General features: G+C 48.0%; 3 protein-coding genes across 3 annotated transcripts; all 3 read left to right on the plus strand.

Annotated features, from left to right (window-relative positions):
* Positions 1 to 11,086: 11,086 nt before the first annotated feature.
* Positions 11,087 to 14,452, plus strand: LOC125525515. Its single transcript, XM_048690522.1, has 14 exons — positions 11,087 to 11,198; positions 11,293 to 11,387; positions 11,482 to 11,613; positions 11,724 to 11,831; positions 11,918 to 11,998; positions 12,092 to 12,210; positions 12,304 to 12,405; positions 12,498 to 12,614; positions 12,739 to 12,792; positions 12,898 to 12,964; positions 13,098 to 13,151; positions 13,305 to 13,379; positions 13,919 to 13,951; positions 14,072 to 14,452. Exons 2-14 carry the CDS (start codon positions 11,298 to 11,300, stop codon positions 14,177 to 14,179), a joined length of 1,140 nt encoding a protein of 379 aa, XP_048546479.1. The 5' UTR covers positions 11,087 to 11,198; positions 11,293 to 11,297; the 3' UTR covers positions 14,180 to 14,452.
* Positions 14,453 to 31,372: 16,920 nt separating this feature from the next.
* Positions 31,373 to 43,507, plus strand: LOC125525516. Its single transcript, XM_048690523.1, has 14 exons — positions 31,373 to 31,471; positions 31,552 to 31,646; positions 31,742 to 31,864; positions 32,021 to 32,119; positions 32,209 to 32,289; positions 32,383 to 32,501; positions 32,595 to 32,696; positions 32,776 to 32,892; positions 41,801 to 41,854; positions 41,952 to 42,018; positions 42,158 to 42,211; positions 42,358 to 42,432; positions 43,043 to 43,075; positions 43,197 to 43,507. Exons 2-14 carry the CDS (start codon positions 31,557 to 31,559, stop codon positions 43,299 to 43,301), a joined length of 1,119 nt encoding a protein of 372 aa, XP_048546480.1. The 5' UTR covers positions 31,373 to 31,471; positions 31,552 to 31,556; the 3' UTR covers positions 43,302 to 43,507.
* A 267-nt stretch (positions 43,508 to 43,774) lies between these two features.
* LOC125518459 lies at positions 43,775 to 47,173 on the plus strand. Its single transcript, XM_048683293.1, has 8 exons — positions 43,775 to 43,908; positions 44,025 to 44,126; positions 44,213 to 44,329; positions 44,456 to 44,506; positions 44,597 to 44,663; positions 45,044 to 45,118; positions 46,914 to 46,946; positions 47,069 to 47,173. Exons 1-8 carry the CDS (start codon positions 43,775 to 43,777, stop codon positions 47,171 to 47,173), a joined length of 684 nt encoding a protein of 227 aa, XP_048539250.1.
* Positions 47,174 to 71,315: the final 24,142 nt, after the last annotated feature.

Genomic DNA, 71,315 nt, shown 5'->3' on the forward strand with positions numbered 1-71,315 from the left:
TCTTTTGAGTTAGATAAATTTTGCTCTAGTGCTTCACTTATACCTTTTTAGAGCACTGTGGTAGTTTTATTTAATAGAAATTATTGATCTCTCATGCTTCACTTAAATTATTTTGAGAGTCTTTTAGAACAGAATGGTAATTTTCTTTGGCTATAAAATTAGTCCTAATATGATAGGCATCCAGGATGGGTATAGTAAAAACTTATATAGAATGCATTAAATATTATGAGAAGTTTGATACTTGATAGTTGTTCTGAGATATAAAGATGGTAATATTAGATTCGTGCTAGTTGAGTAATTGTGGAATTGAGAAATACTTGTGTTGAAGTTGGCAAGTCCCGTAGCATGCACGTATGGTAAACGTTGTGTGACAAATTTGAAGCATGAGGTGTTCTTTGATTGCTTTCCTTATGAGTGGCGGTCGGGGACGAGCGATGGTCTTTTCCTACCAATCTATCCCCTAGGAGGATGCGTAGTGCTTGGTTTTGATGACTTTTAGATTTTTGCAATAAGTATGTCAGTTCTTTATGACTAATGTTGAGTCCATGGATTATATGCACTCTCACCCTTCCATCATTGCTAGCCTCTTCAGTACCGTGCATTGCCCTTTCTCACCTCGAGTGTTGGTGCAAACTTCGCCAGTGCATCCAAACCCCGTGATATGATACGCTCTATCACACATAAGCCTCCTTATATCTTCCTCAAAACAGCTACCATACCTACCTATTATGCCATTTCCATAGCCATTCCGAGATATATTGCCATGCAACTTACCACCGTCCCATTTATTATGAGACGCTCCATCATTGTCATATTGCTTTGCATGATCATGTAGTTGACATCGTATTTGTGGCAAAGCCACCTTCATAATTCTTTCATGTATGTCATTCTTGATTCATCACATATCCCGGTACACCGCCGGAGGCATCCACATAGAGTCATTTATTGTTCTAAGTATTGAGTTGTAATTCTTGAGTTGTAAGTAAATAAAAGTGTGATGATTTTCATTATTAGAGCATTGTCCCATGTGAGGAAAGGATGATGGAGACTATGATTCCCCCACAAGTCGGGATGAGATTCCGGACGACAAGTAAAAAAAGAGGCCATAAAAAAGAGAAAAAAGGCCCAAATAAAAAAATGAGAGAAAAAGAGAGAAGGGGTAATGTTACTATCCTTTTTCCACACTTGTGCTTCAAAGTAGCACCATGATCTTCATGATAGAGAGTCTCCTATTTTGTCACTTTCATATACCAGTGGGAATTTTTCATTATAGAACTTGGCTTGTATATTACAATGATGGGCTTCCTCAAAATGCCCTAGGTACTCGTGAGCAAGCAAGTTGGATGCACACCCACTTAGTTTCTTTTGTTGAGCTTTCATATATTAATAGCTCTAGTGCATCTGTTGCATGGCAATCCCTACTCCTTGCATTGACAATAATTGATGGGCATCTCCATAGCCCGTTGATCAGCCACGTCAATGTGAGACTTTCTCCCTTTTTGTATTCTCACACAACATCCATCATCATATTCTATTCCACCCATAGTGCTATGTCCATGGCTCGCGCTCATATATTGCGTGAAAGTTGAAAGAGTTTGAAAAGGCTAAGTATGAAACAATTGCTTGGCTTGTCATCGGGGTTGTGCATGATGGGAGCATTTTGTGTGAAGAAAATGAAGCATGGCCAAACTATGTGATTTTGTAGGGATAAGCTTTCTTTGGCTATGTTATTTTGATAAGACGTAATTGCTTGGTTAGCATGCTTGAAGGATTATTATTTTTATGTCAAGATTAAACTTCTGTCTAGAATCTTTTGGATCTAAACATTCATGCCGCAATAAAGAGAATTACATTGAAAATTATGTTAGGTAGCATTCCACATCAAAAATTCTATTTTTATCATTTACCTACTCGAGGACGAACAGGAATTAAGCTTGGGGATGCTTGATACGTCTCCGACGCATCTATAATTTTTGATTGTTCCATGCTATTATATTATCTATTTTGGATATTTAATGGGCTTTATTATGCACTTTTATATTATTTTGGGACTAACCTATAAATCGAAGGCCCAAAGGCCCAGTGCAAATTGCTGTTTTTTTGCCTATTTCAGTGTTTCACAGAAAAGGAATATCAAACGAAATCCAAACGGAACGAAACCTTCACGAGGATCTTTTTTGGAACAAACACAATCCAGGAGACTTGGAGTGGAGGTCAAGGAAGCAGCGAGGCGGCCACGAGGTAGGGCTTGCACGCCCCCCACCCTCGTGGGCCCCACGGAGCTCCACCGACCTACTTATTTCGCCTATATATACTCTTATACCCTGAAAACATCCAGGAGAACCACGAAGCCACTTTTCCACCGCCGCAACCTTCTATACCCGTGAGATCCCATCTGGGGACCATTTGTGGCGATTTGCCGGAGGGGGGTTCGATCACGGAGGGCTTCTACATCAACACCATAGCCTCTCCGATGATGTGTGAGTAGTTTACCACAGACCTTCGGGTCCATAGTTATTAGCTAGATGGGTTCTTCTCTCTCTTTGGTTCGCAATACAAAGTTCTCCTCTATGTTCTTGGAGATCTATTCGATGTAATACTTTTTGTAGTGTGTTTACCGAGATCCGATGAATTGTGGGTTTATGATCAAGTTTATCTATGAACAATATTTGATTCTTCTCTGAATTCTTATATTCATGATTTGATATCTTTGCTAGTCTCTTCGAATTATCAGTTTGGTTTGGCCTAGTAGATTGATCTTTCTTGCAATGGGAGAAGTGCTTAGTTTTGGGTTCAATCTTGCGGTGCTCGATCCCAGTGACAGAAATGGAACCGACACGTATTGTATTGTTGCCATCGAGGGTAAAAAGGTGGGGTTTATATCATATTGCTTGAGTTTATCCTTCTATATCATTTCATCTTGCCTAATGCGTTACTCTGTTCCTATGAACTTAATACTCTAGATGCATGCTGGATAAAGGTCGATGTGTGGAGTAATAGCAGTAGATGCAGAATCGTTTCGGTCTACTTGACATGGACGTGATGCCTATGTTTATGATCATGCCTAGATATTCTCATAACTATGCACTTTTCTATCAATTGCTTGGCAGTAATTTGTTCACCCACCGTAATATATGTTATCTTGAGAGAAGCCACTAGTGAAACCTATGGCCTCCGGGTCTACTTTACATCATATAAGTTTCCGATCTACAATTCTAGTTTACTATTTATTTTGCAATCTTTACTTTCCAATCTATACAACAAAAATACCAAAAATATTTATCTTATTATCTTTATCAGATCTCACTTTTGCAAGTGGCCATGAAGGGATTGACAACCCCTTTATCGTGTTGGTTGCAAGGTTCTTATTTGTTTGTTCAGGTACTAGGCGACTTGCATGTAGTCTCCTACTGGATTGATACCTTGGTTCTCAAAAACTAAGAGAAATACTTACGCTACTTTGCTACATCACTCTTTCCTCTTCAAGGGAAAACCAATGCATGCTTAAGAGGTAGCAGGATCGCACATGCAACTAAAATCCGAACCGTGTTTGATGCATCCGTCATCGCAAACATTTTGCACGTTTTTGACAGTTTTTCACATCACCGTTTGCGATTATTACATCGAACACAGTTTCGTTGAAGGGTCTCTGATCGTAGTGTCGCATTAGCAGCATCCTGGAGTAGTATTTGGAAAACTAATTCAAAATGTTGGGATGAAGATAAGATTAGTATATATTTTGATGATAATTTTCAAAAATGAGATTTTAGATATTCCTGTAATCATTGTTGACTATAAAGACATGATTTGTTGGACTCATACTCCTAACGCGTATTGGACCACAAAAGGTGCATACAAAACTTCCATGCAGGCAGGCCAAATGAACTGCTCGAGTCAAAACATAGTTATCACGGATCAAGAAGTAACCTTTCTCAATGAAGTTTGGAAAGACAGAACAATGGCCATGAGGGTGAAAACTTTTACCTAGAGGCCTATTAGAAGTGCTATAGAAGCAGGTTTGAGAACTTCCAGATTTTCCTATCATATTAATAAAAATAGTTGCATATGTGGTAAGGAAGAAACAGACTTACATCTCTTCTTTCCATGTAATTTCTCTAGAATGATATGGTTTTAGTTTGGTATGAAAACTGATATGCTGAATCACAATCTTTACCCCTCTAATATTATTCCACAAATCTTATCTATAAAGCATTGGGAGCTAAATTTAAGCACTACTTTAACTATCCTCTGAAATATTTGGAAAGATAGAAATGAGCTCCTCTTATAAAGGAAAACCTAGAGTCTTATGCATGTAAGACATGCCACAAAGCATGCTAAATGCAGGTTCAATGGAGGATTGGGAAGCGGGTCACAAACCTCCTGCTCTTAACTTATCAAAACCCTCGCCAAATGCAATTTTTCCGTTTTGCCTACAGGTATTAAAGTCTATGTTGATGCAGCCTTTAACTCTAGGGCGACAACAAATGAATCCTTTCTTGGAATATTTCTAAGGAATGAGCTCAGTGTCCACCCAATATTTATACGAGATACTGCCACAAGAGCATATTCTGTTTTGCAGCCCGAAGCTTTGGGACTTCTTCTAGAAGCCACAACAAGGCAAGCCTTGAACACGAACTCGATTCTAATTTTCTCTCGTTGCAAGACTCTGATTGAAGCGGTGGAAGGAAACAATTAACCCAACAGCCAGGTCATTGGAGGATTAGGCTTATATTAGCCGAGTTCTTCAACATGACGACATCGTATCCAATCTTCATTCTTGCAGGTTAAGAACATTCCAAGAATCCAAAATACTCAGGCTCATTCCCTTGCCAAAAAGCTTCTTTGAATAGATCTTCTTCTTGCAACTTCCTTTGCAGCAAGGCTTCTAGATGTAACTCTAAGATCGCTCTACGATGGCATTTCAAGCCATTTCCTTTCGTATGGAAAAAATGTTATGTGTGCACTGTTTCAGTTGTGAAGGAATAAAATTTAGCCCTCTTTGAGGGCTTATGTTGCAAAAAAAACCTTCTTATGGAATAGAACCCCAAAACGCCCTCACACATCTATGTGTGTTCAGTTCGATTCACTTTTGCTTAGGTGCTCGCTCGCACTGCTTCTCTCACTTATCACTCGCTCAATTTTTGTCTTTCATGACCATTTAAACTACCATAGATTTGGCTCAGAAAAACTAGCTATTGATTTTCGTGTACATTAGGAAAAAAAGATGAACTCAAAAAAAGAGAAAAACTGAAAATTGTTCATAAAGTTTAGCAAATCTTTATGAATTAAAATATTCCATGAATTTAAAATATTTCTCACATTTTAAAAAATATTCATAAAATTAAGAAATGTTCAAAAAGTTTTAAAAAGTTTTCATTGATTTGATTAATTGTTCGTAAAATTTAGAAAAAAAAACTAATGAATTTATAAACATTCATGAATTTCTAAAAAATAGAGAATTTCAAAAGACAAATTTTAAAAATATCTAGGCATAAAAAAGAGAGGGGGGATGAGTAGAAAAATGAAAATACAATTAAACAAAAATGTCTTAGAATTTGATACAGCGGGAGTATAAAGGATAGGAAAGAAAGAAAACCAAAAGAACCGCACATGCATTCTAGAACTTACCCAAAATCGGGTTGAACTTTTTTTTAGGCAACCAAAAATCTGGTTGAATGTTTTTAAAACCATGAACATAGGATCGTGCGGGAGCCCCTATTTAAACAAAAATTACTGGGCCGGCCCATCGAGTTCTACCGTAGGAGTAAAAAGGTATCATAGAAAAGGAGACGCGCGCAGTCCCATAATTCAAACCAGCGACCTACAGCATAGTATAGAGCACACCTGGCCACTCAAGTTAACAAGTAGCAGCAAAGAGTTTCAAGAACTAAAGTGGATGTAGAACCTGAATATTCTACTGTAGCAAACCAGAACCAGTTCTGTAGCTAACCGGAATTAACTATTATAGCGAACCTGAATTATTTCCTTGGGTGAACGTTTTTTTAATGGATATTTTGAAAACGTGCCAACATTTCTGGGATCCTGAACAAATATTCGGAGATAGGAACATTTTTGAATATGTGATTTTTTTTAAAAGGCAGTACAAATGAATAAAATTTTTGCTTTTTGAAAAACATAAATAGTTTTTTGAATTTGTGAACAAATTTTTAAATGGTGATTTTTTTGAATTTTTCAACAAATATTTGAAAATTGGAACATTTTAGGATATTATGAACAAAATTTCAAATCCGCGGACATTTGTTCAATTTGTGAACATAAAAATGGAACATTTCAACAAATTCCAAACCAAAATTTGAGATCATGAACATTTTTTATAATTCTCGAATATTTTCTGAAACAAAAACATTATTTGAATTTCTTAGCAAAGTTTGAGACCATGAAAACATGGAACTTTCATAAAATTCCGAAGAAAAATTTGAAGTCACGAACTTTTTGAAATTGTCGAATATTTTCTGTAGCGCGAACATTTTTTGAATTCCTCAATAAAATTTGAAACATGAACATTCCTGAACCTTTTTGCAAAATGATTTTTTTTATTTTTGAATATTTTTTAGAAAAAAGGAAACATATTTTAAAATTCCTGAACATTTCTTAAATTGTGAACAACTTTTAAAAACAAGAAAATTTTTCAAATTCTTGTCCATTTTTTTGATACTCAATCATTTTTAAAATTTGTGAAGAAATTATGAAAAAATGAACATTTTTTTTGTAAATCTGAACAAAACTTAAAATTTTAGAAAAATAATATTAAGAAGTAAATCAACTTGACAAAGAAAAAAATAAAAAAAAAGGAAAAAAGAAACATATAATAAACAAAAAACAAAAACAAAAAAGGAGAACCAGAAACATTCATTCAAATTCCTTCTAGAAGGTTCCTAAAGACAGGAAAAACTGAACATGGAACCTTCTCAAAACCAGGATCTTTATATATGGTAAACAGGTTACATGGGTTGGCCCACTGCGATCACTTCGTCGATCGCTAGTTGCGAAACAACGACATCTTGACAAAGTGAGCATCCAGGGAATTCCAGTTGACGTTGGGCGCGCAAGAGTCATGGTGATCTTCACCCTTTCTTTTACTTTTCTCTTTTTGGCAAGCACTATGTGTTGGAGAAAGATCCAGACATATACATCCACTCGGATTTAAGTGATCATAAGTTATTATTGTTGACATTACCCTTGAGGTAAATGGTTGGGAGACGAAACTATAAACCCCTATCTTTCTATGTGTCTGATTGAAGCTTTGATCTCATAAGTATCGCATGAGTGTTAGCAATTATGAAAGACTAAATGATGGTTGAGTATGTGCACTTGCTAAATAAAAACTCTTACATTGACTATTTCTGACATTATAAAAAATTACAATCGCATCAATGACTGAGGCAATAGTTTGTTAGTTTTCAATGAAGTTTTTGGTTCATACTTTATCTTGTGAACGAATTATCACTTTAGCATAAGAAGTTATATGACAATATATTATTGTTCTAAAGATAATCATGATGCCCTCATATCCGTATTTTGTTTTATCGACACCTCTATCTCTAAACATGTGGTCATGATTATCGATTTCGGCTTTTGCTTGAGGACAAGCGAGGTCTAAGGTTGGGGGAGTTGATACGTCCATTTTGCATCATACTTTTATGTTGATATTTATTGCATCATGGACTGTTATTACACCTTAGGATACAATTCTTATGTCTTTTCTTCTTATTCTACAAGATCTACATGAAGAGGGAGAATGTCGGCAGCTGAAATTCTGGACCAGAAAGGAGCAAATCTTAGATACCAATTTTGCCCAACTCCAACTCTCCTGAAACTTTACAGAGAATTGTTTTCGAATATATAAAAAATATTAGGCGAAGAAAGACCAGAAGGGGACCCACCAGGTGGCAACAAGCCTGGGGGCGCCCTACCCCCCAAGGCGCGCGCCCTAAGCTTGTGGGCCCCTGGACAATCTCCGGTGCCCATCTTCTGCTATATAAAGAGTTTTGACCAACAAAAATTGAGAGAAGGCTTTCGGGACGAAGCACCGTCGTCTCGAGGTGCAACTTGGGCAGAAACAATCTAGGGCTCCGGTAGAGCGATTCTGCGAGAGACACTTCCCACTGGGAGGGGGGAAATCGAAGCCATCGTCATCACCAACGATCATCTCATCGTGGGAGGACCAATCTCCATCAACATCTTCACCAGCATCATCTCATCTCAAACCCTAGTTCATCTATTGTATTCAATCTTTGCCTCAAAACCTCAGATTGGTACCTGTGGGTTGCTAGTAGTGTTTATTACTCCTCGTAGTTGATACTAGTTGGTTTATTTTGTGGAAGATCATATGTTCAGATCTTTAATGATATTTATTACAGCTATGATCTTGAACATGAACATGCTTTGTGAGTAGTTACTTTTGTTCCTGAGGACATGGGATAGGTCTTGTTATAAGTAATCATGTGAATTTGGGATTCGTTCAATATTTTGATGAGATGTATGTTGTCTTTCCTCTAGTGGTATTATGTGAACATCGACTACATGACACTTCACCATGATTTTGGCCTAGGGGAAGGCATTGGGAAGTAACAAGTAGATGATGAGTTGCTAGAGTGACAGAAGCTTAAACCCTAGTTTATGCGTTGCTTCGTAAGGGGCTGATTTGGATCCACATGTTTAATGTTATGGTTAGATTTATCTTAATTATTCTTTCATAGTTGCAGATGCTTGCGAGAGGGGTTAATCATAAGTGGGAGGCTTGTCCAAGTAAGGACAACACCCAAGCACCGGTCCACCCTATCAAAAAAGCGAACGCACATCATATGAGCATGATGAAACCTAGCTTGACGATAATTCTCATGTGTCCTCGGGAGCACTTTTCTTCATATAAGAGTCCGTCCAAACTTGTCCTTTGCTAAAAAAGGATTGGGGCCACCTTGCTGCACCTTTGTTACACTTGTTACTTGTTGCTCGTTACGAATTACCTTGCCACCAAACTATTTGTTACCGATAATTTCAGTGCTTGCTGAAAACCGCTTGTCATTTTCTTCTGATCCTCGTTGTGTTCGACACTCTTACTTATCGAAAGGACTATGATTGATCCCCTATACTTGTGGGTCATCATATCCACATACCAGTTTGTGTCGATGCCGTAGGAGTTGGTGACGGCATTTCCTCCTTTTCCTTGTACTCATCTTCCTCATAGCGATCCCAACACTCACGGGCGCCCCGCGATGATGCTTGAGGCAGATTTGGCACTCGGGATAGTCCCGGTGCGGTGGACGTTGTTGCTGCTGCTGTTGGGGACGACCACCTCTCCTATTGCCGCTGCTTGGAGAAGAGGGTGAGTGCCTTCCTCGGTCGCGGCCTCTGTTGCCGCGCCCGCGCCCTCTGCCACAAGACTGTCCACGCCTCCGGTACGCCAAATTTGTAGAGGTGTTGAAGCCAGCGTCGGAGTCGTCGCCTAGCATCTCCATCCGCTGATCAAAAGCAACGATCTGGGCGAAGAGTTCGTCGATGGTGATGGATGTTTAGACGGCGCCAATGGCCGCCACAATCGGATCATAATCCCGATCGAGACCAGCAAGGACATAGTCCACCATCTCCGGATCAAAGACAGGCCGGCCTGCTGCAGCAAGTTCGTCCCCTAGTTTTTTCATCCGGACGATGTATGAGGTACTCAACATGGAGCCCTTCTTGGTGGTGGTGATGGCAATTCTCAAATTCATAATTCGAGATTGGGACTGCGAGGCAAACATAGTGGTAATGGTAGTCCATAGATCAAAAGTATTTTCTTTACTCATAACTTGGGCGAGAATCTCCGTTGACAGAGTTCAGAAGATGGCTGAGGACCTGTTGGTCCTTGGACAACCATGGCACATATAGAGGATTGTGCACCATGACTGTTGCTTTGTTTGTCTGCTGCTACTCCACCATCTTCCAGGGCACTGCATCGGATCCGTCCAGAAGGCCTGTGACCTGCGCTCCTCGCAGACCTAACATCACCTGCGCCTTCTAGAGGAGAAACCCTTGGTAAGCTTTTCCGCTGGTGGGGCTCCAAGGTTGAGGGAGACAAGAGCTGAGGACGACATAGTGATTGGTTTCTGGTGATCAATTGGAGTTTCTGGCGATCAATAGAGTTTCTGACGATCGTTGGAGCTTCTGGCTAGATAGATGGGAAGAGGATGGCTCTCTATCCATGCCAGATGGAAGCGTACCTACTCCATTGTAAGAGACCCACGTTGTTTATATTGATTGAGGACAGGAACCCCCTGCCGTGGTTTACGAGCCTTCCATCGATCACTAGGATATGATGGTTACAGAGAAAGAGAGATAGAAATAGTCATGGGAAAGTTAGAGATAGAGGTTGAGATTACATGTTTAAACAATATATCTAATAGTGAGGGTGGCGTAGGCCATAGCGGGCCGGTCCAATGTGTTGTCCAGGCGCGTCGGGGCCTCCCCACATCCGCCTCACATATGAGCTGGATATGGGTTGCCGGATAGCCCGGGGTGTTTGAGCTGGTTGTAGAGAGTCCGGTTGGGTGTTGTATTTTTGGTTCGGGCAATGACCGGGCAACCCATCTAGACGTTTGCGGGAGTCCGATCGCGGATGCTCTAATAAGAAAGAAACCATCACATTAATGCTGTCAGAGACCATAAATTGTACTCCATGTACTCACTTCGTCCCATAATATAAGAGCGTTTTTTAGTAAAAAAAACCTAGAGAGTACTATTTATACGTTGCACCATGTCTATCCTGCGGGCACTCTAAGGAACAGGCGCCGCCTGCTGCTCACGCTGCCCAAATCAGAGGCACGATCGTCGCCGCCGATGTGTAGATTACACAGCTACTGGTCTATCACCGGCTTCCAAACCAGGCAGGCTCCACATCATGCCATATACGAGCTGATCTTCTCCAACTTGGCTTCCATTTTGCTTCCATCCGATCCAACCAAGACTGCTTTTTGAGGGAAGTCAACTGCGCATATGCTCTGGATGCGAGTCTAAGGCAGACTGTCGATCTTTTCCTCCTCCCTACTCCACCATGTTCCTTCGGATCAAAGACACGCGCTGCAGAGTCGTTGTCCTCGGGTAGTAGATCGTATAATGTCATGGCATAAATCGCAGAGACATTTCTCTGTTCTTCCTGCCCGCACCCGAAGCAGAGGCCGTCATCGATCGATATCGATCTTGTAAGTGTCTGCCCTGCAGAATCAGAATCTTGTTACTATATTGATATTGGTGTTCTTTCTTGAAATTTCCGTGGTGACTGAATAATATATGCAGTGAGGATGAGATTAGTCCCGGTTCTGTCGGCGTTAGCCATGGTGTTGTTGGGGTTCGTCCTCGGCTTTACTTTCCCGGCATCGATGACGCCCAATGTATGATAAGAACCAGCAAATGTTTTTATCTTGGTATATTTGCTTCAAATTAACTTGGCATCATGATAGTAAGATTGGTCATGTATATATGCAGCTTCAGTGTGGTGTACTGCCTTGGAGTGGCAGCGGTGCTGCAAACTCCAGCTCCAGTGACGGCAGCTTCCTGGGCAGACTCTGGGCACCATTATTCAGGAACAGCAGTAGCACCTCAAATGCCACTTCAGGGGTACATTACATGCACACAGTTCTGAACTTCTGAAATGGTCCAGTTTGAACTTTCTGAAGAAATTACACTGCATGTTTGTAGATGATCTAAACAAACCTGCATTTGTGCAGATTGTGAATGCTGCAAGGAGACCAGAAGGTGCAGGGAGGTTACCGCCGGGCATCGTGGTTTCGGAGTCCGATCTTCACCTGCGCCGGCTGTGGGGATCCCCTACCAAGGTCTTTCTCGCCTTCTCCGAACCCTGAACTGGTGCCATTCTACCCAGCCTTACTCTGAATGACTTGTTTCGGTTTGCGATGCGCAGGACGCGCCGGTTCGGAAGTACCTCCTGACAATGGCGGTAGGGTACAAGGAGAGGGTCAATGTCAATGCAACTGTTCAAAAGGTAAGATGAAACCAAGAAGTGGTTTCTGAACTTTGATCATGCTGTCTCGGACATAACGGTCAGATGACACTGGACTACACATACATAACGCAGTTCTCGGACAAGTTCGACGTGGTGCTGTTCCACTACGACGGCCACACGACGGAGTGGGACGACGAGTTCCAGTGGTCCAAGGAGGCCGTCCACGTCAGCGCCAGGAAGCAGACCAAATGGTGAGAGCGCCGTGCCTGTCTGTCCGTCTGTCTCCACCATTTTCTTTCTCCAGACATTTCTGACCTGCAATGTGTGAATGATGATTGACGAAGGTGGTTCGCCAAGAGGTTCCTTCACCCGAGCATCGTGGCTCCGTACGACTACGTGTTCCTGTGGGACGAGGACCTCGGCGTAGAGAACTTCAACGCCGAAGCGTAGGATCATCGTCGATCAAAATAAAATCCAGTCCACGTGTAGCTGCTTTCTGAAATTTGATCATTCGGAAACTGTGGGCGGACGGTTGCAGGTACATTGACATCGTGAAGAAGCACGGGCTGGAGATCTCGCAACCGGCGCTGGACGCCACCAAGGGCCACAAGGCGTACGACGTCTCCGTCAAGAGAAACTCCGGCGAGATGCACAAGTAAGCAAGCAGTTGCTGATTATATATGCCGGCATGCAGGAATGACCATGCACGCACACTGATTATGCATCACATTTCACATATGATGATTAATTAATCTGGCGGGCATGCTTGAACGACACAGGACGGATGCAGGGGGGGAGAAGTGCCCCGACGTGCACCAGCGGCCGTGCAGCGGGTAACTGATCCAACATCATCAACACCACTCCTTCACCTCGTGTCATGTGTATGAAAATCTTATAAGTTAATAAGATGAAGAAGCATGTACTGTATGCATGGGCAGGTTCGTGGAGGTGATGGCGCCGGTCTTCTCCAGGGATGCTTGGAGATGCGTGTGGCATATGATCCAGGTACTTAAGCCCCCCGCATGTTAATTTTGTCAGTCGCTCATAATTACTAATTCTGGATTATTATTTGAACCACCTTTAATTTTTTTCTCAAACTAAAATGAAGAACTTATTATTATTTTATGTTATTTTGCAGAATGATCTGGTTCACGGTTGGGGTCTCGACTTCAACTTCTGGAGATGTGTCGATGTACATAATTACTTGGCCATAGATACATACAGCATTTTGACAGATTCACTGAAGAACGCTTAAGTTATCCAGAAATTCGCTTTGAAAAATTGTGCACAACTGACATGGCTCACCATGTTTTTTTTGTTTTTTTTTTCTGTTTTGAACTGGCAGGACCCTGAAGAGCAATTTGGCATCGTGGACGCACAATATGTTGTCCATCATGGAGTGCCCACACTCAGAGATCAGGTAACGTAACTTTACCAAGTGCTTGCCTAGGCAGTTCAAACCCGAGTCGGCCGAGAGACATCACCGCGCTCTTGCCACTAGGCCAGGAGCCCATCCATGTGTTTTGATTTGGGTGCATCCCCTTTTTCCGCAAGAAAGATATTTTTTTCGACAAACGGTGAATTTTTTTTGGCTCAAAATGAAGAATCAAAAGGATACGAACACAATGAGCATCAAGAGGCCGCAAGAAAGATATTATGTATGGTTGCAGCTTAAAGCATGTTCATTTGGGAAGATGTTTAGCAAAATATATTGATTTTTCACTGCCTAGGAATGATTGCACTGCCGTGTCTTCTTGACTGAGCACCGATAATTAAAAAGGTGCTGACATAATATTTATCAAGCACAAAGTCATACATCATAAATTGTTTAAGCAACTTACTACACTACAACCACTTAAAGCATGAACATGTTACATATGAAGCATATCTTGCGTGCGTGGCCTGCTCTTAGATACTCTCTTTTAATTTTTCTCTGTTACTCCCTCGATTGGCATGCAGGGTAACGGAGAAAAGCAAGGAAGCAGGGCCAAGGTATGCAGATATGTACATTTCAATTTTTTATACAAATATTGACATTACATGGTAGTAGTTGATTAGGGTAACACAATATATTTCATGAGAATATTAATTGTTGTTATGCTTGATGCGTAGGTGAAAGACCGGCAATACGCGGAGATGCACGCCTTTGACTCAAGAATGAACAATGCCGACAAGGAGCTGGACAACTCTACCGCTAGATCATCATCATCCCAACCCTAAATTAGTTTCTGTATTTAATTAGTTACACAAGGAGTACTGCACAATCTGATAATGTAGTTGACTAAACACTAAGAAAACACCATTGGTTTTGTTAATGATCTACAACGGACCGAGAGGGGGTTGAGATGAGACCATTTTATTTAATTTTTTATTTTCCGTTGTTGGATTCATTGTTGTACATTTGCTTTTTATTGGCATGAAGCCTTTATTTGCACCACTTTGTATTATTGAACACTGATAAGTGATATTTTTGTTAACATACAGTTTCTGGTGATTATATATAACACAAAGACATGTACATTATGTGCTTCGCACATTGGCAACCGTGTGCTGACTTAACACTTGCCATGATGATTTTCATTTTAGAATAAAGACGCAAACAAGTCCGGATTTAAATTAATAAAGCCCACACCAGCAGAGTACAAGCAAACTCAAAAACAAAGGTAGTTCAGCCACGTAAAAAAGTCTAGAGATTACAAGGACACCCAACAAGAGCACGCGGGCTCCGAAGCTGCAAAAGCGGATTTCCTATTTGCCACATGTTGCGGCAAATTCTCGCCGCAATGCAAACCTTTCTGATTCCGGTATTGGGCCGGACCGTTTCGTAGCTTCATGCAAATTACACGTGGACTGGATTTTATTTTGGGAACCTCGTATTCTTTTTTGGTTTCTTTTTATTTTCCTTTGTTCATTTTATTTTTCAACAATTCAGAAATTTAAACATGTTCGCATTTTTTTTCATTAAACGTTCCAGTTTTGAATTATTTTCAGAAATTTCAAAAAATATATATTTTTGAAATTTGTTCGCTTATGTTCGAAAATTCAAAAAGAATTTTAAATTTTAAAAAATGCTTGTATTTAAAATTTTATTCATTAATTAAAAACATATTCCTGTTTTCAAAATTTGTTCACAAATTACAAAAAAAATCATGTTTTCAAAATTTGTTCGCAAAATCAAAAAAAGTTCAAGAACTTCTTAAAATTTTCGCGTCTGGGACAACGACGTCCCAAAAAAGGGTTCAGATTTTCGCTAACGTTCGGAGCTACTTATCTTGTCCTCTGCTCGGATATTTTCGTCAATGACCTGGTCCACCCACCAAGACGGCCACACGCGTCCTCTGAAACAGGCTTTCGCCCCGTTTTATAAATAAAGCAACAACCAAAACAGACAACACACGTCCTCCGTCCCACTAGTATGCTACGGTCCCAGAAACAAACCACTACTGTATATCGTGAACCATGTTTTTTACCCCGCCTCCTATCAGTCATGTCAGCGCTATTATTACGGATCCCAAGTCACGAACGGGAAAGGGAAATTTTGTAAAAGCAACAGGAAGAATTGCTCAGATACCCATGAGCGTATATAACTTGGGTCATGTTATAAATGCTCTGGCTAAACCTATTGATGGGAGAGGTGAAATTGTAGCTTCTGAATCTCGCTTAATTGAATGTCCTGCTTCAAGTAGAATTTCTAGGTGTCCCGTATACGAACCTCTTCAAACAGGGCTTATGGCTATCGATTCGATGATCCCTATAGAGCGCAGCGACGACAATTTCGAGAGCATTTGCGCTTGGGCACCGAATCGCAGGTTTCATAGAGCGAGCAACTATTATATGAGTGGGCTTTTAGGTTCGCTATATATACTAGATGACTTTTCACAAATTAGATAGAACCAACAGCCGGCTATATTATTACCCTTGCTCGTATCATGTCACGATGGCATGCCAGGTTTCGTTGAATGAGAAAAATAGTCAGCATAAGCCGAACAGTGTTGCAGAAAGTCGGATCCATTCATTTATATCCATGGGAAAGCATGCTACAAGTAGGTGACGGTTCAGCATGCGTGCGCGCATTGATGAAGATTATTGGAAGCTGAGCAGGCGTGCTCGATCACTGCCCGAGGCAGAATTTACTACTCCGCATTTTGTAACCGCATCGTATCTCTGAACTTCTATATAAGCTGATGCAAAACTAGGGTAATGGCTAGATAATCGTATTCCGAGACCGTACCACTCCATCCAAATTCTTTGCCGCACCGTCCACTAGCACGGAGCATGGCGCCGCCGGTTGTTCGGGAGCTTTGGGAGATGGAAGAGCTCGTGGAAAAGATCCTGCTCAGCATTCCGCCGGAGGAGCCGGAGATCCTCGTCCGCGCCTCCCTCGCCTGCAAACCTTGGTGCCGCCTCCTCTCCGGCAACGCGTTCGGCAGCCGCTACCTCGCCTTGCATGGAACAGCTCCGGTCCTGGGCTTCCTGCAGAGCTGGGTGGCCGGCGACCTCGAGCGCTTCGTCCCCACAAAAAAGTTCTGCCCCCGCAGTCCCATTCCCAAACTGAAGAGCACTTTCGTGCACGACTGCCGCCATGGCCGTGTTCTTCTTGGGTGCCTGCAACAGCGCGATGAAGCTGTCGTCTGGGATCCCGTCCGGGAGGCGGACCGAACTGCGAGAGCCTGACTACTTCTGTGCAGCCGCGGTGCTCTGCTCCGTGGACGGCTGCGACCATGCAGCCTGCAACTCGGGCCCGTTTTCCGTGGCTTGTATCGAGGACGAGGGATGCGTGGATGATGACGAACATTCTCTCCTGCTGGCGTCTGTGTACTCATCATACACCCAGAAGTGGACTTCTCCGGCCTGTATTCACATAGGATTTGTATCGGACAACTGCTCTATGGGAAGGCCTAGTCTCCTCATCGGAAAACAACTCTACTTCCTCCTTGATCATGGTTTGGGCATTCTCCGGTATGATTTGAGTCGGCATCGCCTGTCAGTTATTGATCTGCCAGAAAAGCTGGTTGAGCACAACCCTCTCCTTATTTCGGGTCCCGGCGGTAGGCTGGGGGTCGTCCACCAGGACAAGCACGGCTTATGCGTCGTGTACTCGAGGTGGAGCATTGATGGTGAGTATCGTTGGCTCTATAGCAGAGCAATTGACCTCAATATGCTTCGCCCCATTGTCCATCCGATGAGCTCACATCCACCAGTGTTGGCTGGATCTTTGGAGGGCACCGACCTGAGCATTGTCGTCACAGATCTTGGTGTCTTCACATTTGATCGCAAGTCCCTGAGTTTAAGAAGCTTTCGAGTAAGAAGTACAGATATGGTTGGGTTTAGCTCAGCACATCTTTCTCTACACGAGCTTCAACACCATACCAGGTATGTTTACCTTGACACTTCATATATGATTCCCATGTGTACGATTGTTTGATGTGTTCAGTTCACCAACACATGCGAAGTTTGCCTTAACAAAATCGCTTAAGCGGTGCCAAGAAATTTTACCGAGTATACTACTGACTGACGTTCTTTGCTTCGTTTAGCACTGGCTGGTGTTGTGGACGACCAAAGAGCTGGTGAGGGAGGAGGTGTTTACCATGCCGAAGTCTGAATTAATCCCTGGCAAGGCAGTAAAGCATGGGAGTTTAATTTCATCTTTTGGTGCTTCTTCTTATTCGGAGTGTTATCCTACTCTGATATGAGAGTCTTGTTATCTTCACTTATGTTTGCTATGAGTCTTTTTCTATGTTTGCTATGAATATATGAGCGTCAGTTCTAAGTTGGTTACCCAAACATATTTTCTCTGTGGCGTATCACACTGAACTTTCAGTAACTTGGTTAAGATATGGCCGTAAAATAGCCAAGTTCTTGTTCCTTCAGTCATTTTGTTAGCCTGTCGGACTGGTCCCTCCAACTTCCCTTGCCAAGCAAAATGCTTCCTATATTATGATTGAGGACTCCTGACGACTGGGATGGCTTCCTTGAGCTCGGGCGACTCGCTGGGCGATCTGCTGGCGCTGCCGCTGGCTGAGCCCTCCTTCCCTCCCTCGGCCCCCGTCCCCCCGCCGACGCCCTCCTCGGCCGCTCCGCCGCCATCCCCCCCTCCCCCGCCGCCTCGTCGCGTGTCGTTTGGGCCGACCTCGCGGAGGCCGATGACCTCGTCGCGGGCCGCCCGATCGTCTGCCGCGACCGCGTCCCCCCCAAGGCTCCGGCCCGGTCGCCTCAGGCTGTCCCTGCCGGTGGCTCGACACCCAGGGGTGGGAGCCCAGTTGCCCGCGGGGATGGCCGGCGCCTGCCGACGGGCTCGTCTCGGGCGACTTTGACGAAAGGCGCTGCCTTGGGCTCCGGCGCGTGCCCTGGGGGTCGCCGATCTGGCGGGTGGGGCGTCGCCGGCCGGGCTGACCGCGGCCTCGCGCGCGTCTCCTAGAGATCATCCGGTCCTTTGCCGCCCTCCGCTGCCCTCTCCTCTGTTCCGGCTGACGCCCTTGACGGCGCTTTCGGTGGTGGTCTACCGGCGCTCCCCATTCCGTCCATTCATTTCGGTCTTCGGCGCCCTGTGCCTCCGTGTACCGGCATCTTGCCCACCCCGGCATGGCCCCGCCGCCCCCGCCATGCCCTGCCGGCGACCCCTTCCGCGGCGGCACAGGGGGAAACCCTCGCTCCCCGGTTGGTGTCCCTTGTCTGGTCCTACCGGGCCACGCTTGTGGTGGGCCGCCCTGTGGACCGCCTGCCCAGTGCTCCTGGGCCGCCGTTGGTTCCGCAGGCTGTTGGCCTTGCGCTGGCCGGGCCTTCTGGGCCCCCTCCCCCCTCGTGGCCCAACCCTGCCCCTCGGTGGGCCTCGGCTCGACGAGCCGGTCCATCTGGCCGCCTTTAGGGTTCCCCTGCCATCATCTTCCTCCCGCATCGCCCACCTCCTCCCCCGACACTGTCCCTACCGCCGCCACCTCCAGACCCGTCGCCCCAGCCGGCTCCTGCTCGCCCTTCCCTCCTACCTCGCCGGCCATGACCCGCGAGTGGGATGATGGGGCGGGCCGCCCCAAGCGCCGGGCCGACGATCGCCGGGCTCCTCCGCGCCCGTCGCCGGACGCACTCCGGAGGGAGGAGGACCTCCGTCAGGAGCTAGACTCCCGTCCCGCCCGCCGCTCCCCAGCGCGCGCTGCCCGCCGCTCTCCCCTCCCCTCCCCCGCTCTGCCTGTCGGTCCCTTGCCCGAGACGATTGCCGTTCCCGGTCCCCGGCGCGCCGCTCGCCCCCCCCGGGCTGACTCGTGGGAGCGCGGCCGTTCTCCGATCGGGGGGTCTCGGCAACCCTCCCGGCGGCGGTCTCCCTCCCCGTCTCGTCGTCGGGACCGGTCCCCATTGCCCTGACCGCAGCCCCTCTCCACCGTCACCGCCAACCCGACCTCGAACGGCTACCAACCCCCCCCACCCCCGCTCCCAAGCCTCGTTCCCACCGACCAATGGGGGAAATGGGAACCGGGGGCGACAGGGCGCAAAGAAGAAGAAGAAGAAGGGACCTCGCCGCCCCCCGGCTGCCACTCCCGCTGCTGGCGCGGCCGCCCCACATCCGGGCTCCGCCTCCGCCTTGGACGGTCCGCCGTGTTTCAACTACGGACTGACCAGGCACTTCCAGGTGGCTTGCCCCAACCCTCCGATGTGCTACCTCTGCAAGGACGCCGGCCACCCCGCGATTCTCTGCCCAGACCGCCCGGTGACGGAGGAGCTTATGATGTACGGGCACGACATAGAGGACATGGGCTTCTTCCACATCGAGGTCCCGGAGCTGCCCCTCCCTCCCCCTCGCTCCTGGCTCTCGTGACTATCGTTGGCGAGGCCGTCGCCACCCCAGAGCTGATTGAGGCCGAGCTCAACCACTTGTGTAGATGTAAGTGATCTTCCCCGACGCTCTGAGCATGGGCTTCTGTACCCGCAGCGACAACATCACCTTGGCCCTCAACGGGATCATGGTGAACATCTCTGAGCCGAAGTGGGATCCCAAGGCCGTGGTGGTCCTCGACACGGCTTGGATCCTCATCGCCGGCTTGCCGGATGTGGCCCGGTCCGAGCGTGTCATCCGCAGCATGTCCAAGCTCCTGGGCAAGATGGTGGTGGTCGACGAGCTCTCTCTCCGCAAGGAGGAGGAGGTCCGGGTCAAGGTGAAATGCCTGGACTCCTCCAAGCTCCACGCCACGATTTGGGTCTTCTTCAATGACAACAGCTATGACCTCAAGATCTGCCCTGAGCCTCTGAACCACATCGGTCGCCCCCGCTTCTCTGACGACAGCCACTTGGGGGCCAGCCTAGCTGACGACGACGGCTCCCGCCGCCGCCGGTCCCGTCACTCATGCCTCGAGGATCCTGAGGATGACGATGACTTGTCTGAGCACTCTCACTCCCCATCCCGTGAGCCCGCCAACCCACCTCCGAGTCTTGGTGACTCCAGGACGGGACACACCCGAGTGTCGGGCACTGACCTCGCGGTGGCGCTTCGCCTGGCCTCTACGTCGGTCGCGCCCCCTTCGCCTCCATCCGAGTCGGCCAGTGACATCTCCAGTGTGGGCCTACTCGTCATGCCGCCTTCATCGCCGCGCTCCCCTTCCGCCGTCTCTGCCTTGCTCACCTCGCTGTCGGCCCCGGACCCCCCAGCCACTCCTGGCTCGACCTCTTCGGTCCCCACGGGTGGCGGTGGGGGCCTTCCCGTCGGCGCGTCGGCTCCGGCACCTCCACCCGCGGGCGTTGCGGAGGGTGACACCCTGGTGCCCGTCGCCCCGCTCCCCCCGCCGGTGGCCTCCGATGCCCACCTCGCTCCGCCCACCTCCTCGGCCGCGACGGTGGCTGCGGTCGTGACCACCCCGACCGCCGCTCACCCTCCGACGGTGGCGTATGTCAGGCGGCCTCGCTCCACATCGACGCCGGTGACGGCGTCCCGCCGCAGCGCCCGCCTAGATGCGACCCGTCCGGCGGACTCCTCGGCCCCGTCTGTCGCTGAGCGTGCGGAGCTTCGGGCGGCGGTCCGGAACCTCGAGTAAGGTGTGGATTCCGTCCCTCCCAATTCTTCCAGTTGTTCCTTTTCCGTGCTTGAGGCCGCCCCTCTTGGCCACCTCGCCAAGGTGGCTACTGACTCGGCCATAGTCTTCAGGGGGGAGGTTGGTCCCCCCATAGAACAGATCGCGGCCATTAGGGCTCGCGAGATCTTAGATGGCAGGCTGGCTGAGACCTGGGCGCGCTTGCTCCGGCCCATCGTGGACTCGACCGCTACCCCCGCGGGTCTGGGCCCTCCGGTGGCTGACGGTGTGATCCGTGGCCGCACCCGCTCTCGCACTGCCGCTCTCTGTGCACAAAGCGCCTCCCGTGTCTTGGGGTCAAGCAGCCCTCCTATGGGGGTTTAGATGCGGGCCCTTTTTTGGAACATCCGCGGCTTCAGCCATGATGGCTGCCGCCGCCAACTCATCGAGTACATGCGAGACGAACTCATCGACATCATTGCGATCCAGGAAACCATGCGCACTGAGTTCACCCTCCAGGAGCTCGAGTGTCTTAGTCCTCACCTCTTCGCTTGGCATTGGCTCCCTTCTAGTGGGACCACTGGCCACTCTGGCGGCATATTGTTAGGGGTGACGGATGCCACCTTCGAGGTTGGGGGGATGGATCGGGGGGATTTCTTTGTGAGTATGGAGATCTTCGAGCGGGCCCTCAACTTCAAATGGCAGATCGTGATTGTCTATGGTCCGGCGGACCATCGCCGCTCTCCGGCCTTCTTGGAGGAGCTTCATCTAAAGATCTCCAACTCTCTCCTCCCAGTCGTTGTGGGCGGAGACTTTAACCTCATCCGATCCCCGGATGAGAAGAATAATGACCGGATTAACCTCCCCCGGATGCAGTTATTCCATGACTGGATCGCGGAGTTGGGTCTCCGTGAGCTGGACCGGACGGGTGCCCGATTCACTTGGACAAACCGTCAGGCTGACCCGACGCGGTCCATTTTGGATCGCGTCCTAGTTTCCCTGAAATGGGAATTATGCTGCCCCCGAGCCTCACTTCGTGCGATTACCCGGATCGGGTCTGACCATTTCCCCCTCCTCCTCTCCACTACCGACGAGCGCCCCCCTCCCCGCTGCGTTTCCAGTTCGAGCCCTTCTGGCTCAATCAGGCCGGCTTCCGGGATGCCGTCGTCGCTCGCTAGATTTCCGCTCGCTCTGCACCCCATCGCTCCATGTCTGCTGTCGACTCATGGCACTTATGCGATAAGCTCGCCCGCCAATTCATGAAGGGTTGGGGGGCTAACCTTGGCCGGGGCCTCCGACATTGCAAAAAGGCCCTCCTGCTGGCTATCCAAGCCCTGGACGCCCGCGCCGACACGATCGGGATCTCCCCGGATGAGTGGATGTTGCGATACGACCTTGAAGACCAGCTCTAAACCATTTACACAAATGAAGATGCCTATTGGCGCTTGCGCGGTACCCAACGGCGGGTGCTTCGAGGTGACGCCAACACCGCATATTTCCAGGCGGTGGCGAACGGCCGGCGTCGTCGCAATTCCATCCACTGCCTGTGGGATGGAGACACGCCTATCGTTCTCCCCTGGGCCATCCGTGCCCATGTAGACGGCTTCTCCCCTGGGCCGGCGTCGTCGCGGGGTGGGGCTAGTCTCGCCCCCGACATTTGGTCGGGTACGCAATTGGTCTCGGCTGAGGCCAATGCGGCATTAGTAGCCCCTTTTGACAAGGACGAGGTCCTCGTAGCCATTAAGGGGATGAACCCCTCCTTAGCCCCGGGTCCGGATGGCCTACCCGTGACGTTCTTCAAGACGTTCTGGCATACCATCAAGCCAGAGGTCATGGCCCTGTTTGAGGAATTTTATTCGGGCGCCATGGACCTTGGGCGCCTCAATTATGGGATTGTGACCCTCATCCCCAAGGTCCCGGGCGCTTCTGCCATCCGCCAGTTCCACCCAATCACAGTGATTAATGTGATTTTCCGGATCCTGGCCAAAGGGTACGCCAATAGGGTGACCCTCCTCACTGAGATGATTACCCATCTGAACAAATCCGCCTTCATACAAGGCCGATTTATTCTGGATGGGGTGTTAGTATTCCATGAAGTCCTCCACGAGGTTCGGCTGAAACACCATCGCGCGGTCTTCCTAAAGCTAGACTTCCACAAAGCATACGACACGGTCCACTGGCCATTCCCGCGGGAAGTGCTGCTTTTGCAAGGGCTTCGGCGACCGTTGGGTGACTCATGTCATGCAGCTTGTCTCATGTGGCCGGACCGCGGTGAACATCAACGGAGAGATTGGGCCCTACTTCCCCACCCTCTGTGGGGTCCGTCAGGGTGACCCTTTCTCGCCGTTCTTGTTCAACATGGTGGTCGATGCCCTGGCATCCATCCTGGATAAGGCCAAGGCTGCTGGCCATATCCGCAGCATAGTCCCCCACCTAGTTGGAGGGGGAGGGGTCTCCCTCCTCCAATATGCGGATGATACCATTATAATGGTGGAGGGATCCGCTCTAGATATTACTAACCTGAAGTTCCTCCTCCTGTGCTTCCAACAAATGTCGGGTCTAACCATCAACTTCGATAAGAGCGAAGTGATGGTTCTCGGATACCCCTTGGAGGAAGCACATGCTATTGCTGACCGACTAAATTGTCGGCTGGGTTCTTTCCCCATGACCTATCTGGGGATCCCCATTAGTGATTCGCGCCTCACCGTAGCCGATCTTCGTCCCACGTGACCCGTATGCAACATCACGTTGAGCCCTGGAAAGGGCGCTGGCTGTCGAAGGCTGCTCGCGTGATCCTTATCAATTCCTCGCTTGCCAGCCTCCTTTGGTTCCTCATGAGCTTCTATAGCCTCCATGAAACCCTTCATCAGGAGATCGCCAAATACCAATCCAGATTCTTCTGGGCTGGGGAGGGAGATAAGCAGAAGTACCACATGGTTAGCTGGCCAGATACCTGCAAACCCAAGGACTAGGGCGGTCTTGGGATCTTGTCCTCCCGACGCATGAACATTGCCCTCCTGACCCGTTGGCTCTGGCGCATTGCCAATGGCGATGGAGGTCTCTGGCTTACTATCATCCAGAACAAGTACCTTCGTGGACAGCCTCTCGCATTCTGTCAGCACTCGGGCGGCTCCCAGTTTTGGCAGGCCGTCGTCCAGCTGCTGCCCGTGCTTCGCATTGGCACATCCATTTCGGTTGGCACTGGGTCCTCGACCCTGTTTTGGTTTGATAGGTGCCTTGGCGACACCCCCTGGCCGCGTGTTTCCCAGGGCTCTTCAACATCGCCGTTGACCCTCGGGTATCTGTCGAGGCGGCCCTTATTGACCTAGGGCGCCTTGCTTTCCGCCGCCCCTTTGGCCCCCCTGAGGTTGCAGCTTGGGATGTCCTCCTCCAGGACATCGCCCTCCTTCCTATGGACGTCGCCGACACCCCGGACGCCATCTCCTGGCGCCTGGAACCCTCCGGCTGCTTCTCCACCAAATCTCTCTACGCGGCCATCGCCCCCTCGACGGCCCCCGAGCCCTTCAGTTTGATCTAGGACATCCGCCTGCCCTTGAAGATCATGATCTTCCTGTGGCAATGGATCCGCGGCCGCCTCCCGTCCGGCGTAGAGGTCCTTAAGCTTAATGGACCTGGAGATGGGATGTGCCCCATGTGCGGCACGGTAGAGGATGCCAACCACATCTTCTTCTCATGCTCCACGGCACAGTTCCTTTGGTCCTGTTTCCGCGAAACGGTTGGGGGCCAGTGTTACAACACCAACTTCCCTAACCTGCTTGCGGAAATTCAGGCTTCCCCCCTCGCTACAGGCATATTAGATGGTTTTGCGTTGGGGTCCTTGCCTGGACGCTTTGGACCGTACGCAATAAGCTTGTCATACAGAAGGTGCCTCTTCGACGTGCTACTGACTCCATTTTTAAAATGTATGGATATTTGCAGCTCTGGCGGTTGCTTAGACGCCCCCAGGACTGGGACGTCATCAACACCCTCCTCGCCGACCTTCGCTCGATGGCCTTCCGCTTGGCGCCTCCGCTCCCTCCGCCACCCCCGGAGCCCGACTAGATGTTGTGTCACACCCGGCGCGTGCGTTCTTTTGTGTTTCTTCAGGGCTTGTTGAGCTGTGCCCTCAGCATTAACCCTTTGACTACTTTCCTGTCTGGACCTTGTGTGTGTGTGTGTGTGTGTTTGAACCTTATTGGATGTTTGGCTTAGGCATTTGTTTTATAATATAAAGCGGAGCGAAAGCCTTTTTCGGTATTATGATTGAAAGTGCTCTGCAAACGATCGTCCACGAATGATTCAGACACGATGCCTAATTTGAAGGACGGGGATTAGCAAAATGATGCAATCTAATGGGTGATTTCAGTATTCCACCCATTGTGCGAGATCGGGCAAAAGGTTGCTGTCCCTATAGCAGTGCTCTATTATGATTTATGGTATGAAATAGCTACCGGAACCAGGATTGTGTGTGCTTATATATATATGCTATTCCGGTTTTGCTGGAACATAAGCTATTTACATAAACGTGTTTTTACTCATGAAAGAAGTATGCAGTTACAGTTAAACTACTAACCATGTATCCCCTGGAAATTTGGCTACCTTGTAGTTAACCTTGAGCTTTGAATAAATACATTTAAACTACTAGTACTATACTAGACATGTTACTACCATGCATTTCGATGTCCCGGCAAAAAATGGTACCGAGCACACCATTTCAGTGTAGTAAATTCAGTAATACCATGGGCACACAAAGCAGAGTACTTTACTTGACCAGAAAAACTGCAGCATTTTTGGCCATGCTCCTCAACAGCTCGGTCATCTATTTTGGAACGGAGGGAGTACATGAGATGAGCCTGACCACCTAATGGGCACAAATTTTTGTAACTTAATTGTACCAATTTCTTTTTTAGTTTTATCCGAATGTATATGTCTCTTCGCCTCTTCAGTGGGGCAAAACTGAAAAATGGAAATATATGAATCACATCTTGGCTCTTGGTCTTGCCATTGCAGCAGCATCATGCTTCAGGGAGAGATCTGCTGCCAGAGCGATTCACATGGATCTCAGGCAGCTTGTGTGTTGCCCCCATTTTTTCTTTTCTTTAGAGTTCACTTCCTCCAATTCACCTGATGATGGCTCACCAGCCTTGATCACCACCCCTTTGTATACAAACTAGTGGCTGGGGCCCGCCAATGGCGGGCCTCCTAAGTCGTACATGTGGCGCACTTGCCTTACTGAAGCACCTCTTTAGAAGAAGTAGAACATATGGAGGCGCTAGCGAGGGGCTCCTGCGACCCGCGTTAGGATTCCTCGCCGCCGCCGCCGGTCGCCCTCGCCCCCTCCCGCCGGCGCCCCCCCGGTCCACCTTCCTCTGCCCCTCCTCCTCCCCTTCCCCGGCGCTCCTGTCGCCCCCCCCCCCCCGAGGCGGCGGAGCGCCCCCCTGCCCTCCTCCCCGTCTCGGCGCCCCTCCTCCTTCATCTCCCTTCGCCGCCTCCGGCGTGCCCGGGTGGCGCCGGCGGCGGCGGACTTTCCTTCCCCGCGCGCCTGGAGGGGGAGTTGGGGCTCCCTCCTGCCCGGCGGCAGTGTTGCTCGGCTGGCGGCGGAGTTTAGCGGGCCTCGGGTGCCCTCGATGCGGCGGCGTGGCCGTTGACTGCGGGGCGGCGCGGTGGGCGGCTGGCCGGCGACGCCTGCTCGGGCTAGATTTGGGCCCTTTTCGGGCCCCATATGGGCTGGGGCGGGCTTGCGGTCCGGGGCGCGACGGTGTGGCTCCCTGGTGGTGAGACGAGGGGGCCGTGGCTGCGGTGCTGCTGGCTCCGGCGGCCGGCGTGCTGCAGCGTGGCTGCAGGGACTGTCCGGACCCGTTGGGGTCCTGCCGGGCCGGTGGTGGCCTGGCAAGTCCCTGTCGCCATGTTCGGTCGGCTCCGCGCGGCGGTGGAGGTTGTTCCCTCATGTTGGCTACGTTGCGGTTGCCTCCGAGCCCGGTGTCTTCTCGTCCTAACCCCAGGTCTCGTGTTGGTGGCCTCAATGATACGGTGAAAATGGTGCGATATCCGTGGTGGCATAGGCTGGTGGGCGGCATGTTGGGCGGTGCGCTTCCCATTGTCTGAGGTGGCGGTGGTGGTTTCGGGTCGGCAGAAATCTCTGGCGGCTCGTTTGCCACCGGCGCGGCTGCGCCCGTGGGCGTTGCCGGACCCTCGTGAGGGGCGTCGGTGATACCCCCTTCCCCATTGCCATCCGCGTACCGGGGGAAACCCTAGGACTTGTCCGGGCAGCAGCGTCGTCGTCGTCGCATTTCTTCTTGAAGATATTGCTTGGTACGCGAGGCTTCGGAGTGCTTGGCGGGCGGTGGTTCTTCTCCGATTGGTGTAGCGGGTGTCGGTCATCTTTGCTTAGTTGAGCTGCCGGCGTCAGCATTTGTTTCTTTTTTCTTTCTCTTTTTTTTTTAGGTTTGCTTGTGCGGCGGCCCCAGCAAGCTGGTTGTATCGGTTGGACGTTATTTTATAATCTAAAGCGGGGGAAACCCTTTTTCTTAAGAAGTAGAACATGTTGAAATCCAAAGGTGTTGCAATAATCATGCTACTATCTGTTTTACAAGTACCGCAACCTCTAGGCGTTGTTTTCCTTTCAACTAAGTACCTTGTGTTTTTGAATCTCTCTGCTTAGGTGTAAAGTGGTTGCATCTATTATTCCTCCACTACTTGTTTGTGAAGAAAAACACCGAAGGACATGCATGAGACCACTCGCTAAACAAAAAATTCATGTCCACCGACAATAAAAATGCATGCATGGGCTCCACTTCGCGGCCTCCGCCTGCTAGTATATAGTATAAGTTAAACTAGCATGTCATCAGATGTCAAACAAAATTTACTCCATCCGTTCCTAAATATAAGTCTTTGTAAAGATTACACTATGAACCACATACAGATATATATAGATGCATTTTAAGTGTAGATGTATTCATTTTACTCCGTATGTAGTTTACCTAGTGAAATCCCTACAAAGACTTATATTTAGGAACGAAGGAAGTACTTTGTTGGAAGCCGTTTCTGTGACCTGGTTTCATGATGAAGCCCAAGTGAGTCCCCAACAATTTTGCGCTGCAGCTATAGTTCGAGTTGGTTATGAGGGCCCAGCAAATAGAATCTGAGGGTATAGATTTTTGAGTAAGGGAAGTTTGTTTGAATGCTCCTGCATTTTTTTTATGCTGGTTCAGCACAAAAAATATTATTCAAACGGGGAGTAAGATCCACAGTTTCAAACCATTGTGTTATTTCAAGCATCTCATACTCCCTCCATTTCTAAATACAAGTCTTTCTAGAAATTTTAATATGAACTACATACGAAGCAAAATGAGTGAATCTATACTCTAAACTACGTCTATATACATCTATGTAGTTCATCTTAAAATCTCCAAAAAACTTATATTTAAAAACGGAGGGAATATATCATTTCCTCACCTTCTCATCCCCGCGCGCGCGTGCTCCCTTCCCGGGGCTGGGAGGCGGCGGCGGTGCTGCTCGACCTTGCCGCGGTCCGGCAGCAGGCGTGGTGTCGGCGCCGCTCCTTGGCGGCGTGGTGGTGCTGGGTGACCGTCGTCGCGCCCTCGGCCCAGATTTGGGCCCGGCGGGCCCCATCTAGGTCCTAGCGGGCCGGCTCCCCGGCGTGGCCTCGTTGTCTGCAGCGCGGTGAGGAGGAGGAGTGGCTCGGATACGGGGCGGCGGCGCCGACGGCGTGCCGGCAGCAGCGCGAATGCGGGAGCTTTACGAGCCCACGAGGGCTCGGCTGGGCCTGTGGGCCCACGGGCCTGGTGTGCTCCTGCTATTGCGTCCGGACGGCTACCATCGCGGACGGTGGAGGTGGGGCCCTCCCGCGTGCCAACGGTGCTGATGCCCTAGTTCCGGCTCTGATTCTTCGTCGTGTTGTCCTCACTCCGTGTTGTCGTGGTGAGACGGCATGGGGGCTTCTTGACTGTGTTGGCGCTGGGTGGTGGTTGGTTTGGTGGCTGGCTCCGAAGCGCCCGAGGTGCGGGTTGGGATCGGGGGCCGGCGCGGTGGCGCTTGTGGGTGCCACCTGACCTTCCGGGAGGACGTCGGGGGCTACCCTTCTTCTCGCCTCGTCGTGTACCGGGGGAAACCCTTGGCAGCAGCGTCGTCATCGTCGCGATCCTTCTTGAAGGTGTTGATAGGTGTCGGCGCTTCGGAGTCTTGGAGCCTAGTGGGAGATCCCGGTGGGCGCAGCGATCGCGAGGCTTCTTTGTTTTTGTTGATCCGCTGTTGTCGGCATTTGTTTCTTTTGCTCGTTCTCTGTCGTTTTCTTTTGGGCGCGACTGTGTTGCTTCCGCCTCAGCACCTATCCTTGTATAGTTTGGTTGGTTGCTTTGTATACAAAGCGGGGTAACCCTTTTTCGGTACTACACGCCCCCAAATCCCCACCAATCAAGTAAAAACCTGAACTTGAAGGTACAGTAAACGGATTCTTACTTGAAGTAATTTTTGATTGACTGCTATTTTTTTGTTTGATGCATGGTTCAGAACAGAAAATCAAGGATAAGCTCAAGTTCCAGACGAGAGGGAGGGGGCAGAGAAGCTCACACGTGCTAGTTGTAGCCAAGGCCAGGCATCGTCGTTGTGGCGTGGCGAGCAAAATCACAAAAAGCGCCACCAGTCTCATTCACCTTGGCCATCTTGGATACGATGGGGGGCACACTCAGGTTGGCCCAGCACTTGGCCAAATTGCCCACGATCACTGCATCAAAGATACAATTTTTCCAACAAATAAAGGGTCAGCAGCTGGCTGCAACGAGTATAGAGGATCAGAACAACGTGGTATCTATCCTACACCAGCTCATCAGCTCATCTACACACAAACAATACCAACAAAGGTTTGTAGAGCTTCTACTTCACATGCAAGTGCGGAAAATAAAATTCATTTCTATGTACGACCGCATTACATATCATCTTATCTCATTACTACACACCACAACCTTGCTGGAATTTTATCTATTTATGGGTCAGCCCAATAGTAATTTTAGAAATTCCTAATAAATTCTAGAGGTCCACATAGCCCATTCGTGCAAGGTAAGGAACACCGCTAAAGTTTAGTCCCATATTGCTAGTTTAGAGGGAGTTGGATCTCTTTATAAGGGAGGTTCTTTCCCTACATGTATGAGCATGAGAACCAGAAGGACATCCACGCGCACTCCTCCTCCGCCGCCCGCCGCGCCGCGGGTTGCGGAAATGAGCCGAGCCGATGTCTAAGTTTTTGCCACGCACGACGGGTATACGAAAGGACACACGGGAGCTGAAACATTTTCTGTAGTGGACACTGAATTCGAACGGCATGCCTCTTCGGCCGCTGCCAGTTCGTTTCGTCTCCCTCCGTTGCCTCACCTCCCGCCGCAGCCTGTTTGCGTCCTTCTCACATCAGAAGCTCCTCTTCCTCTCGCCACAAAGTTCCGAGCACTGCGTTGCTGCTACGTTCTTCCCCATCCCGGCTTGCGGCGTGCACCGCTGGTCGGGACAGTAGGCCTCCGGAACCGCACCTTTTGAGTCCTGTACGGGAGAAGGGTGATAAGGTTTTTTGGAAGCGCTCCGTGCGACTATTGGCTTCTTCATCACGGACTCCGACGACTTCTTCCCCGACATCGACAACCTCATCGACGACATGGCTGGAGAGGATGTCGACCCCAAGTCCAGTGCTTCTGCTGCTGCTGTCCCTTACGTGTTCTTACTCTTTCTTTTAGATGTCATGACACAGTTCTTTGCTCTAGTTTCTGCCCTACATATGATAGGTTCTACTTCATATATGCCACTTCATCTAGTGTGTGTTCTAGATGTGTTTAGTTCAAGTTCATATATGTAGATACTATTTACCTTCACTCTGTCAGATTGCATGACTTACTTTATCTCTGCTATATTAGTCATGTTTTATCTAATATTTCCGTTAGCAAAATTATTTGGTAAATTGCTCATATTTCCAACAAACCTGTATGTCCATCAAGGCATCACTTCCCCAAATACCTAAGTAGTCGTTGCTTAATGACAAGGAGAAGAATAGATGAGGAATAAGAGAAGCAAGGAGGACTCACGTTACTGTTTTTAGCTGACGCGGAACCACAACGTCGTCGTCACACGATGACGGTGGAGAGCTGGACGAAGATGAGACTGAGTGGAACTTCTTAGCGAGCATCTTCTTAGCGGCCGTGTTTTGGCACGTGCACCTCCATCGTTGCGCTGCAGGAATTGAATGCCTCCGCGCGGCAACCACTAGTAATTACTTTTTGAGGGAAGTCAACTGCGCATATGCTGTGGATGCGAGTCTAAGGCAGACCATGGATCTTTTCCTCCTCCCTACTCCATCATCTTCCTTCGGATCAAAGACACGCGCTGGCTACAGAGTCGTCGTCGTCGTCGGGCAGTAGATCGTACGTATAATGTCATGGCATAAATCGCAGAGACATTCCTCTTTTCTTCCTGCCCTTCCTGCCCGCACTAGAGGCAGAGGTCGTCATCCATCGATCTTGTAAGTATCTGCCTCGCAGAACCAGAATCTTGTGACACATATATTCGTGTTCTTTCTTGGAAACTGACTAATATATGCAGTGAGGATGAGATTAGTCCCGGTTCTGTCGGCGTTAGCCATGGTGTCGTTGGGCTTCGTCCTAGGCTTCTCTTTCCCGGCATCGATGACGCCCAATGTATGATAAGAAACGAAAAAATGTTTTCATCTTGGTATATCGGCTTGAAATTAACTTGGCATCATGATAATAAGATTGTTCATGTATGTATGCAGCTTCAGTGTGGCGTACTGCCTTGGAGCGGCAGCACCAACTCCAGCTCCAGCGAGAGCTTCCTCGGGAGACTCTGGGCACCATTACTCAGGAACAGCAGTAGCACCTCAAATGCCACGACAGGGGTACATTACAATATTATATACAGTTCTGAACTTTTTGAAACGATGATCCAGTTTGATTTCCAGCTACATGGCCTCCTGATCAGATCACTGGATCGATGCATCAAGAAATTACACTACATGTTTGCAGATGATCTAAACAAACCTGCATTTCTGCAGATTGCAAGGAGACCAGAAGGCGCAGGGAGGTTACCGCCGGGCATCGTGGTGTCGGAGTCCGATCTTCACCTGCGCCGGCTGTGGGGATCCCCGAGTCAGGTCTTTCTCGCCTTCTCTGAACCCTGAACTCATGTCTCAATTCTTGCTAGGCTTACTCTCAATGACTTGTTACGGTGTGCGATGCGCAGGACGCGCCGGTTCGGAAGTACCTCCTCACAATGGCGGTAGGGCACAAGGAGAGGGTCAATGTCAATGCAACTGTTCACAAGGTAATTAAGAAGAACCCAAGAAGTGGTTTCTGAACTTTGATCGTGCTGTATCGGTCAGATGACACTGGACTACACATACATAACATAACGCAGTTCTCGGACAAGTTCGACATGCTGATGTTCCACTACGACGGCCACACGACGGAGTGGGACGACGAGTTCCAGTGGTCCAAGGAGGCCGTCCACGTCAGCGCCAGGAAGCAGACCAAATGGTGAGAGCGCCGTGCCTGTCTGTCCGTCTGTCTCCACCATTTTCTTTCTCCAGACATTTCTGACCTGCAATGTGTGAATGATGATTGACGAAGGTGGTTCGCCAAGAGGTTCCTTCACCCGAGCATCGTGGCTCCGTACGACTACGTGTTCCTGTGGGACGAGGACCTCGGCGTCGAGAACTTCAACGCCGAAGCGTAGGATCATCCACCATCCATTCGTGCTGCTGCTTTCTGAACCTAGCTCTGTAATCTAATGGCGGACGGTATGTTGCAGGTACATTGACATCGTGAAGAAGCACGGGCTGGAGATCTCGCAGCCGGGGCTGGACTCGACCAAGGGGAAGTCGGCGTACAAGGTCTCCGTCAAGAGAAACTCCGGCGAGATGCACAAGTAAGCAAGCACAGATTATGCAGGCAGGCAGGAATGACCATGCACACAATTAATCTTCTTGATACATTTTTTATGCATTATCTATGATGATTAAGGATGTGTTAGGTTATTGCATCGTTTTTAGGCACTTTGCATACTTGTCTCAGCTGGGTCTGACTGAGCATATGCAGGCAAAAAATCAACATCTGCATATTGATTGGTTGCCTACATCCCCTCTAGCATGCATGTGTCGAAATGAAAGGTCTGCTGTATTGGTTGCTGACTTGTTTAAGATGACTTGTTTAAGAGGAAACACAAGTCCGGTTGTTTGGTTACATCCAGGACAATTGTGTGGTAACCTCCTCCTCGATGTGGTGAGGTTACCAGAGGCACACATGATGAACTAAGAACTAAATTAGAGCAACAGAACAAACTTAGGCACAAACACAAGTCTTAACCACGCATCACAAGTTCTAAACCAACATATTACGATAAGTTTTAAACGAAACTCAAGTCTTAAACCAACAACCAACAAGGAACGGGCAACAGGAGCTTAGGCGGTCACGACGAAAACGCTGTCGTACTCCTTGCACTTGGTGACCACCTCCAAGCCCACGTCGTTGAAAACATCACCTTCATGGTGTCGGGATTCAGCGGCTTGAACGTCAGCACGTACCCGATCATGATCTGATGAACAGCGGCGAAGGTGGCCCAACCCTGATCAAGGGTGACCCTACTGTTGATCACCGTACCCTCCATATGCGCAACTGGTGTTCGTCCTGAGCTTGAATTCTACAAGGACGATAGGGAAGTGCTTGGTGAACTCTAAAGGCATTGGCAGACTCTCCAGCTTTGGACCAAGGATAACCTTGTAGAACTGGCTTGGTCCGGACTCCTCATGGTAGTGCCCATAGTTTCTGCGCTTGGCGCTTGGGTGTTCTTGCACCGGCACTTCCACAAATGGTGGCACTGCCTCCTTGCCCTTCTTCAATGGTGGCACGACCTCCTTGCCCTTGTCCATCTGCATTATTAACAACACGCGGTTCAATGGTTAGCATTCATTCATATTGGCCTAACGCTCCTATATTAACCCACCCTAGTAACCCGGCACCGCACTCTAACCCCCTCTGTTTCAGTGATCGCAAGAAGTTTGAGCACACCAGGGAAGTGTGCTCGAACTTCAGCAGAATCAATGACATGCACAAGGAGGCCGACACTGTGATGAAGAAGGCTACGCCGCACCAGATGAAGACACTGATTCTGGGCCCAGCCAAGGGCGCTATGTCAGTGGACATCCTGCCCTGGGCCATGAATCACTCAGACTCCAGCGACGCTGGAAAGAGGGCAAGATGGGCCAAGTATAGGCAGTACAAGGCGCTCAAGACCAGCGTGCCGCGATATACTACAGTAGGACGTTCACGTCGCCGGAGACCGACAACGACGAGGTGCAGATGGTGGCCAAGGCGCTGGCGGTAGGCGACCGTGCAAGACACATCGTTCTTGACGAAGACGATGAGGAAGAAAAGAAGATGGCTATGCCCCTCCGCCGCTCGACGCGACTCTAGGGTCACCGCGGTTAGACAAGAAAGTTTGTACCCCAATCCCCACCCCCTATGTAATCAAAAAATGACCTATAATCCCTAGAAGCCGTCGGCGCAGAATCGATCGATGTCAGTGTTTTATTCCAATCTGGCACCACCGATGTGTCCATTCCCCTCCCTAACTCTCCAATCGCATGCTCACATCTAATCTAGCCTAAGTCGAAAGCCGTAAATCTACATAGAGGGCGAGGACTTACCGACATGACCGATGCGCTCTGGTAGAGGTCCACAGTCGCTCCGGTGGTAGGCGTTGTCTTGAATCGTCCTGTTGTCGCTCCGGTGGTCGCCGCCGCTGGTGTGAGTGGGGAAGAGGGGAGAGATCGGCGAGGAAGGCAGGTGAGGGTAATTTATGACGACGCGTCTGGAAACAATGCAACTTCCTGGGACCTCATCCATGCGTGCGACCGCCCACGCCCACGTGCCTAGGGTTGCACCGCTCGGGCCTGGCTCCACAAAAACGGCTGATTTGAGCGTTCCTCCGGATGTAGGCCCAGAGGTGCTTTAATGTTGGTGCTAATCAAGCCTAACAGTGAATGTGGGTAACCAAACGAGCCATTTTCTTTTTCAAGGCGAGAAGGAAGTTTCCGAGAAGAAGATGGCCCTCCTCTCCCCTCCCTCCCCCCCCCCATGTGGCGAAACCTGCGTCGGGCTCCTCCCCGGCGGCGTCCCTGCACCTTGCGTCTCCACCTCCCACCCCTCCGTTGTCCCCCCCGGGCTCCGCTCCGGCGTCTCGTGCCGCTCCCATCCGCATTCTGTCCTCCCCTCCTCGCCCTGGCCGCATCTCCCCTCTCCGGGCCAATAAGTTTTGGGCGCTGGATCTCGATGGCTCCGGGTCGGATTCTGAGGCTCCTTCTTCTCCTCCCCGCCCTGTCTCATTGTGTTGTCCTTCTGTGGATGCGATGGCGGGTCGCCGGCGCAAGTTCGCGCCCGGGGGCGGGGTCGCCCCGTTGGGCCTGCCTTGGAGGTGGATGGGTGGCGTCGCGTTTCGCGGGGTCACCGGCGTGCGTCGTGTTGGTCCCCTGCTGCGGGCCTGTTGGGCTCCGTTGGGTTGGCTGGGGCTTCGCCGCCTTTGGCGTCTGGCTCTCCGGCAGGTTCTCGTGCCTGCTCCGCCTCCCCTGCGGCCTCCGTCGTGCCGGCGGCGTCAGAGTTGGCGCCAACCCTAGATCTGGGGTTCGGGGCGGCGCTGGTTCCCCCGCCTGCGGAGCGGGCCCCGCCGGGTGTTGCTGGGCCTGCTAGGCCCGTTTCGGTGTTAGCCTTGGCTTCTCTGTTTGATTCCCCCCTCCCTTCTTTGGGCTCGGGGCCGTGGGTGGCCCAGGTCCAGCCCACCCTTCTTGCGAGGCCTTTTATCGAGCCGGGTCTGGCTCGGTCGGGGTATTTATGGGTGCGGAGGGGTGCGGTTTCCCCTTTTCTAGGGTTTCCGGCCTCCTCCTCAGATCTATCTCGTCACCGTCTCCCCATTCGGCGCTTCGCCAGATCTCCCCCCAGCTCCCCTCTCCCTCTCCTTTGCGGCCGTGGCTGCGATGGACCGCTCCCGTGCTTCCTCCAGTGAGGCGGTCTTCGGCCAGAAGCGCGGGCGCGATGGCTCCGGCGATGCGGCCGCAGATATGGAGTACGAGGCGGCGCTCTGTGCTAAGCTTCAGGCCTCCCTCGCCCCGGAGGCGGGGTCGGCGGCAACTTCGGCTGGGGTGTCTCCCCGCGCCTCTGGGTCGGGCCCATCTGCGCCTCTCCCCCCGCGTCTGGTGCCCCGTCGGCCGCGGTCGATCCCTGGGAGCTGGCAGCGGCGGCTAGTCGGGCGGGCTCGTCGGGGCCTTCCTAGCCCCCCCCCCCCGCGCTGGGCGCTGCTCCCGAAGGCGGTGCGCCGTTGCGGGTTCCGGTGGTGGCTGGGGGTGGCCCGTCTCGCTTCGTCCCCCATGGGGCGTCGGGGGCCCCGGTCCGCCGCCCCGTTGGCCCTGCTGCCGGGCGGGGGGCTGGCTCCGGTCTTGTTCCGTCTGGTGATGGCATCCTCCCTCCTCCTCCTCGTGGATCTGGTCACAACCCTCCCCAATCCCAAGTCTCCAACCCCATCCTCACCTGCTTCGCCTGTCACCGCCCAGGGCATTTCCAATCACGTTGTGAAAACCCCCCCTTCTGTCTCGTCTGCAAAGAAGATGGCCATCTCACGGTGGATTGCCAGAACCGTGTCAAGCCCCCCGCTTTCGTCCACTATGGCACCGGCCTCCCAGGGTGTTCTTTCTTTGCTTTAGACAAGGGGATCCCAGAGGCAGCCCCTATTCAATCGCTTTCCAATGTCGGCATTATTTCTGTCCAGGCTAAACACATTTCTTCCCAGACCCTTCTAGATGAACTTCAGTTATGGGATGAGGGCGGTTGGGATTGGCAAATTCGCCAACTTTCTGAGTTTGATTTTGCTGCGACTTTTCCCTCCAAAGAGAGACTACGTATGATCTCCTCTTGCACTAGCTTCACGCTGCCTTTGAATCAACTTGTAATCTCGGTCAAAGCCGCGTCCAACGGGTCTAAGGTGATTTCTGCTCTGTCTGATGTGTGGGTTCTGGTCGAAGATGTCCCTCCTAGCATGCGCACCACAGCGTTCCTCATGGCTTTCGGGGTGCTCATCGGGAAACCTATCGAAGTGGATCAAGCCTCTCTGGCCATTCTGGGGCCGGCCTGGCTTCGGGTCTGGTGTGTTGATCCCCTGTGCATTCGCGGCTCCATTGATGTATTTCCTGCGGCTGGTGGCTTCCGGCTCCGGGTGTGGGTGGAGGGGGCCTCGGGTCCGGTGTCGCCTCCTCCTCCTCCCCCCGGCCTCTGACAATGGTGATAAAAGCAAAGATGGGGATGGTTGCCCTGACGACTCCATGCATGGGACTGATCCTCGGTTCACTCAGTCGGAGTGGGATGGGCTTTCTCCTGAAGATCAAGATCTACTAAAGGAGAATGCGCCGGCTGGTCGGGGGCCCCAGGATGCGGCTCCTGGCTTGGGCGGAGGGGATGCGGCTTCGAGTGGGGCTAAGGGCACACCTTTCTCGGCTGTGTGCTCCAACCTCCCTGCCCGTCCCGCTTCTCCCTCCTTGTCTGGCATTGAAGACCTACCCCCGGCTGGCCCTGCTGTGTCCAAGAAGAAGAAGAAGTCCTCTGTCAAGAAATATTCCGCCAAGAGCCGTGCTTCAGGTGACTCGAGGCAGTCCGCGGCCGGGCTCTGCCATAGGCTTGATGCTGATATGGGTGCGGCTTCGGGCCCGTCCTTTGCTGCGGCTTCCCCCAGTCGTGCTCGTCCTGTGCCTGTGCGCTCGCCTGTGTCCACGGCCCGCAAGAGCGGCCACGTCTCCAACTGCGGTGAGCGGGTGGTCGATCGAGCGGCTCGGCATGCTGCGGCTCGGGATCTTCCCCCTTCAGGTTCGTCCCCAGCCCCTTCCCCCTCCCTCCCCACGGTTGTCTCCCCTGTGCATTTAGTTCTTCCTTCACAATTTGATGGTCACTTGCTCAAAATTCTAGATGATGTTGGTATTTGCTTAGATTCTAGCCTGGGTTCCCCTTCGTCGATTCTTGGTGTTATTAGGGCAAATGAGGTAGCCCAGGCTGATATTGCGAAGGCCAAGGAGGCTTGGGTGGGTTCGGCCGCCCCACCGGTTGTGGCCGGTGGGGACGAGGGGGGAGATGACAGGTGTCAAGCTCCCCCGGTGTCTTCTACTCGCGTGGCAAGGAAGCGTGCTAAATCCTGCATGGCGTCGAGCAGGTCAAGTCTCCGTATCAAAAACCTATCTTTTAGATGAAGGCCTTAATTTGGAATATTCGTGGTTTCGGCGCTAGGGGGCGCAGGAACCAACTTAAAGACCTGGTCCGATCTGAAAACGTAGACTTTACTGGCCTTGTTGATACTATCAAATATTCCTTTTCCTCGAGTGACTTATCGGCCATTGTTGGGATAGACAGATTTCATTGGAATTATGTGGCCTCGGCTGGGCTCTCCGGTGGTCTCTTGCTTGGTGCCAAAAAAGATACTTTCGACTTTGTGGCTTTCGACCATGGCATTTTTTGGGCTAGTATGGTGGTTTCCCTTCGATCCCTCAATCCCTTGTTGGAAATCATGGTGGTTTATGGTCCGGCTGACCATGCGATGTCTTATGCCTTCTTGGACGAGATTAGTATTAAAATTGAATCCTGTCAGCTACCCCTCCTGATCAGGGGCGATTTTAATTTGCTTCATTTCCCTTCTGACAAGAGCTCGTCTAACTTCTCCTGACCCCTGGCTGATGCTTTTAATGCTTTTATTAGGGACACGGGTATTCGTGAGATTCCTAGGGTTGGAGCCCGTTTCACCTGGTCTAACCATCAAACTCCCCCAATCCGTTCTGTTCTTGATAGGGTTTTTGTTTGTTCTAGGTGGGACTCTATTCCCCCGTGTCAGTCTTAGAGCGCTGGCTTGTGTTGGCTCTGATCACACCCCCTTGATTCTAGATGATGGTTCGCGCCCAGTTGGTTTCCCGAGATTCCAGTTTGATGCTTCATGGCTCCAAGTGGAAGGTTTTAACGAGTTGGTGGCTCAAAAGATTCTGTCTTTCCTCTCCTCTACTCGACGCTCTTTTGGCCCCATGGATGACTGGCATCAATGCTCCTATTTTTTGCGTAGATTCCTTAGAGGCTGGTCTAAAAACCATTACGCTGAGTCTAGGCGTGACAAAGCTAGGCTGGCTGCTCAAATTGGCATTTTAGATGATCGCGCCAATAGCTCTGGGCTATCCTCGACTGAATGGCAAACTCGGTATGGTTTAGAAGAGGCGCTGCTGGGCATTCATAGGCAAGAGGAAGTGTACTGGAAACAGCGTGGTACTATAAACTGGACCTTAAAGGGTGACTCTCCTACGTCCTATTTCTTTGCGATTGCTAACGGCAGACGCCGGAGATGCATTATTGATAGCCTTACGATCGACGGCGTCAGGTTCTCTGACCCCTCGGTGATTATGCGTCATGTGGTTGATTTTTTCTCTAACCTCCTAGCTGTTAAACCCGTTCTAGGCTTTAATTTGGCCTCGCTCTTTTGGTCTCCTCTGGACCAGCTTTCGGTCGCTGACAATGAGAGTTTGCTGATCCCCCCCACGGAAGAGGAAATTTTTGAGACGATCCGTTCTGCCAACCCGAATGCGGCTTCTGGGCCTGACGGCTTTTCCATTCCTTTCTTCCGGCAATTCTGGCCTCAGCTAAAGGGCCTAATTATGGCTATATCACAAGGTTTTTGGTTGGGGACTGTTGACATCTCGAGACTTAACTACGCAGTTCTCACCCTCATTCCTAAAGTTAAAGGCGCTGACTTGATCTCCCAATTTAGACCCATTGCTTTGATTAACAATTTTGCTAAGATTCCTGCCAAGGGGATGGCTACTAGAATGTCTCCGATTGCCCATTGGGTTATTAGCCCTTTCCAATCCGCGTTCATTAAGGGGAGATTCATTCTGGATGGGGTGCTTTGCCTCCATGAGATAATTCATGACCTTCACTGTAAGAACACCAAGGCTGTGGTCCTTAAACTTGATTTCGAAAAGGCGTATGACTCAGTCAGCTGGGGTTTTCTTCGCCAAGTTCTGTTGGCCAAGGGCTTCGATGGTGCGGTGGTCCACCGTCTGATGCAACTTGTCACTGGTGGGCACACGGCGGTGGCTGTCAATGGCCAGACCAGTAATTTCTTTGCCAACGGTAGGGGCCTGAGGCAAGGAGATCCGGCGTCCCCCTTGCTTTTCAATTTTGTGGCTGATGCTTTATCTCACATTCCGTCTCGGGCTGCGGCTGCTGGTCACATCTTGCTGGTTAGCTCCCATCTTGTTCCTAATGGCATCTCTCACCTTCAGTACACGGACGACACCATCATTTTGGTTGAACTTAATGATAACTCCATCACGAATCTGAAATTTCTTCTGCTCTGCTTTGAAGCCTTGTCAGGCCTTAAAATCAACTTTTCTAAAAGCGAGGTCATTGTGACTGGGGTATCTGCCTCGGAAGTGCAGAGGGTCGCCCATCTCTTGAATTGCTCGCTAGGATCCTTTCCTCTCAAATACTTGGGCTTACCTATCTCCCCGCTTAAGCTTTTGGCCAATAGAGTTTTGCCGTGGCGAGGTCGTTATAATTCTCAGGCGGGCAAGGTCGCCCTTACCAACTCCTGCCTTTCCTCTCTCCCAATGTATCTAATGGGCTTCTATCTTCTGTCTGAAGGGACACACGCGGGCTTCGACAAGCACAGGGGTGCCTTTTACTGGAATTCCTCCGATAACAAACACAAATATAGGATGGTCAAGTGGGACCTCATTTGCAGACCTAAGCACAAGGGGGGCCTTGGCATCATTAACACTAGAATCATGAATAAGTGTCTCTTGTTAAAATGGTGGTGGAAGATTATGTCCCTTGATGAACGTCTTGCTTGGCTTAACCTTCTCAAAGCTAAATATTTTCCCTTCTCGAGCCCTATGTTCACCTCCTCTTCTGGTGGCTCTCAATTTTGGCGCCAGCTCGTTAGTATTAGACCGATCTTCCGATCCCTAGTGAAATTCGTTGTCCGTAATGGCAAATCTACGCGTTTTTGGTTAGATTGGTGGGTTGGGGACTCTACTCTTGCGGTGGCAAACTTCCTGCGGCTGACCAGATTAAAAAGAGGAATGGGCCGGGTTCTGATAGTTGTCATCTGTGTGGCGCCCAAGAGGATACAGAACATATCTTCTTCCAGTGCTCTTTGGCAAAATTCATTTGGAGTTGCATTAGACTTTGGCTTCATGTTCCTTGGAACCCTTCCTCTTTTGCGGATCTTCGGCGATGTATCAATTCTCTAGCAGGCCGGTCTAAGCGGGTTTTCATGGTGGGCTGGGCAGCGATCTATTGGGCGCTTTGGACTACTAGAAATAAGTTCACTATTGAACATATTTTCCCGGCTAACCCTGTGAGTTGCTTATTTAAAGCTAATGTCTTTTTGCAGCAGTGGAGATCATTGACTAAGGATGGGGACCTTGAGGCGTTCGATGATATGCTATCCAAAATGAAATCTACGGCTTCTTCTCTACTGCGGCGGTCCAGGAGGACGGTTTCTTAGTGTTTCGAGTGCTCGTTTGGCTGGCCTGCGTGCCATGATAGGCTGGATGCCTTGTACCCATACTCTCTAGTCGTACTGTGTTAAACTTATGTGGTTCCCTTCTGGTGGTTGTGACTCTGCCTGGTGGCTTTATCTATAAAGTCGGGCTCTCGCCTTTTATCTAAAAAAAGCCATTTTCTTTCCACGCAAGACCGACTGAGATATATATAGGCTACCATACACATCCTAACTGACCAGGCATGCATGAATGACACAGGACGGATGCAGGGGGGAATTGGTGCCCCGACGTACACAAGCGGCCGTGCAGCGGGTAATTGTTGATCGTCATCAACACAAGTTCTTTACCTTGTGTCATGTGTACGAAAATCTTAAGTTACTGATATGAAGAAGCATGTATGCATGGGCAGGTTCGTGGAGGTGATGGCGCCGGTCTTCTCCAGGGATGCTTGGAGATGTGTGTGGCATATGATCCAGGTACTTAAGCTAGCATGCTGATTCTGCCAGTAGCTCATAATTAATTCTGGATTATTATTTGAACTAAAATAACATTATTATCTTATTTTATTACACAAGTAAAATGAAGAACTTATTTATTTTTAATTTTATTTTGCAGAATGATCTGGTTCATGGATGGGGTCTCGACTACAACTTCTGGAGATGTGTCGATGTACGTGCTTACTTGACCATAGATACATACAACATTCTGATAGATTCACTGAAGAACACTCAAGTTATCCAAAAATTCGTTTCAAAAAATTGTGCACACCTGACATGGCTCACTATTTTTTTTTGTTTTCTGTTTTGAATTGGCAGGACCCTGAAGAGCAATTTGGCATCGTGGATGCACAGTATGTTGTCCATCATGGAGTCCCCACACTCAAAGATCAGGTAACGTAACTTCACTGAGTGCTTGCCCATAGGATTCAAACTCGTGTCAGTGGAGAGACACCATCGTGCTTTTGCCGCTAGGCTAGGAGCCCATCCACGTGTTTTGATTCAGTTGCATCCCCTTTTTACGCAAGAAATATATTATTTTTCGACAAAGGGTGAATTATTTTGACTTAAAGTGAAGAATCAAGAGGATACAAACACAATAAACATCAAGAGGCCGCAAGAAAGATATTATGTATGGTTGGAGCTTAAAGCATGTTTATTTGAAAAGATTTAGCAACATATATTGAATTTTCATTGCGTAGGAATGATTGTACTGCCGTGTCATCTTGACTGACCACCGATAATTAAAAGCTGGTGACATAATATTTATCAAGCACCGTGTCATCTTGATTGACCACCGATAATTAAAAGCTGGTGACATAATATTTATCAAGCACAAAGTCATACATCATAAGTTGTATAAGCAACTTACTACACTACAACGTAAAAGGAGTAATTCGCTTAAAGCATGAACATGTTACATATGAAGTATATCTTGTGTGCATGGCATGCTCTCAGATACTTCTTTTGAATTTTCCATGTTGCTCCCTCGATTTGCATGCAGGGTAACGGAGAAAAGCAAGGAAGCAGGGCTAAGGTATGCAGATATTTACATTTCAGTTTTTTCATACAAATATTTACATTACATAGTACTAATTGATTAAGGTAACACAATATATTTCATGAGAATATTAATTGTTGTTATGATTGATGTGTAGATTAAAGACCGGCAATACGAGGAGTGGCACACCTTTGACTCAAGACTTGACAATGCCGACAAGGAGCTGGCCAACTCTACCACTAGATCATCATCCCAACCCTAAATTAGTTTTCGTATTTACTTAGTTACAAAAGCAATACTGCACAATCAGATAATATGGTTGACTAAACACTAAGAAAACACCACTGGTTTTGTTAATGATCTACTTTTTTGTCCGACGGACCAAGATGGGGTTGAGATGAGGCCATTTTATTTACTTTTTTATTTTCCATTATTGGATTCATTGTTGTACATTTGCTTTTTATTGGCATGAAGCGTTTACTTGCAACACTTTGTTTTATTATTCCTGAAAAAACACTTTGTATTATTCACACTGATAAGTGATACTTTTTGTTAATCGGAAGAGAGCGACGGCGCGCGACGGCGCGCGAAACTCACGTATAACTCAAGAGGCCTCCACGTGGACACAAAGTGAGGCTATCAGCAATTTTTACATTGTGAAAGTCAGGACTTGAACTCAAGACCTTACCTCCGATACCATCATGCACTAGTCAACGCAACCAAAAGTCTGAATTGATGAAAAATCTAGTAGTGCAATTCACATATACTGTAACACTGTTCCACTACGACGGCCACACGACGGAGTGGGACGAGGAGTTCCAGTGGTCCAAGGAGACCGTCCACTTCAGCGCCAGGAAGCAGACCAAATGGTGAGAGCCCCGTGCCTGTCCGTCCGTCTGTCTCCGACGTTTTCTTTCTTCAGTCTGTAGTCCCAGCAATCTTCAGACATTTCTGACCTGCAATGTGTGAATGATGATTGACGAAGGTGGTTCGCCAAGAGGTTCCTTCACCCGAGCATCATGGCGCCGTACGAGTACGTGTTCCTGTGGGACGAGGACCTCGGCGTCGACAACTTCACCGCCGAAGCGTAGGATCGTCATCGATCATCCATATCCATTCCGCATGTAGCTGCTTTCTGAATTTTGATCATTCAGAGACTGTGGGCGGTTGCAGGTACATCAACATCGTGAAGAAGCACGGGCTGGAGATCTCGCAGCCGGGGCTGGGCGCCACCAAGGGGCACAAGGCGTACGACGTCTCCGTCAAGAGAAACTCCGGTGACATGCACAAGTAAGCAAGCAGTTGCTGATTATGCAGGCATGCAAGAATGACCATGCACACAATTAATCTTCTAGGTGTAAGTTTTGATGCACTATATATGATGATTAGCTAATCAGGCATGCTTGAATGACACAGGACTGCAGGGGGGAAGCAGTGCCCCGACGTGCACCAGCGGCCGTGCAGCGGGTAATTGATCATCATCAACACAAGTTCTTCGCCCTGTGTCATGTGTAAGGAATTTTAAGCTAAGATGAAGAAGCATGTATGCATGGGCAGGTTCGTGGAGGTGATGGCGCCAGTCTTCTCCAGGGATGCTTGGAGATGCGTGTGGCATATGATCCAGGTTAATTTTGAGAACAGAGCGTAGCTTAGTTGGCAAGGCGCGGGAGTTCACAGCCAGCTCACCAGGGTTCGAATCTCGTCTCAAGGGCTTGATGCTCATGGAGTTTTCTTCTATAAAAAAAATACCAACAGGTCTAGCCCAGGTATTATTATTATTGTTATTTTTATTTTATTTTGTAGAATGATCTGGTTCATGGATGGGGTCTCGACTTCAAATTCTGGAGATGTTTCAATGTACATAGTTACTTGATCATAGATGCACACAACATTTTCATAGATTCACTGAAGAATGCTAAAATTATCGAGAAAATCGCTTTGAAAAACTGTGCACACCTGACATGGCTCACTATTTGTTGTTTGTTTTCGGTTTTGAACTGGCAGGACCCTGAAGAGCAATTCGGCATCGTTGACGCACAATATGTTGCCCATCATGGAGTGCCCACACTCAGAGATCAGGTAACATAACTTCATCGAGTGCTTGCCCACATGATTCAAACTCGTGTCAGCCGAGAGACATTATCGCGCTCTTGCCATTAGGCCAGAAACCCATCCACGTGTTTTCATTCGGGTCCCCATTAGTTGCATCCCCATTTTCCGCAAGAAAGACATTTTTTTTTTGACAAAGGGTGAATTTGTTTGGCTCAAAATGGAGAATAAAGAGAATACAAACACAATGAGCATCAAGAGGCCGCAAGAAAGATATTATGTATGGTTGAAGCTTAAAGCATGTATATTTGGAAAGATTTAGCAAAATATATTGAATTTTTTATTGCGTAGGAAGGATTGTACTGCCGTGTCATCTTGATTGAGCACCGATAATTAAAAGGTGCTGACATAATATTTATAAGCACAAAGTCATACATCATAAATTGTTTAAGCAACTTACTACACCACAACCACTTAAAGCATGAACATGTTACATATGAAGCATATCTTGCGTGCGTGGCATGCTCTCAGATACTCTCACTACTAGGAAAAGAGCTATAAATGATATGGACATTAATGGCGCAGATATTACTAATGGCGCACCTGGTGTGTGGTGTGCTATTAGTAGTTTTGAAAAAAAAAATAAAAAAACTTATTAGTAATGGCGCATCATGGGATAGTGCGCCATTACTAGTTGACATAGTAATGGCGCACCACACCCACCGTAATGGCGCACTATCCCATGGTGCGCCATTACTAACAAAATTTTTTATTTTTTTTTCAAAACTACTAATGGCACACCACACATCAGGTGCGCCATTAGTAACCCTGGTGCTAAATGCACCCCCCTGGACCGCTTTTTCAGTTTTAAAAAAATAAAAGGAAAGGATGGAAATGTCAAAAAAAAAGAAAATAAGTTTCCCATGTGATATGTGGTCTAGTTGTTGGGAAAATTTACAAGTATGAATTTCAACTTTATTTGCAAAATCTCTCTGAAATTTAGTAAAATGGGCATAACTTTTGCATACGAACTCGGATTAATTTTTTATATATGAAAAATCATTTATTCGAAAAGTTACATCCGAAATGAACCGGGGGAACTCCGTTCAACATCTTCAAAATCCCCAAAAACCTAACAGAACGAAAGATACGGGGCTTTTAAGATCTAGAGGGAGGGGGGGGGGAATGAAAAAAAATTCAAACTTACTAGTGGCGCACCATTTGCTAGGTGCGCCACTAGTAACAGAAAAAAAATTGGTTTAAAAAAATTGGATTTTTTTTTCAAAATATGATACGTAATATGACCGGGAAGTTTGAAATATTTTTTCAAAATTTCATCACACTCATGAACATGAACAAAGTCCTATACATCAACAAGGTTTAATAGGATTGATATGATAGATATATCAACAAGTGCATGTGAAGTGAGCTGGTGCTGGGGTTAAGATGGGTGACCTTTCGGGAAGTTTGACCACAGAGTGTGATTTGACTTGAGATTAAGCATTTTGACCCGAGATTAAGCCATAGTGACCTGAGATTAAGAAAAAATTTAAAAAAATTCTGATTTTTTTTAAAAAAATTTGTTAGTAATGGCGCACTTCTATGTGATGCGTCATTAGTATATACCAGATACTAATGGCGCACCTGTGGGATATACTAATGGCGTACTACGTGGTGCGCCATTAGTAAAAAATTCTAATGACGTGATGCTAGTGGCGCACCTGTAGTGCGCCATTAGTAGCCAAAATAGGTGCGCTACTAGCAGGCCTTTTCCTAATAGTGTCTCTTTTAGTTTTTCTGTGTTACTCCCTCGATTGGCATGCAGGGTAACGGAGAAAAGCAAGGAAGCAGGGCTAAGGTATGCAGATATGTACATTTCATCTTTTTATACAAATATTGACATTACATAGTACTAATTGATTAAGGTAACACAATATATTTCATGAGAATATTAATTGTTGTTATTCTTGATGCGTCTAGGTGAAAGACCGACAATACGAGGAGATGCACGCCTTTGACTCAAGAATGGACAATGCCGACAAGGACCTGGCCAACTCTACCGCTAGATCATCATCCCAACCCTAAATTAGTTTTCGTATTTAGTTAGTTACACAACGAGTACTGCACAATCAGATAACATAATTGACCAGACACTAAGGAAATACCTCTGGTTTTGTTAATGATCGACTTTATTGTCCAACGGACCGAGGGGGGGGGGGGGGAGATGACACGATTTTATTTACTTTTTTCATTTTTCATTATTGGATTCATTGTTGTGTATTTGCTTTATATTTGACTTTGTATTATTGGAAATGAGTGATTTATTTTATTTTTGATAGCATACAGTTTCTAGTGGTTATAACATATGACAGGTAGAATTTTCTTCGCGCATTGGCATCCTTGTGCTGCCTTAACACTCGTTGTGGTGATTTTCTGAATCTACTATGGGCCAATTCTTTTGGCGGCTTAAAAAATAAGCCGTTTCCTCCCTAGCTTTTGTCATAAGCCGCCTTCCTTATTCATTGGAGTTTCTAAACTAGTTATGGGATTACTAATCTAGAAGCCTTCACAAATTTTGGGAGCGGCTTATTTTTTAAGCTGGGAGAGGCAACTTATTTTTTAAACCGCCCAAAAGAACCGACTCTATATCTAAGTAGCTAGCCCCCACTACAAGGAATTCTCTGGCTCCTCCTTGAGCCACATCAATCAAATTATTTTAGCCTTTAGATATACTAGATCAATCAACAATATCCATCTGATCTACACACTGAGAGCTGTTGTACCCACCATATGTAGTAATTGCTGGCATGCAGTAACTGCTGCTTAAGAGAGTTTTAATCAAGGAAAAAACTTGACGCATGCATGCATCTCATAGATTCATACGAGTCCTCTATATGAAAGAAAAGTGAGTCGTGCATACATATTTTATTTTGTTTTCATCCAACTTTGAAATTATAGATAGAGATATGTATTTATTTATAAAATACATATAAACAATTTATGTTACGATAGGAGAAATTGTAAAGACAGTAGATATATGATTAGTTCAGTGTGATTTTTATTTCATACAAAATCCCTCCGCAACGCGCGGGGCATCATCTAGTTAATCTAATTTGAGAGTGCTTATTAACTTGAGCAGACTTCGGATGCCTCCACTCCATAAAACTTGCCTAAGGTAATAGCGTTCAAACACCAACTGAGCTAGACTCTAAAATTCGCAACTCTAAAATTCGCAATTAACTCGTTATAGAAGTGAGCAGCAGCACATGGATCTAAATAGGTACCGACTTGTCCAGTAAGCATCTCAAAGATCTAAATAGCATTAGGAGATGTGTATGTACACAGATACAAGCCATCGCCTCCTCTCCCAAGCTTAGGGTTTCTCTGCCTTCTGTCGGCGTGCCGCCGGTCCGCCTCATCTCCGGTGGCCCTTAAGGCATGGGGACAAGGCCATGGAGATGCGGTGGATCCCGTCCTTGTCGGTGGGAGGGCTTCGTTTTTAGATGTTATTTTGAGTTTTGTGAAGGTTTGCGTCTTACTCAAGAAGGCGAGACGGCGGCGACTTCTTGAAAATGGAATAAGGTTCTCCTCATATAGCACCCGTTTCGATGGTGCGTCTAGCATCGTCGGTGTCTCGGTGGGCGTGTGGAGGTGTGTCTCTGTAAGATCTGTCTTTGGTGAATCTGCTCGGATCTGTTTGTTGTTCTTCTATGTTTGTGTGGCTTTAGATTAAATCCTTCCGATCTACGCTACTTTTTATCGGCGGCGGTTGTTATTCTGGTGCACTGGTCCTATAGTGCCTTAGCATGGTGACTTCCTGACTGTCTACTACAACAAGTTCTGCCCGACTCCGATGTGAGTGGGACGATGACAGCGACACGTCTTCGGCTTGCTGATACGTCTCCGTCGTATCTACTTTTCCAAACATTTTTGCCCTTATTTTGGACTCTAACTTGCATGATTTGAATGGAACTAACCCGGACTGACGTTGTTTTCAGCAGACTTTCCATGGTGTTATTTATGTGCAGAAACAAAAGTTCCTTAACGCTCCACCGACCTCAACTCCAACTCCATATATTCGTGTTCAGGGAGAAAAAAAATCAGAGAGAAGGACTCATCGCGTTTTACGATACGGAGCCGCCTCCAAGCCCTAAAATCTCTCGGGAGGGCTGATCTGGAGTCCGTTCGGGGCTCCGGAGAAGGGAATTCGTCAACATCGTCATCATCAACCATCCTCCATCATCAATTTCATGATGCTCACCGCCGTGCGTGAGTAATTCCATCGTAGGCTTGCTGGACGGTGATGGGTTGGATGAGATCTATCATGTAATCGAGTTAGTTTTGTTAGAGTTTGATCCCTAGTATCCACTATGTTATGAGATTGATGTTGCTATGACTTTGCTATGCTTAATGCTTGTCACTAGGGCCCGAGTGCCATGATTTCAGATCTGAACCTATTATGTTTTCATGAATATATGTGAGTTCTTGATCCTATCTTGCAAGTCTATAGTCACCTACTATGTGTTATGATCCGGCAACCCCGAAGTGACAATAATCGGGACCACTCCCGGTGATGACCATAGTTTGAGGAGTTCATGTATTCACTATGTGTTAATACTTTGTTCCGGTACTCTATTAAAAGGAGGCCTTAATATCCCTTAGTTTCTGCTAGGACCCCGCTGTCACGGGAGGGTAGGACAAAAGATGTCATGCAAGTTTTTTTCCATAAGCACGTATGACTATATTCGAAATACATGCCTACATTACATTGATGAATTGGAGCTAGTTCTGTGTCACCCTATGTTATGATTGTTATATGATGAACCGCATCCGGCATAATTCTCCATCACCGATCCAATGCCTCCGAGCTTTTCACATATTGTTCTTCGCTTATTTACTTTTCCATTGCTACTGTTACAATCACTACAAAACCCAAAAATATTACTTTAGCTACCGTTACCGTTACTTCTATATTACTTTGCTACTAAATACTTTGCTGCAGATACTAAGTTATCCAGGTGTGGTTGAATTGACAACTCAACTGCTAGTACTTGAGAATATTCTTTGGCTCCCCTTGTGTCGAATCAATAAATTTGGGTTGAATACTCTACCCTCGAAAACTGTTGCGATCCCCTATACTTGTGGGTTATCAAGACTATTTTCTGGCGCCGTTGCCGGGGAACATAGCTCTATTCTTTGAGTCACTTGGGATTTATATCTGCTGGTCACTATGAAGAACTTGAAAGACGCTAAGACAACAATTTATCCCTCAACTACGAGGGGAGGTAAGGAACTGCCATCTAGCTCTGTACTTGATTCACCTTCTGTTTTGAGTAAGCTTGCGGTACCTAAACCTACTTCTGCTATTCGTTCTGATATGTCGCATGTTATTGATGATGCCACTTCTACTATGCATGATACTTATGATGAAACTACTTCTATGCTTGATACTACTGTGCCACTTGGTGAATTTCTTGATGAACAACTTGCTAGGGTTAGAGAGAATGAAATTATTGAAACTGATAACATTGATGAAAGTGATGATGAAGACTCTCCCCCTAATAAATATGAACAACCTGTTGTTCCTGAGGGTTGTGTTTTGGAAAAAGAAGCTGCTATAGCTATTTTAGCTTACAAAGATAGATACGAGCTCAAGAGGTTATTAGCTAAATGGAAGCAGCAATCTCTTAATGCTAGAATGAAACCTGACCCTGCTTTTGCTACTTCACCTATCTATGTTACTGATAAGGATTATGAATTCTCTGTTGATCCTGATATAATTACTTTGGTTGAATCTGATCCTTTTCATGGCTATGAATCTGAAACTGTTGTGGCACATCTTACTAAATTAAATGATATAGCCACCCTATTCACTAATGATGAGAAATCTCGCTACCTTTATATCCTTAAAATATTTCTGTTCTCATTAAAGGGTGATGCTAAGATATGGTTTAATTCTCTTGATCCTGGTTGTGTGCGTAGTCCCCAGGATATGATTTATTACTTCTTTGCTAAATATTTCCCTGCTCATAAGAAACAAGCTGCTTTAAGGGAAATATATAATTTTGTGCAAATTGAAAAAAAAGAGTCTCCCACAAGCTTGGGGGAGGCTTCTCCAGTTACTTAATGCTTTGCCTGATCATCCTCTTAAGAAAAATGAAATACTTGATATCTTTTATAATGGACTAACCGATGCTTCTAGAGATTACCTGGATAGTTGTACTGGTTTTGTTTTCAGGGAAAGAACACCGGATGAAGCTGAAATTCTATTGAATAATATGTTGATAAATGAAAATAATTGGACACCTCCTGAGCCAGCTTTTGAGCCAATTCCTGAGCCTATTCCTAAACCAACTCCGAAGAAGAGAGGTGTTCTATTTCTCAGTCCTGAAGATATGCAAGAGGCAAAGAAATCTATGAAAGAAAAAGGTATAAAAGCTGAAGATGTTAAGAATTTACCTCCTATTGAAGAAATACACGGCCTTAATTTACCGCCTGTTGAAGAAACATATGATCTTAATCCATTACTTATTGAAGAAACTCATGGTCTTGATAACCCGACACGGGTAGTAAAGGTAAATTCTCTCTATAGATTTAATAAAGGTGATATTCCTCACTATAAGTCTACTAGACAATGCTTAGAAGAGTTTGATAATTTTATTGTCAAACAAGAAAACTTCAATGCTTATTTTGGTAGAAAATTGAAATACAATTCCGATATGCTTGAACACTTGAGTAATTACATGGCTAATGTTAAGGGTGAACCTAAACTCATTAGTAAACATGCTTCTATTGAAGGAAATATGCCCTAGAGGCAATAATAAAAGTTATCATTTATTTCCTTATATCATGATAAATGTTTATTATTCATGCTAGAATTGTATTAATCGGAAACATAATACATGTGTGAATACATAGACAACCAGAGTGTCACTAGTATGCCTCTACTTGACTAGCTCGTTGATCAAAGATGGTTATGTTTCCTATCCATAGACATGAGTTGTCATTTGATTAAAGGGGATCACATCATTAGGAGAATGATGTGATTGACTTGACCCATTCCGTTAGCTTAGCACTTGATCGTTTAGTTTGTTGCTATTGCTTTCTTCATAACTTATACATGTTCCTATGACTATGAGATTATGCAACTCCCGTTACCAGAGGAACACTTTGTGTGCTACCAAACGTCACAACGTAACTGGGTGATTATAAAGGTGCTCTACAGGTGTCTCCGAAGGTATTTGTTGGGTTGGCATATTTCGAGATTAGGATTTGTCACTCCGATTGTCGGAGAGGTATCTCTGGGCCCTCTCAGTAATGCACATCACTCAAGCCTTGCAAGCATTGCAACTAATAAGTTAGTTGTGGGATGATGTATTACGGAATGAGTAAAGAGACTTGCCGGTAACGAGATTGAACTAGGTATTGAGATACCGACGATCGAATCTCGGGCAAGTAACATACTGATGACAAAGGGAACAACGTATGTTGTTATGCGGTCTGACCGATAAAGATCTTCGTAGAATATGTAGGAGCCAATATGAGCATCCAGGTTCCGCTATTGGTTATTGACCAGAGACGTGTCTCGGTCATGTCTACATAGTTCTCGAACCCGTAGGGTCCGCACGCTTAAAGTTCGGTGATGATCGTAATTAGGGTTTTTGTGTTTTGATGTACCGAAGGTTGTTCGGTGTCCCGGATGTGATCACGGACATGACGAGGAGTCTCGAAATGGTCGAGACATAAAGATTGATATATTGGAAGCCTATATTTGGATATCGAAAACGTTCTGGGTGAAATCGGGATTTTACCAGAGTACCGGGGGGTTACCGGAACCCCCCGGGGGTTAATGGGCCTACATGGGCCCTAAGGGAGAGGAGGAGGGCCGGCCAGGGCAGGCTGCACGCCCCCTCCCCTAGTCTGAATAGGACAAGGAAGGGGGGCGGTGCCCCCCTTTCCTCTTTCCCCCTTCCCTTTTGAGGGAGTCCTGGATTAGGGGGTGTTCGGGTAGCCGGACTATACCTTCAGATGGACTCCAGGACTGTGAAGATATAAGATTGAAGACTTCGTCCCGTGTCCGGATGGGACTTTCCTTGGCGTGGAAGGCAAGCTTGGCGATGCGGATATTCAAGATCTCCTACCATTGTAACCGACTTTGTGTAACCCTAACCCTCTCCGGTGTCTATATAAACCGAAGGGTTTTAGTCCATAGGACAACTTCATCATACAACAATCATACCATAGGCTAGCTTTTAGGGTTTAGCCTCCTTGATCTCGTGGTAGATCTACTCTTGTACTACCCATATCATCAATATTAATCAAGCAGGACGTAGGGTTTTACCTCCATCAAGAGGGCCCGAACCTAGGTAAAACATCGTGTTCCTTGCCTCCTGTTACCATCCGGCCTAGACGCACAGTTCGGGACCCCCTACCCGAGATCCGCCGGTTTTGACAACGACATTGGTGCTTTCATTGAGAGTTCCTCTGTGTCGTCGCTTTTAGGCCCGATGGCTCCTTCGATCATTAACAACGATGCAGTCCAGGGTGAGACTTTTCTCCCCAGATAGATCTTCGTCTTCGGCGGCTTCGCACTGCGGGCCAATTCGCTTGGCCACCTTGAGCAGATCGAAAGCTACGTCCCTGGCCATCAAGTCAGGTTTGGAAGCCTAAACTATACGGCTGACATCCGCGGGGACTTGATCTTGGACGGATTCGAGCCACAGCCAAGCGCGCCACACTGTCTCGATGGGCATGATATAGCTCTGCCGCCGAACAGCGCCTTGGAGGCCGTACACGCATCGGTTCCGACCATTGATTCGGAGCCTACTGCGCCGATCGAGGATCAGCGGTTGGACGGTGCCTCAGGGGCTGCGATCTTAGAGGCGATCCAGCCGAACTCCAGCCCCACACTCCGCATGGCCCGTGACTCCGAGGAGCCAGATTCCTTTCCGAACTCCGAGCCCCCAGCGCCCCTGCCGATCGAATCCGATTGGGCGCCGATAATGGAGTTCACCACCGCAGACATCTTTTAGCACTCGCCCTTCGGCGACATCCTGAATTCGCTAAAGTCTCTCTCTTTATCAAGAGAGCCCTGGCCGGACTACGGTCAGCAAGGATGGGATTCGGATGATGAAGAAATTCAAAACCCACCAACCACCCACTTCGTAGCCACTTTCGACGACTTAACCGACATGCTCGACTTCGACTCCGAAGCCATCGACGGTATGGACGACGATGCAGGAGACAACCAAGAACCAACGCCTATAGGGCATTGGACAGCCACCTCATCTCACGATGTGTACATGGTGGATACCCCTAAAGGAAGCAACAACGAGGAAAACGGGGATGGAAGGAGGGATCGGTCTCTCGAAAAACAATCAAAGCGTCGGCGTAAATGCCGACCCAAGCCCCGCCTCGATAAAGACCCAGCCATAGAGCAGGATGAGCCGGTAGACGACGAGCACGCCTTAGAGCAACCGTCCCAACAGGATAACCCGGATAGAGAAACCGAATATCCCTCCCCCGGCGAAAATGGCATTCCGGACGACCCTACGCCGGACAAGCCCATGAAGCAGAAGAACCTCCACAAACGGCTCGTCGCAACCGCACGCAGCCTAAAAAAGCAGAAGAGGAAGCTAAAAACTGCGGAAGATGCACTCAGGATCAGATGGAGTAAAGTAATCAATACCGCAGACAAATACGCACTACAGGAAACAGTTAATTTGCCGTCTGTGGATTACAGACGGCAAAGACCTAAATCCAGACGGGGAAGATTTTGCCGTAAGGAAGCAGACGGCAAACTCAGACGGCAAAGATTAGCCGGCAAAATATTCTTTTCCGTCAGCCTTTTATCGAGATGACGGCAAAGATTTTGCCGTCAGTCAAAAATCAGCTTTGCCGTCAACCGAATAATTTACAGACGGCAAAGAAAAGCATCTTTGTCATCAGCCAAACGCCATCTTTGCCATCAACCTCAAACATCACAGACGGCATAGAAATATTTTTAATCAAATAAAAACTGAACCCACAGTGCACAATTGAGATCAGCTAGCCAATATTTCATGGGATGGTCGATGCGGTAATCAAACCCCACTACAATCTTCCTATACAATACACATTATCGATATTTCCAGATTGAAAAAAACCTAAATGATGTACCACACTAGATTGTACACAATACACATTATACAATACCCAATACTACATGTCTACATCACAATACACAACAATATTACATGAATAGCCTGCAAAAAAACAATATTACACGAATATCTTCTCGATCCACCGCAGCCTCAATCTGGTGGAGACGAACACCGCTTCTCGATCCGCCGCTCCTCTTGTGTAGGCCACTGCGGGACGTGCTCGATCTGGTGGTGCCGGCGCCGGCAGTGGCGGCCCCCAGCGGGCGGACGCAGGACGGAGCGGGCGGACGCAGGCGAAGGCGGGCGGACGCGGGCGGCGCGTGGCCGGTTGCTGGGGCGGCGCGCGGCCGGTTACGCGGGCGGAGGAGGGCAGGCGGCGCGTAGCCGGTGGCACGGGTGGACGTAGGCGAAGGAGGGCGGACATGGGCGGTGCGTGGCTGGTTGCGGGGGCGGCGCGACCGGTTGCGCGGGCGGAGGAGGGCAGGCGGCGCGCAGCCGGTGGCATGGGTGGAGGCGGGCTCTAGTGGTGCGGCGGAGGCGAACGACGCGCGACGGGGGATGGGGCGTGGAAGCCGGCAGGGGCGGTGGCGGGGGATGGGGCAGGGGCCGGTGGCGCGGGGGTCTGAGAGGAAGGGGCCGGGGCCGGTGGGCTAAGGTGGGGGCGGCGGATGAGGTGGTGTCGGGCGCCGGTTGTTGTGGATCGAGAGCAGAGAGAGAAGGGAGAGAGACGTGGTGTGGGTGGGTGTCGGGAGGATAAGGGAGAGAGAGATAGTGGTGGGGGCGCGTGGGGCGTGGGGCGTGGGGGGCGCTGTGGGGAGTTGGGATGAGTGGACTAGATCGTGCCATGTCATCGATCCATGTGATCGATCCACGTCTTGTGTTTCTTCTTTGCCGTCTGTAAAAAAAACCGCAGACGGCAAAGAGCTCACTTTGCCGTCTGCTAATAAAAACACATACGGCAAAGATTCTTTGCCGCCTGCGAGAGCAAAAACTGACGGCAAAGATTCTTTGCTGTCTGTGATTTGTTTCACAGATGGCAAAGTGCGCTCTTTGCCGTCTGTGTTTTTTTTCGCAGACGGCGAAGTATATTTTGCCGTCAGTTTTTCTTTGCCGTCTGGTGATAACGGCAAACCTTTCTTTGCCGTCTTGCCCGATGAAAAGCTGGCGGTAAAGACGCCCCCTGACGGCAAATTAGTTGTTCCCCGTAGTGACGGCGACAACCGCCGCACTAAAAGCTATCCGAAGAGAAAGCTACTGCCTGAATTCGACGAGGAGGCCTTAGAGCCCTCGCATTCCAAAGGTGAGAGAGCCACACGGTCGGATAGACGACCCCATGGCCAGCATAAAGCGGCAAGTAGCGCCGCACTTAAGCCGGCATGCGACCCACTTAAGGACTCGCATCATGGCCCAGCCAGGTCCATTTACGGGCCAAGAAAGCAAGCTTGCATAAGCAATGCAGTAAAGCCATTATCAGAATCCGGCACACCCAAATACAGGGGTGCCGCACACCCCCTATGTTTCACCGATGAGGTCCTGGATTATGAATTTCTAGCGGGATTCAAACCCGTAAACATAGATGCATATGATGGAACAACAGACCCTGGAGTCTGGATCGAGGATTATATCCTCCACATACATATGGCTAGAGGAGATGACCTCCACGCCATAAAATACTTACCCCTCAAGCTTAACGGGCCAGCCCGGCATTGGCTCAAAAGCCTTCCTGAAAACACAATCGGAAGTTGGGAAGAGCTCGAGGACGCTTTCCGAGCAAATTTTCAAGGGACCTATGTCCGCCCTCCGGATGCAGACGATCTTAGTCACATAACTCAACAGCCCGGAGAGTCAGCTCGGCAATTCTGGAATAGATTTCTTACTAAAAAGAATCAGATAGTCGACTGTCCGGACGCTGAAGCCTTAGCGGCTTTCAGGCATAATGTCCGAGACGAATGGCTCGCCAGACACCTCGGCCAAGAAAAGCCAAGAACAATGGCCGCACTAACAAGCCTCATGACCCGCTTTTGCGCAAGAGAGGACAGCTGGTTGGCAAGATGCAGCACCAGTGACCCAAGTACATCCGAAACTAGGGATGGAAATGGAAAACCGCGACGCAATAAGGACCGTCGCCGGACTAAGGAAAAAAGTCCGAAGAGCACGACAGTCAACGCCGGATTCAAAAGCTCACGACAGAATTAGAAAAAGCCGCCCCTCCAAGATAACAGGGATGACCTATCCAACCTAAACAAAATCTTGGATAGGATATGTCAAATACACAGCACTCCCGGAAAGCCTGCTAACCATACCCACAGAGATTGTTGGGTTTTCAAACAATCCGGCAGACTCAACGCCGAACACAAGGGGCTCGACACACCAAATGAAGACGAGGACGAACCCCAAAAGCAGAGTACCAGGAAACAAAAGAATTTCCCACAAGAAGTAAAAATAGTAAACTTACTCCACATAACCGAACGTGCGGCGCCCATAAAGGTACGCGCCCCACGGCCTATCCCAAAGGAATCCCGCCACTGGTTGTCAAAACCAATCATCTTCGATCATCTGGATTATTCTAGAAGTGTCAGGAACCCAGCCTGGACTGCCCTGATACTCGATCCAATAATTGGCGGACTCCAACTTTCAAATGTCCTTATGGACGGTGGCAGCGGACTCAACCTGATATATCAGGACTCAATCCGCCACATGGGGATCGACCCAAAAAGAATTCACCACAGCAAAACCTCCTTTCAAGGAGTAACGCCAGGTCCGGACACCCATTGCATGGGTTTTCTCCGGCTCGAGGTTATTTTCGGCTCTGCCGATAACTTCCGTCACGAAAAGCTGACTTTCCACATCGTCCCATTCTCAAGTCGCTATCAAGCACTACTGGGACGCGAAGCTTTCGCCCGCTTTAACGCAATACCGCATTATGCATCTCTTACGCTTAAGATGCCCGGTCCACGCGGCATCATCTCCTTAAAGGGGAAGCAGTGAGAACACCTCCCCCAAGCGGAGGATTGTGCGGCCGCTTTAACAGCCCCACAATACACTGGCTTCACCAGCTAGAACATCGGAACAGGTCATTAAGACCACGGACACGGATAGACGAGTCCGGCACAAAAGTATCATTGATAAAGGCTTAGTGGCCATATCCCCCTGCACTAGGGGCTTCACACGTATAAAATAAGAGACAATAAAGCTCAATTTTTCATATTTTACTTTACACTTTGTTTATTTCATATAACTTTTGTTCGGGACGCCCCCTTTTCAACTTAGTTGCTCTCTTTTTACAGATGAACGTCGTGCTGCGCCCGTCCAGGATACGGCACAACGGAGACACAGGCGCAGACGTGCAGTAGGGACCCGTTCCAAGGATTCTTTTCAGATTAAGACCCTGCTTAAACCTTTTTTTACTGTCTCTTGTTGATACACATCCCCTGGTTCTATGACCAAGGAGGAGGCTGGCGTCTTGGCATGTGGCCACATCAGAATTCTTGCGTGTACCTGGACACTAGGGGATTATACCTCAGAGCGTTACCTCGCCCGCTCTCATAAAGACCGAATACCTTAGGGAGTGTTCGGCGTCGCGAGTTTGGCCTTATATGCATCAGCTCCGAGTCATGATTTTGGTCAAATGTTGGGTTGCCCGGCTCCTGTGTTCGGCCGCCTTACGTTCCGCTCTATCGGCTAAGGCGGCACCAGGAGAACTACTGCGATTGTGCCCTGGTTCGGCCAGGCGAGCACCTCAGTAGAGAAAGCCGAAAACCGACTGTCATGATATGGCGTGAGACTGGTCAACCACTCGATGACTCTCCAGAATCTGTAGGATTCCTCCGCATTAACGAAGGGCCGTTTCCCGGCCAGGCACATACGTGCCCCGAATTCGGGCGAGCGCACTCGCCACCAGGGGCTACCTAAATAGTCCCCTTGTCAAGCTCCTATGGCTAAGTGAAAGTGTTAAAGCATTATAGTCCGGTTGCCTAGCTCGCTGCGCTATCACCTCCTTTGTAGGACCAAGACGTTGGATTAAGTGTTAAAGTGCGCCTTCTGCGAGCACTCCCGCACTATGTGCGTGGGGGCTGAAGCCAATGACTGCAATCTTTCAGATTTTGTACATATATCTTAAAACGGCCGCACAGGAGGTGTTCCAAATACTTGAAGGCACAAGTATAAAAGGCTACTACAATTCATCAAAATATTGCTTTATAATTACATATGCTATCAGAACATAGCATCCTTCGAGCACTGCGTCTCTATTACATGAGCGCCTTCAAGGACTTCCTGAAAATAGTGCTCGGAGGGTACTCGGCTTTTGTCCGAATCTCGGGATGCAACAACGGTGGTCTCCATCTCTGCCCAGTATGTCTTGACACGGGCAAGAGCCATCCGTGCGCCCTCTATGCATGCTGACCTCTTCATCGCATTGATACGTGGCACCGCGTCAAGGAATTGCTACACCAAGCTGAAATAACTCTTCGGCTCCGACCTCCCCGGCCACAGATGACCCATGACGTACTTCATGGCGAGTCCGGACAATCTATTCAGTTCGGCCCATTGAGCCAGACGATCGTCCACTGCCAGTGGACGCTCTGGATTCTGGGACTGTGACCAGAAAAGCCTTTCCACTTCGCGATCTTCTTGATCTCGAAAGTATTCGGTCGCATCAGCAGCACTCGCTGCCAAATCCAGATAGGTGTCCTCCGCACTCCACATCCGGTCCAACGGAGCAAACTTCGGATCGAAAAACTTCCTCCACAGCATAAAGGGCTTTCTAGCCGCAATCTGTCCGGCCTGATGCAGCTCCTCCTTCGCAGCTCTCATCGCAGAGCGAGCATCCTTGGCATCAGCAACGGCCTTCTCTAAGTCCGTCTGTCTCGCCCGGTCTTCTTTCTCAAGAGACTTGCAATGGTCAGCAGCACTTTTTAACTTCACGGCCATCACGGCCATCTCCTTCTTGCTTCGGCAGTGAGCAGCCTGTTCGGCTCTCAGCTCTTCAAGGGCCTTCTCGGCAGCCGCATCACTTTTCCTGGCTTGTTCCTTAGCTCGGGCAAGTTCCGCCCGAAGACTCTCCACGACGGCCGCACCATCTGCGTCAAGCACACACATTGTAAGATACTGGCATAAAGCTCCTCTTACCAGATGCCGCCCGAGGAATTGCATACCTGAGCCTCATCAAGCTGCTCGTTGACGAGCGCGATGTCGGCATCTGCCACGTCAAGTTGCCGCTTTAGTTCGGCAAAATCATCAGTTCGGCTCGATTCCGGACACTTCGCCACCTGTATACAAAGGCGACATTTTAGACCTGGGATTATGATCCTCTGCGCGCCGTCAATTTTGACAACGCACAGAGTCTCAGGGGCTATTATCTACACAGGGCGCATCTTGTTTATGCACAACTGACAAAGAAGTACATTATCAAACGTACCTCAAAACCCGTCAGCAAACTTCTGACGGCCTCATGCAATACGCTTTCCACGTATGAAATCCTTCCAATCACCGTACCCATCAATGAATGGTGCTCCTCTGAGATAGAAGCTCGCCCCATCAGCTCCTCCGACCGCGCATCGGACGGCGCCGGACTCGTCCTATGACCTCCATCGAAGGCCGGACGCGGAGAACCTTGGGGGGACATATGGCTACCTTCCACCCCTGCCGGATTCGGAGAAACCCTCCGCGACGACACCTCAGGGTCGCCCGCCTCGCTAGGCGGTACGGCAGGGGGAGGCGTTCCACTCTCCATCATCTCCAGAAGAAGATCCCCCGAAGACGAACTCTGCTGAGAAGGGCTGAGATTCGAGCTACAAAGTAAAATTTAGGTTAATCTTCTCAGATAAAAAGCAAGGATTTCTCTCATCCCTCTAAAGGAAAATCTTTCTCTACTTACGGCTCGCTGGAGGGCTGATCCCTTTGAGGGCGTAGTTTGGCCGAGGATCTCCCCGGTGTCGGACCCTCTGACGAGGACTTTTTCCCCCGCTTTGAGGCCATGGTCTCCGGGTCATCAGAGGCGACCCTCTTCTTCCCCTTAGAAGAGGAATTGTCGGTTCTTCCCTTCGGAGCAGCCTCCTTCGAGGAGGCCATAGTTTCCTTGTCCTTCCCCTCACTTCCCTCCAAAGGCACGATCTTCAACATCCTGACTAGCACGGGATCCGGCCTGGTCTCAGGAAGGGGAGCCGGACACCTGATCAGCTTTGCCTTCGCTATCCACTCCTGTTTAAAAGGACAGCTCTTTCAGGGGCGAATTTATGACAATTTTACGGATAGCGAGTCCGGGCACAAGGTTACTTACTTGAGTATCCGGGCGATTGCAGCTTAAACCTGCGTCCTCGGTCAAATCCGGACACATTGCTTGTGATCCGAAGAACATTTTATACATCTCCACAGGCGTTGCACCCATAAAATGCTGGAGAGCTCGTGGTCCCTCCGGATTAAACTCCCATAAACGAAGGGAGCGACGTTTGCCGGGCAATGTTCGGCGAATCAGCATGACCTGCGTCACCTTGACCAGGTTGAGGTCTCTTTCTAAGAGATCCCTAATGCGGCCCTGCAACAAGGGCACGTCTTTGGATAACCCCCAATCTAATCCTTTGTTGACCCATGACGCTAGCCGTGGTGGGGGGCCCGAGCGAAAGGCAGGAGGCGCCACCCACTTGGTGCTCCTGGGAGCGGTGATATAGAACCACTCTCGTTGCCACAAGCCGAACTCCTCTTGAAAGGAGCCCTCGGGCCATGGAGCATCAGCATTCTTACTTATGACAGCGCCTCCACACTCTGCGTGCCGTCCCTCGATCATCTTCGGCTCCACTCCAAAAGTCTTGAGCCATAATCCGAAGTGAGGAGTAACACGGAGGAACGCTTCGCACACAACGATGAATGAGGAAATGTGGAGGATGGACACTGGGGCTAAGTCATGAAATTTCAGCCCATAATAGAACATCAGCCCCCTCACGAAGGTATCCATCGGGAAGCCTAACCCCCGAAGGAAGTGAGACATGAACACTACGCTCTCACCGGGCTGGGGACTGGGAATAGCCTGCCTTTGAGTAGGCAACCTATGTAAAATTTCGGCGGTCAAGAACTTCGCCTCTCTCAACTTTAGCATGTCCTCCTCCGTGACGGAGGAGGGCATCCATCGGCCTTGAAGGTCGGAACCGGACATTGTCGAAGGTCCGAAGCGCCTGGAATGTGGAGCCTAGGGTATTGGAACTCGAGGAGACGGGCGACCTTGTTTTGAGATTGGAGAAAAGGAGTAAGGCCTTGGTCTCTTTATAAGAGGTTGAATACCAGGATCCCTCCCCGTAAACGTTTGGGACTCGCCTTTAATCGAGAAGACATGCTAACGGGCACGATTGGGTTACCCACGTCCGTATTGATGAGAATCCCGTAAATAAAGGGGACACGATCTCTGCTTTGACAAGACGTGCCAAGGAAACCGCCTCGCAAAACACGCTGAGGTGGAAAAGTGAAAACAATTCGAATAAAGGCTTGGCCGTAGTGTGATGTCACGCTGCGGAATATGTCAGCGGATTAGATTTGTGTTAATATTATTCTCTCTGTGGCAATACGTGGAAACTTATTTTGCAGAGCCGGACACTACTCTTGGTGTTTACAAACTTTTATGAAGAATTTGGAGGAGGAACCCGCCTTGCAATGCCGAAGACAATCTATGCGCCGGACTCGTCGTCATTGAAGCCTGGTTCAGGGGCTACTGAGGGAGTCCTGGATTAGGGGGTGTTCGGGTAGCCGGACTATACCTTCAGCCGGACTCCAGGACTGTGAAGATACAAGATTGAAGACTTCGTCCCATGTCCGGATGGGACTTTCCTTGGCGTGGAAGGCAAGCTTGGCGAGGCGGATATTCAAGATCTCCTACCATTGTAACCGACTTTGTGTAACCCTAACCCTCTCCGGTGTCTATATAAATCGGAGGGTTTTAGTCCGTAGGACAACTTCATCATACAACAATCATACCATAGGCTAGCTTTTAGGGTTTAGCCTCCTTGATCTCGTGGTAGATCTACTCTTGTACTACCCATATCATCAATATTAATCAAGCAGGACGTAGGGTTTTACCTCCATTAAGAGGGCCCGAACCTGGGTAAAACATCATGTTCCTTGCCTCCTGTTACCATCCGGCCTAGACGCACAGTTCAGGACCCCCTACCCGAGATCCGCCGGTTTTGACATCGACACCCTTTCCTTCTCCAACAAGGCAAGAGGGGGGAGTCCTACTCCCGGCGGGAGTAGGACTCCTCCAGGCGCACCCCTAGGGCTGGCCGCACCTCCCCCTCTCCCTCCTTTATATACGGGGGCAAGGGGACACCCCATGACACACAAGTTGATCTTCGTGATCGTTCCTTAGCCGTGTGCGGTGCCCCCTTCCACCATATTCCACCTCGGTCATATCGTAGCGGTGCTTAGGCGAAGCCCTGCGTCGGTAGAACATCATCACCGTCATCACGCCGTCGTGCTGACGAAACTCTCCCTCAACACTCGGCTGGATCAGAGCTCGAGGGACGTCACCGAGTTGAACGTGTGCAGAACTCGGAGGTGCCGTACGTTCGGTACTTGGATCGGTTGGATCGGGAAGACGTATGACTACTTCCTCTATGTTGTGTCAACGCTTCCGTTGCCGGTCTACGAGGGTACGTAGACAACACTCTCCCCTCTCGTTGCTATGCATCACCATGATCTTGCGTGTGCGTAGGATTTTTTTTGAAATTACTACGTTCCCCAACATCTATGGTTACCACTCAAGTAGAACAAGTACTTAAGGCTCAAAATGATTTGCTCAATGCATTAAATAGTAAGAATAATGATTATGCTGTTAGAGTGGCTACTAGAACTGGTAAAATGACTCAGGAACCTTTGTATCCTGAAGGCCACCCTAAGAGAATTGAACAAGATTCTCAGAGAAATAATATTGATGCACCTAGTCCTTCTAAAAATAAGAAAAATAAAAATGATAGGACTTTGCATGCTTCTAGTGAACCTATTGCTGAAACACCTGAGAATCCAAATGATATTTCTATTTCTGATGCTGAAACACAATATGGTAATGAACATGAACCTAATGAAAATGTTAATGATGATGTCCATGATGATGCTCAACCTAGAAATGATAATGATGTAGAAATTGAACCTGCTGTTGATCTTGATAACCCACAATCAAAGAATCAACATTATGATAAGAGAGACTTTGTTGCTAGGAAACACGGTAAAGAAAAAGAACCTTGGGTTCAGAAACCCATGCCTTTTCCTCCGAAACCATCCAAGAAAAAGGATGATGAGGATTTTGAGCGCTTTGCTGAAATGATTAGACCTATCTTTTTGCGTATGCGATTAACTGATATGCTCAAAATGAATCCTTATGCTATGTAAATGAAAGAAATTGTCACAGATAAAAGAAAGATACCGGAAGCTGAAATTTCCACCATGCTTGCTAATTATACTTTTAAGGGTGGAATACCAAAGAATCTAGGAGATCCAGGAGTACCCACTATACCATGCTCCATTAAAAGAAACTATGTTAACACTGCTTCATGTGATCTTGGAGCCGGTGTTAGTGTTATGCCTCTCTCTTTATATCGTAGACTTGATTTGAATAAGTTGACACCTACTGAAATATCTTTGCAAATGGCTGATAAATCAACTGCTATACCTGTCGGTATTTGTGAGGATGTGCCTGTTGTGGTTGCAAACGTTACTATTTTAACGGACTTTCTTATTCTTGATATTCCCGAGGACGATAGTATGTCTATTATTCTTGGGAGACCTTTTTTGAATACTGCAGGGGCTGTTATTGGTTGCAACAAAGGCAATGTCACTTTTCATGTTAATGGTAATGAGCATACGGTACACTTTCCGAGGAAACAACCTCAGGTCCACAGTATCAATTCTATTGGAAAAATTCCATCGATTATTTTTGGAGGTTTTGAATTTCCTCTTCCTACTGTCAAGAAGAAATATGATATTCTTATTATTGGGGATGTGCATATCCCCGTTGAGGTAACATGGTGTTATTCGAAATTTCTCTGGTTCCATGTTATACGAAAAGAGTTTGTTAACAAGACTTGATCAACCTTGTTAGTGGATTCCTTTTGATGAGCATGAGATGGATGAAACTAGAAAACACAACCTTTTGTACCCTCCTTTTACCTTCTGTTATTTAGTTGAAATAAAGTAAAAAATAGCATTTTTCTATCTGTTTTCTGATTTATCCGTGCAATATAAAAATACCTCAAAAATAAAAGTTCTCCAAATGCCCTGAAAATGGAATATGATTTTTTCTGGAATATTTGAGAATATCTGGCACTGAGAACACAGCAGGGGGAGCAAGCACCTGGCCACGAGGGTCCAGGGCGAGCCCACCCCTACAGGGCGCACCCCCTGCCTCGTGGGCCCATGGTGGCTCCCCTCCACTTATTCCTGCACCCACACACTTCTTCTTCCTCCCAAAAAAATCACCATCCAGCTCAAGCACGAGTTCTAGCTCATTTTGCTGCGATTTTTGATCTCCTTGATCAAAGCACCTCTCACAAAACTTCTTGGGGGGATTGTTCCTTGGTATGTGCTACCTCTTGAGCACTGCGTTCGATTTCCCCGAAGAGGAAAGGATGATGCAGCAAAGTAGCGTAAGTATTTCCCTCAGTTTTTTAGAACCAAGGTATCAATCCAGTAGGAGGCTACGCGCGAGTCCCTCGTACCTACACAAAGCAAATAACTCCTCGCAACCAACGCGAATAGGGGTAGTCAATCCCTCCACGATCACTTACGAGAGTGAGATCTGATAGAGATGATAGATAATATTTTTGGTATTTTTGGTATAAAGATGCAAAGTAAAATAAAAGGCAAAGTAAAAAAGCAAAGCAATAATAAAGTGATGGAAGATTAATATGATGAAGATAGACCCGGGGGCCATAGATTTCACTAGTGGCTTTGTCGGTGTCAAAACTGGCGGATCTCGGGTAGGGGGTCCCGAACTGTGCATCTAAGGCGGATGGTAACAGGAGGCAGGGGACACGATGTTTTACCCAGGTTCGGGCCCTCTTGATAGAGGTAAAACCCTACGTCCTGCTTGATTTATTCTTGATGATATGGGTGTTACAAGAGTTGATCTACCACGAGATCGGAGAGGCTAAACCCTAGAAGCTAGCCTATGGTATGATTGTCTGTTATTGTGTCCTACGGACTAAAACCGTCTGGTTTATATAGACACCGGAAAGGGCTAGGGTTACACAAGGTCGGTTACAAAGGAGGAGATATACATATCCCTATTGCCTAGCTTGCCTTCCACGCCAAGTAGAGTCCCATCCGGACACGAGACGAAGTCTTCAATCTTGTATCTTCATAGTCTCACAGTCCGGCCAAAGGATATAATCCGGCTGTCCGGAGACCCCCTAATCGAGGACTCCCTCAGTAGCCCCTGAACCAGGCTTTCAATGACGATGAATCCGGCACGCAATATTGTCTTCGACATTGCAAGGAGGGTTCCTCCTCCGAATACACCACAGAAGAATTTGAATACAAGGATAGTGTCCGACCCTACAAAACAGGTTCCACATACCACCGCAGAGAGAATAATATTTTCACAAATCTTAATCTGCTGACATGTTTTGGCAACATGACATCATGCCATGGCTCGGTGATTATTCAAACCATTTTTCTTCAACCAGCTCCACACATAACGCGAGGCGGTTTCTTGACACGTCTTGTCAAAGCAGAGACCGTGTTCCCCTAATTACGGGATTCTCATCAATATGGGCGTGGGTAACCCAACCGTGTCTAGGACTCCTAGATTATAGGCAAGTCCCAAACTGCCACAGAGAGGACGCTTGATATTCACCCTCGTTATAAAGGGACAAGGCTTTTACTTTTTTCCCTCCTGTGCTCAATTGAACCCTTCCCCTACCTCGAGTTCTAACACCCAAAGCCCAGGTCAGGTGCTTCAGACCTTCAATCATGTCCGGATCTAGCCTTCAAGGCCGGTGGATGCCCTCCTCCGTTACGGAAGAGGATACCAAGAAGTTGAGGGAGGCCAGATACCTGACCGCCGAGGTTTCGCATCGGCTGCCTGCCTGAGGGCAGGTCGTCCCTACTCCCGAACCCAACGAGAACGTTGTGTTCATCTCCCACTTCATCCGAGGTCTAGGCCTCACTCTGGATCCCTTCGCTAGGGGTTTGTTGTTCTATTACTGGCTAGATTTCCACGATCTAGCCCTGGACTCCTTTCTCCACATCTCGGCATTTATTGTCGTATGTGAGGCCTTCCTCTACATTACCCCTCACTTCGGCCTGTGGCTCAAGACCTTTGACATGAAGCTGAAGATGGTCGAGGGGCAGTGATACGTCTCCGTCGTATCTACTTTTCCAAACACTTTTGCCCTTGTTTTGGACTCTAACTTGTATGATTTGAATGGAACCAACCCGGACAGACGCTGTTTTCAGCAAAATTGCCATGGTGTTGTTTTATGTGTAGAAAACAAAAGTTCTCGGAATGACCTGAAACTCCACGGAATATCTTAGAATAAATAATAAAAAAATCCTCGCCAAAGATGAAGACCAGGGGGGCCACACCCTGTCCACGAGGGTGGGGGGCGTGCCCCCCCCTTGGGCGCGCCCCCCTACCTCGTGGGCCCCCTGGTGGCCCTCCGACGCCAACTCCAACTCCATATATTGGCTTTCGAGGAGAAAAAAATCAGAGAGAAAGTTTCATCGCGTTTTACGATACGGAGCCGCCGCCAAGCCCTAATCTCTCTCGGGAGGGCTGATCTGGAGTTCGTTCGGGGCTCCGGAGAGGGGGATTCGTCGCCGTCGTCATCATCAACCATCCTCCATCACCAATTTCATGATGCTCACCGCCGTGCGTGAGTAATTGCATCGTAGGCTTGCTGGACGGTGATGGGTTGGATGAGATTTATCATGTAATCGAGTTAGTTTTGTTAGGGTTTGATCCCTAGTATCCACTATGTTCTGATATTGATGTCGCTATGACTTTCCTATGCTTAATGCTAGTCACTAGGGCACGAGTGCCATGATTTCAGATCTGAACCTATTATGTTTTCATGAATATATGTGAGTTCTAGATCCTATCTTGCAAGTCTATAGTCACCTACTATGTGTTATGATCTGGCAACCCCGAAGTGACAATAATCGGGACCACTCCTGATGATGACATAGTTTGAGGAGTTCATGTATTCACTATGTGTTAATGCTTTGTTCTGGTTCTCTATTAAAAGGAGGCCTTAATATCCCTTAGTTTCCAATAGGACCCCGCTGCCACGGGAGGGTAGGACAAAAGATGTCATGCAAGTTCTTTTCCATAAGCATGTATGACTATTTACGGAATACATGCCTACATTATAGTGATGAACTGGAGCTAGTTCTGTGTCACCCTATGTTATGACTGTTACATGATGAACCACATCCGGCATAATTATTCATCATTGATCCGGTGCCTACGAGTTTTCCATATACTGGTTTACGCTTATTTACTTTTCCATTGCTACTGTTACAATCACTACAAAAATACCAAAAACATTACTTTTGCTGTCTTTACTTTGTTACCGTTACCACCACTATCATATTACTTTGCTACTAAACACTTTGCTGCAGATACTAAGTTTCCAGGTGTGGTTGAATTGACAACTCAGCTGCTAATACTTGAGAATATTCTTTGGCTCCCCTTGTGTCGAATCAACAAATTTGGGTTGAATACTCTACCCTCGAAAACTGTTGCGATCCCCTATACTTGTGGGTTACCAAGACCTTTTTCTGGCGCCGTTGCCGGGGAGCATAGCTCTATTCTTTGAGTCACTTGGGATTTATATCTGCTGGACACTATGAAGAACTTGAAAGACGCTAAGACAAAAATTTATCCCTCAACTACGAGGGGAGGTAAGGAACTGCCATCTAGCTCTGCACTTGATTCACCTTCTGTTATGAGTAAGCTAGCGACACCTAAACCTACTACTGCTATGAATTCTGATATGTCGCATGTTATTGATGATGCCACTTCTGCTATGCATGATACTTATGATGAAACTACTTCTATGCTTGATACTACTGTGCCACTTGGTGAATTTCTAGATGAGCAAATTTCTAAGTCTAGAGAAAGAGAAATTAGTGAACCTGAACACGATGATGTTAGTGATGATGGACCTATGCCTGTTATTCCTGAGGGTTTTCTTTTTACTAATGAATCTTATGAAGCTATTCTTGCTTGTCCGGATAAACCTAAATGTAAGAGGTTACTAATTAAGTGGAGTAAGGAATCTTTTAGAGGTAGGATGAGACCCGACCCTGCTTTTGCTACTTCACCTATCTGTGTTCCTGATCAGGATTATTATGATATTACTGTTGATCCAGATATAATTACTTTGGTTGAATCTGATCCTTTTTATGGCTATGAGTCTGAAACTGTTGTGGCACATCTTCGTAAGTTAGATGAAATAGCTGCCCTGTTTACTAATAATTTGAGATCGCGCCACTTTTATATACTCAAAATATTTCCGTTCTCATTAAAGGGTGATGCTAAGAAATGGTTTAATTCTCTTGATCCTGCCTGTGTGCAAAGTCCCCAGGATATGATTTATTACTTCTCTGCTAAATATTTCCCTGCTCATAAGAAACAAGCTGCTTTGAGGGAAATATACAATTTTGTGCAAATTGAAGAAGAGAGTCTCCCACAAGCTTGGGGGAGGCTTCTCAAGTTACTTAATGCTTTGCCTGATCATCCTCTTAAGAAACCTGAAATATTTGATATCTTTTATAATGGACTAACTTATGCTTCCAGAGATTACTTGGATAGTTGTGCTGGTTCTCTTTTCAGCGAAAGAACACCGGATGACGCTGACATTTTATTGAATAATATGTTGGCAAATGAAAATAATTGGGCACCTCCTGAGCCACCTCCCGAGCCAACTCCTGAGCCAGCTCCTGAGCCAATTACTGAGCCTATTCCTAAACCAACTCCGAAGAAGAGAGGTGTTCTATTTCTTAGTCCCGAAGATATGCAAGAGGCAAAGAAATCTATGAAAGAAAAAGGTATTAAAGATGAAGATGTTAAGAATTTACCTCCTATTGAAGAAATACATGGTCTTAATTTACCGCCTATTGAAGAAGTATATGATCTCAATTACTTATTTACTGAAGAACCTCCCGATATCAGGACACAGGTAGTAAAGGTAAATTCTCTCTATAGATATGATAAAGTTGAAGTCCCTCCTACTAAAATTGCTAGTCAGTGCTTGGATGAGTTTGATGACTTTATGTTTAAGCAAGATGACTTTAATGCTTATTTTGGTAGACAATTAAAGCAGAATACCTTTATGATTAAACGCTTGAGTGATTATATGGATAATATTAGAGGTGAACTTAAACTTGTTAGCAAACATGCTTCTATGGTTACCACTCAAGTAGAACAAGTACTTAAAGCTCAGAAAGAAATGCTTGATGAAATGAATAGTAAGAAAAATGATTATGCTGCTAGAGTGGCTACTAGAACTGGTAGAATGACTCAGGAACCTTTGTATCCTGAAGGCCACCCTAAGAGAATCGAGCAAGATTCTCAAAGAAATAATATTGATGTACCTAGCTCTTCTAAAAGGAAGAAAAAGAAAAATGATAGAACTGTGCAAACTTCTAGTGAACCTATTGCTGAACCACCTGATAATCCAAATGATATCTCTATGTCTGATGCTGAAACACAATCTGGTAATGAACATGAACCTAGTGAAAATGTTAATGATGATGTTCATGATGATGCTCAACCTAGTAATGATAATTATGTAGAAGTTGAACCTGCTGTTGATCTTGATAACCCACAATCAAAGAATCAACGTTATGATAAAAGAGACTTCGTTGCTAGGAAACATGGTAAAGAAAGAGAACCATGAGTTCAGAAACCCATGCCTTTTCCTCCGAAACCATCCAAGAAAAAGGATGATGAGGATTTTGAGCGCTTTGCTGAAATGATTAGACCTATCTTTTTGCGTATGCGATTGACCGATGTGCTCAAAACAAATCCTTATGCTAAGTATACGAAGGATATCATTACTAATAAAAGAAAGATACCGAAGGCTGAAATTTCCACC

Source organism: Triticum urartu, chromosome 7, assembly GCF_003073215.2.
Source record: "Triticum urartu cultivar G1812 chromosome 7, Tu2.1, whole genome shotgun sequence".
Taxonomy (NCBI): domain Eukaryota; kingdom Viridiplantae; phylum Streptophyta; class Magnoliopsida; order Poales; family Poaceae; genus Triticum; species Triticum urartu.

Bases quoted from the DNA above. Each gene is read 5' to 3' on its own strand.
- LOC125525515 (XM_048690522.1), top strand. From the start codon at position 11,298: ATGAGATTAGTCCCGGTTCTGTCGGCGTTAGCCATGGTGTTGTTGGGG. The intron at 11,614-11,723 runs GTACATTACATG...GCATTTGTGCAG, and splicing joins CCTCAAATGCCACTTCAGGG to ATTGTGAATGCTGCAAGGAG. The intron at 11,999-12,091 runs GTAAGATGAAAC...TACATAACGCAG, and splicing joins TCAATGCAACTGTTCAAAAG to TTCTCGGACAAGTTCGACGT.
- LOC125525516 (XM_048690523.1), top strand. From the start codon at position 31,557: ATGAGATTAGTCCCGGTTCTGTCGGCGTTAGCCATGGTGTCGTTGGGC. The intron at 31,865-32,020 runs GTACATTACAAT...GCATTTCTGCAG, and splicing joins CCTCAAATGCCACGACAGGG to ATTGCAAGGAGACCAGAAGG. The intron at 32,697-32,775 runs GTAGGATCATCC...GGTATGTTGCAG, and splicing joins GAGAACTTCAACGCCGAAGC to GTACATTGACATCGTGAAGA.
- LOC125518459 (XM_048683293.1), top strand. From the start codon at position 43,775: ATGAAAAATCTAGTAGTGCAATTCACATATACTGTAACACTGTTCCAC. The intron at 43,909-44,024 runs GTGAGAGCCCCG...TGATTGACGAAG, and splicing joins GCCAGGAAGCAGACCAAATG to GTGGTTCGCCAAGAGGTTCC. The intron at 46,947-47,068 runs GTATGCAGATAT...TGATGCGTCTAG, and splicing joins AGCAAGGAAGCAGGGCTAAG to GTGAAAGACCGACAATACGA.